The sequence below is a fragment of the Podarcis raffonei genome, chromosome 10 (assembly GCF_027172205.1).
Source record: "Podarcis raffonei isolate rPodRaf1 chromosome 10, rPodRaf1.pri, whole genome shotgun sequence".
Classification (NCBI taxonomy): domain Eukaryota; kingdom Metazoa; phylum Chordata; class Lepidosauria; order Squamata; family Lacertidae; genus Podarcis; species Podarcis raffonei.
This window is the reverse complement of record NC_070611.1, coordinates 29,069,023-29,141,111: the sequence shown is the minus strand read 5'-3', so window position 1 is coordinate 29,141,111 and position 72,089 is coordinate 29,069,023.

Genomic DNA, 72,089 nt, shown 5'->3' with positions numbered 1-72,089 from the left:
ACATCATGTGATACCTCTTCTGCCAAAGTTGGACAAAAGTTTTCTGCATTGCAGGACATTAAATTAGATGACCCTCGTGGTCCCTTACAACTCTATGATTATAAGATTAGCTTCGATGAATGAAGGCTTTATTCGTTTTTCTTAACTGGTTACATGGGGTGTGAGGTTTGATTAATGACTGCGAGATTGAATAATCTAATGATTCAACCATGATTCATTGCCATTTTATTTAGTTCATGTTCACACACCCCAACATCATTATTAGATTCCTGCAACATAAATAAATGTATGAGGTAGTCTCAGAAATATTAATATTATATAAGAACACTCAATACTGAAATCAATCCAAGAACAAAAAATATTTCTGTTAAGAGACTACAAGGTCAAGTGCCAAGTGTCACTTTAATTTCTCAAGGGCTGCTGAATCAGAATTACTTCTTAGTAATCCACATGTAGACTTTTCACACTTTAAAAAACCACCCTCTTTTATTATTTAGGGAATCAAAAATTAATTTAAGATACATTCATCAGATTAACTCTTCCTTCTAACTAGAACTGGTGTTCTCTCAAGCATAGATTTGCTGAGACTGAAGCTACAATCCTATACCCACTTAACTGAACTCAATGGGACAGACTTCTGAATAGACATAGGATCGCACTATTAGAGAACAGAATGCGCATTTGTATTGCATCCCCCACTGTGATGGGCAGGCAGAGTCATCTGCTAGGATTCTCTGCACATTCCTACTGAGAAACCTTGGGTCTGTCACTATCTCTTAGCCTAAGGTACCTCACAGGACTGTTGGGAAGAAAAGTGTGTGTGTGTGTGTCAGAGAGAGGGGGGGACGAGAACTAAGTAAACCCCCTGCCCCCAATTTCCTGGTACAGTGGGATAACAAGTTGCATGAAAAATGCCCTTTTTATTGCATAAAGGAGCTCTGAGATTGCAACTGTAACTGTCTGCCTTTAAAAAAAAAAACCTTTACAGTGGTACCTCTGGTTACAAACTTAATTCGTTCCAGAGGTCCGTTCTTAACCTGAAACTGTTCTTAACCTGAAGCACCACTTTAGCTAATGGGGCCTCCTGCTGCCGCTGTGCCACCACTGCATGATTTCTGTTCTCATCCTGAAGCAAAGTTCTTAACCTGAAGCACTATTTCTGGGTTAGCGGAGTCTGTAACCTGAAGCGTATGTAACCTGAAGCGTATGTAACCTAAGGTACCACTGTATTCAAAGATGTCTGCAGTATTTGTATTGTCAACATGCAGAGCTGGGAGCAAGCCCTGCTGTCGCACAGCCTCCCACATTCCTTGTGTCAGGAGTGAGCTATGTGCTTTGCCTAATTTCACGCGGGTGGCAAGGATGCAAAATAGGAGGGAAAGTGGAGGGAGGGAGAGAGAGAGAGAGAGAAATGACAAGAGAGATAAGAGGGGACCCATTCCGTTTTGCTGATGGTCCCTCCCACTTTTGGCTCCACCCATTTTCCCTAGCTCCAGTCCTGCCCCCATCTGGCATGCATCCCCTGACAATACCCCAAAGGAATGAGGCCCTCTACAGATAAAAGACCCCCACCCCTGTGCTATGCAAATCCTTTACTATGTGTCAGAGCTTCCATATGTAGATTCCTGCATTAGTAGCTCTTACTCTCAACAATCCATTAAATATAGGGAGAATGGAGTGGATCGTGGTTCTGCTTCATCTCCCTCCATATGTTGTGAGACTATAATTCACTACCATCCATTGGACCTATTGACTAATGGGAGATGTAGTCCAGCAATATCTGTGGGAGGGGGAGGCGTTTCTATGTTGGCTACGCCTCTCCCAAAAGATCGGTTCTATTCAGAACTCAAAACCTCTTAGCCATGGGTAGGCAAATTAAGGCCCAGGGGCCAGATCCGGCCCAATTGCCTTCTAAATCTGACCTGCGGATGGTCCAGGAATCAGCATGTTTTCACATGAGTAGAATGTCTGCTTTTATTTAAAATGCATCTCCGGGTTATTTCTGGGGCCTGCCTGGTGTTTTTACATGAATAGAATGTGCGCTTTTATTTAAAATGCATCTCTGAGTTATTTGTGGGGCATAGGAATTCGTTCATTCCCCCCCCCCCATAATAACCCGGCCCCCCACAAGGTCTGAAAGACAGTGGATCAGCTGAAAAAGGTTTGCTGACCCCTAATCTTAGCTATCTGAGCGGCTGTGAATGGAATGACACTTGGGGTGGGAATTTGGTCGACCAACAGTTGGAAGAAGATGGGGGTGGATGGGATTCAGGAGCTGCTTAGTTCTTCCTAACCACGTGCACCCAGACTTCAGCTGAACGTGAATTTGTTTCTGTTGCTCGTCCAACAAGCACTCTGTCCGTTGTTAACCCTGGGCGACTGTCAGCGAAACCCATGCTTAAAAGGTTTGAACATCTACCCTGATTTCTACACCTTCGCAGCACTGTTGGCACAGTACGGCTGTGACAAGTGGATTTACAATTGTTCTATTAGAAGATGGATTTGCAATTGCTCTATTAGAAGGTATCACCCAGCAGGCAATTCCCCACTTTTCACCAGCAATCTGAAACATCTCCAGTAAGTACCATTATTGTCCATCTTCTGTGCTTATTGGAAACATGGAAAATAGGCGAGGAAAACTTTTCACAGCACTCATTATCTTGTATCATTATTTCTTCTGCTGCCCCAGGCCTCTTAAATAAATGTTTGGTGCATAGGGCTATTTATTCTATTGTCAGTGATTAATGTGCCTGCTTGATTTAATTTGGTATGCATTTTGTAGTAGCCATTGTATGTCTTCAGACTTATTTAATAAGGACGGTCTCTCTTTTTTCCAAAATCTTAAGCATCTCTTTTCCTATCTAATTGAAAATGTTCATGCTTTTTGTTGAGTAAGTATTTTATGAATACAAGTCTATGTATAATCAACCGTTTGGTTGTCTGTTTCCATGCTTATATCATACTGTAGTGGCAGGGGGAGACATCAAAACATTAGGCTGCAAAGTCTGTTAGAAAGAAGATGAAAAATATGGGGAGCTCTTGATTCCCCCCCCCCTTTTCACTATTTCCTCACTGCTTTTTGCATGGATATAACAAATTAATATAAATCTTGGCATGTGAAACCCCTATCCAAAGAACAGTGAATACATTGGCAAAAGCAGAACACACAGAAGTAGTTCTTCACACAATGTGTAGTTGAACTGTGGAATTCACTTCCATGAGATGAATGATGACCACCAACTTAGATGGCTTGAAATGAGGATGAGACAAACTCATGGAGAATAAATGGCTACTAGCAATGATGGCTACATTCTACTTCCACTGCATACCCCTCAACTGTCCCAATAAAATTGGGACATCCCCCATTTTTGTGTGACAGCACAGAACTCATAAACACATACATGTCCCAGTTTTTTGCCTCAATGTGTTGGTGTCAGGCTTCAGGGAATCGTATCCTTCCCCGTGGCAGTAATTAAGCAGGTCAAATGAAAGGAGCATTCTTAGCAGATACTTTCTTTAATAATCACAGCAAGAAACAAAGGAATGCATATCTCTCTAAAAATGGTGCTGCTTCCAGTTAAGGTTCACTCCTTCCATCCCCATTGATCTACGTCACTCCTATGTTGGGTAATCTGAGCTTGTTGCCGCTGCACTTTCTGTTCTATCACTCTCAGAACCCGTCTAGTCCTAGGCGAAGGGGGCCCAAGAACACTGAATCTGCCAGCTGTCCCTCTCTTGGTGTTTCCTTTTCTAGCTGTTCCTCACCCAGTATTTCCCAGCTTTTCCCCTCTGGACTATGCCCCTCTGCAAACCACTGTTCTAAATCAATACTGTCCTCCTGCCCTTGGGAAGGTTCAGGAGAAGAGGATGTGTGTGGCTCCCACTATTCCTCCTCAGTCCAGCACCTGACATCTGGAGGGTATCCCAGATGCATCCCGCTCGCTGTCCTGGCTTCCTCTTTAGCCACAGGCAACCTCTTCCTGTCCGGGAGAGGTTGCGCGCGGCTAAGGCTCCCCCAAGAGCCGTGCTCCCTTTAAAGAAGGGTCGGAGAGTGTGTGCGGCTCTTTAAAGGGAGCGCTGACAGAGCCTCCCGCCTGCATTCACTCCATAAGACACACACACACATTTCCCCTTACTTTTTAGGAGGGGAAAAGTGTGTCTTATAGAGCAAAAATTCGGTACTTACGTAAAATATTAAAACTTGAGTACCAGTTTTAATTCTCGCCCACCTCTTGTAGCCACGTCCCCAGGATGTCGGAAAATCTTAGCACCAGATGATCATGTGAAGCTTCTCTTTCACTAGCCGCAAATGTAAGTGGGGACCAGGCTTCTGTCTCTTCCTGTCTGCTGTGGCTCCATGAAGTAAAAAGTCCTCATGGGGAAGGCAACAGACCTTATCCCAGTATGAGATGGCAACAGACTTTCTCCCAGCCCAGTGCTACTTTTCCATGCTGGAACTCACCATGAACACCTTCTTTGTTCTCATATAATGGCAATGGCGCCCACCTGAGAGAGGACAGAACTGAGTTCCAGTGAGTTCAAGCTGGGAAAAAGCCCCTTTATTGATCTGCAGGAGGTCTGATGGAATGAACCTCCTCGTTCTCCCAGTATAAATGGCTGCCAGGAAAACCTTGCACCAAGTTATTCTTTTTCTTGAATGTGGATGAGGACTGTTGGGAGAGTTTTGTATGCCAGACACTATGACCATCGAGACAGGCATGCTCACTATTTCCCATTAGCTTCCCATGGGGTGTTTTCTTCCTCGTATCATATCGAAATGCGAAGTTGAAATTAATGTGCATTAATGTTTTTTGAATAGAAAGACAGCAGGAGATCAGAAAATGTCATTTTTCATCTGGTACATAACGGAGCCACTTACAGCAATCATTCCATCATTTCATGCATTTTGTTCTTCTCTAGAGGACCTATTGCTTTCCTTTATTAAAAAAGGTCAAAGCATTTTTTTTAAAAAAATCCTTAGACAAAAATATGAAATAGCTACTATTGCTTAAGAGCCTGTGACTTTGACCACCAACATACATGCACAGGGAATGGCATAATGTTGTTGTCCACATTCTAATTAATAGCCTTCTTATTATCAGCGTTTTTTTGTAATTAGCACTTGTTAGTCACTTCATACAAAAATGAAATGTGTCAAGGCAACTTGGCAACAAAATAAAATATGAACAGAAAAGAAGCAAGCAAAAGTCCAAATTAAAATGTGGAGCTGGACTATAGCATGCAAGAACACTTTGAAACCATCACTTCTTTAACTCTTTCATGAAGATTTCACAAAATTTGCTGCTCAAGGGTTTGGTTCGGGAGAAAAAATATGTATCAAAAGAAGAAGTTATGGGTGTCAAGATCCAAGTTTGGGGCAAGTACTTTTTGGTAAGATAACTCCAGCAGAAAACTAAAGTCACACAATATGCAGCAAAGTAAAGCATGGAAATTTAGCTTGTTAGGCCTTTAAAATATGCCCTGTTGGACAGAGTGGGGTGGCTGCCTTATTCAGCATGAAAAGGCAAACAAGGTGTTTGTTATTCAGTTTATTATTGTTGCATTTTAACTGCCAGGGAAGCATGTTTGTGTGTTGCTGTTGTTTCTTGGAGCAGCCACAATAATTGGAACTGGGAACAATGCACCTTGACACATGGAGCAAGGTGTCATTTACTGCTCCACCTAAGGTGGCAAAATGTTCTGGGCTGATTCTGGCATCCACACTGCATTTCATTAGCTTTGTAAGTCAGGATGGCGGGTTAGGCCGCTGTACCGGGACACAGAAAACGGATGCAAATTATATACAACAGTCAATGCGGATATTGTTTTACAGATTGTTCTGTCTGCTTCTATTATCTACCTAGGCTACAGTTGTGTATATTCTTACCAGGGAAGAAGTTCCAATGAAATCAATGGAGCTGCCTTCTGAGTAGACATAGAATCACAGAACTGTAGAGTTGGAATGGACCACGAGGGTCATCCAGTCCAATCTCCTGCAATGCAGGAGTCTTTTGCCCAAGCTGGAGCTCAAACCCACAACCCTGAGATTAAGAGTCTCATGCTCTACTGACTGAGCTGTCCAGCAACTCAGTCTGGATAAAATACCAGTCCCATGTTCACAGTTGGGTGATATGTTTATAAGGGCCAAGCATAAAAGTTACAAAATGGCGGTAAGTTTTTCAGTTCCTCAGGAAAGATGTTACACAAAGCTGGAGGAGGGGGGAAATCAAAAGAGTACAAAAGTACACGACTATTAGAGCCATGATGGAAGCTTATACTAGACTTGGTTCCGAGACAGAGTACAGTCGTACCTTGGAAGTCGAATGGAATCTGTTCCGGAAGTCCGTTTGACTTCTGAAATGTTTGACTTCCAAAGCACGGCTTCTGATTGGCTGCAGGAAGCTCCTGCAGCCAATTGGAAGCCACATCAGATATTCGGCTTCCAAAAGAACGTTCGAAAACTGAACACTCACTTCTGGTTTTCGATTGTTCAGGAGCCAAAACATATGAGTTCCGGGGCATTCAAGAACCAAGGTACGACTGTATAGAATTGCACTGTTAGATATTGTACTATGTGTGAATTCTTTTTTTTACATTTTAATATTTTGACTTAGGCTGCAATCCTAGCCTTCCTTACCTGGGAGTAAGCACCCCCCCCCCGAGTTCTATAGGACTTATTTTCAAGTGGGCACAGTTAGTATTTTGCTGTTGGTCTCCTCTTTAAACCAAAACAAAAAAAGTCTTGCAATAATAGACTGGGGCCCATGTTGGATAGGTTATGTGAACAGGAAATATTTAAATACATTTAAGTTGGAATAAAATACAAGAAAATTCACTTAGGGAAACATCTTCATAAACACAAAGATTCAATGGCAAGGAAGATGCTTGAAAGATGCCAAAAGAGAATGGATATGGAACACCAGTTTGGCTCCCAAACAGCAGTGTATAATCAGAGAGATGGCTTAAACAGCTATTACATCAGAGAACAAAAAAAGGAGTCCATTGCTTTACAAGAACATCTGCTTGTAGCACACTGATGGAAAAACCACCTCTAACAAAAGGAAAACAGGTCCAAATGTTTCATCAGACCTTGACTTGAATCCAAAATTTCTGATGTTCCAACATGCCACAGTTACACCATGGAAGTGCCAACATTCTGTGAGAGAATCTGTTCTTGCAGTGGATGTAGGAAGTACTGAAAATCTGATGAGAAAATGCTTCTCCAGGTTTCTATTTGAGTTGATCAAATCCATCCTTTGGATCATTTCAATAAATGTTCATCTCTTGCATCTGGACTCCAAGAATGTATGTAAATGCAAGTGAGCCACTATGTGTGGGGTTTTTTTAATTACTATTCTTTTTTCTAGTGCTTTGTCTTCTATTTCTAGCATCATTTATTTATTTTTAGAAGGCAAACATAAGACACCTGCTGTCAGGTCATTTTATCATATAAAAGATCAGCAGCTTCCAAGGAGTTCACTAATGTACCAATACCAATAGACAAGCTGCTTGCAGTGGCTCAGCCAACCATGTTCTCTCTTGATCTTTGGTCTTGTCTGAGCTAGGTGAGCGGGATTGGGTGGCTGGGTGCAAATAATTGATAACATGGCTTTACATGAGGGAATAGTGCCTACTGTCCTTAAGGAGGTGGTGACATATCTGCTCCTGAAAAAATTCCTTCCTGGACCTGGAGTTTTAATGATACCTACAGTCCAGTCTAATTCCCCATCTTTTGGGCAGAGTGGTCCAAACACCAAAACCAATTTCACCAGCTACTGTCACTACCCCAAGTTTCTGAGGGACAGCAAGAGAACAACTGCAATGGCTTGGCCAGGACTAGGCAAGACTCTCAGGTAGCATCCTTTTAATTTACGATGGCCACCAGCTTAAGGCCTGGTCAGATGTCAAGCCATGGAGTGGGCTTCCTCCCTCAGTCCCCACCTTTCTGTGTTCAGGGAGTAAGGTCTCTGTGTTCTATCTGAATACAAGTAGAAGACTGTGTGATAGGGAACCCTGCTTCACCAGGTTCCCAATTCTGCATTCAAGTGAATGTGTGTACATAGCCCACTTCAGACAGTCCCTCTGCAGAAGGTCAGGAATGGAGAAGATGGACCCAGCATAGACAGGAGCATTGGGGTCAGACGTGTGGCCTGGTACCTTGAACATGGCCAAATATTTCCTGTTCAGGCATATCAGGACTAGACTGCTTTTAAAAGGGATGAAATAAATTCATGGAGGATAATACTACCAATGACTACTAGACATGATGGCTATACATGCCAGTCTAGGATTTCAGCTGTCAGGGATCAATAGTGGGAGAGGGCTATTGTCTTCATGTCTCCTTTGTGGAGGAAGGAACCATAGACATCAGGTTAGCAGCTGAAGGAAACGGGATGCTGAACAAAGCAATCAATATCCAATAGGGGTTTCTTATATTCTTATGGAATCCTGATGGTCACACATGTGCAGTGTGGCTGCAATTCCATGCTCCTGTGCAACTGAGATTCAGGATTTCAAATGGCAATGGAGACACAATAATGTGTCTCTCCCCCCATCTAACATCATAAAGCAGCACAACGCCCTTTCATTTGATGGGTCAAAATAAAAATAAAAATGAATGAATACCAGCTAAACCGGCTCTGCAAAAGATCTGGCGAAATGCCTTCTGGACTTCACTTCTTAGGCATATCCACCTATTTGCATAATTATTTCTTGTGTAAGTCACGGGAAGCATTTTATTTTTGTTTTAACTATTAAAAGAGTTTAAAACAACAGCCTGAAGCCGGCCTCTCGAGGGACCAGCACTTTTGTGTGCTTGTGCTTTAATTTTCTGTCTTTGCCTGAAGGATAATATACTCCAAACAAGCAGGAAAAGACATTCAGAAGACACAGAGGAGCAAATTGAAAAGAAGATTTTGCTCCCTGCCACCCACCAACTCATCCCAACAAAAACCTGTCCATCTGCACTGCAATATAGGTGAAATCATATTGTCAACCTTGCCTCCAGCCTTGTTCCACCTACCCTGCGTTATTGGTGACTGTGATAGTAGTTATGAATTGGGGCAGGGTGGTGGTGAAGAGAGACTGCCAGGAAATCACTGTAGATCCCATTTTAAATAAACTAATATATAAAGCCCAGAAGCCGGAAGAGAGAGAGAGAGAGAGAGAGAGAGAGAGAGAGAGAGAGAGAGAGAATCTTCTCATAACCTATTAGTCACGTGACCTTGGGGTTTGCTCTTCTGACAGGGTTTCCGTCTATTTATTTATTTTTATTTTACACAGTCGGCTTTCCAGGATTATTGTTGTTGGAGGAAGTGATTGCTTTTGACAAAGATTTTCTCCGGAAATGTTTAAGTAACTTACTTTGTGTTTGATAAAAGTGATGAGAAGATTTAGCCTGAAGACGAAGAAAATAACACGAGAGATATCCTTTACTTTGAACCAGTTCCACAGCCAGTGTCTGGGAGATTGGCTTCAACACAGAGTAAGATGCTTCAGAAATCTGGTTTCGATGAATCCACATGCAGATTGACCCGACTCTGCCTCTCCCCGGCTGATGTGCATGTCGGAACATAATTGTTCTCCCAATTTTGTGATATTAGCTAAGAAAAAAAGGCACCAGAATGATTGTATGCCCTCACACGCGTGTGGCAGGCTGAAGCCGCTGCCTCAGGCATCAGAATCCCATGGGTGCCCCACCTCTGCTGCTGCTGGGGTCGCACAGTGGCAACAGTTTCCCACGAGACCTTGCTGGAAGCCATGGAATCCCAGTAAGCGATGGGCACCTTTCTGATTCCCCTCAGGTGGCTAAACAGGATGGGCTGCTCCTGCCAAGAAGAAAATTCAATATCTAGCCTGAGTGGTTGGTTGATGGGGTCAGCCCAGGGGCTTGGGATACGGAATTGCCTAGGCAATTGCCACAAGATGCAGTTCAGTGGCTCACTAGACTGGCCAGCTGTGGGATATAATCCATTGGAGCAATCAAATACAACATTACTTGTTTCCCTAGAGAGGGCATAGGCAGGGGGATGTTACTCCAGTCAGTATAACTGACTGGTTCCACTGCTCTTGAGTGTCCTCCCCCTGCATGTGACCAGGGTGTGACCCTGACTGACTCCATAAAAGAGCCGAATCACGCAGTCATCTCTCTCGCTTGATGCCATGCTGCTCTCCAGCAGCCATTTTGTTCTCTTGATGCTGTTCTCTTAATGTATTTTGCTGTCTGCTGGCTCTCAGCCAGCAGCACATGGACTCAATCCCCATAAGGGATGAGCACGCACTATGTTCTGTAACTGCTAGCTACAGTCTGCCTTCAGGGATCAGACTGTGAACTGAATGTGAGCAAACTCTTGTTACTTTTAAGGAAAGACTCTTGTGTCTTTATTCTTTTAAGAGGGGTCAAAGGGGACACCAGGAATAATCTTAACTAAAGAGATTCAAACGGATCTGCAAACTAGCTTCCTGCTGTATTGAGGGGAATCTGTTCTGCTACACATGACTCACTAGCGTGAGTGAAGGAAGGATACTATTTAATCAATATATCCTCTCCTACCACTGTATCCTTAACATTCCCACACCAGCCACACAGAGGCAGCTGCTGATGCAGGATATAACTTGCCCAAGTGCTACCTCCAAGTGGAAAGTGTTGCACTTGGAGACACTCTGGTGGTAATAGACTCCTCCGTCGTTGAACCTGTGTGGACAAGCCCTGTCTGACAACAAACCTTGGAGAGATGGTAATGTGTATCTCTGCACAGCAGATACCAGGGGACCTTGCAATATCCAAACTTTCCATCCATGCATACAAAACCTGTAAGAATACTTTGCTAAGGTGACTACATACGTGTGTATGATGATTATCGGTCCAGCTTTTTGCTCACTGTCATCTTTCTAAAGTATGCAAAACTATTGAAGGCTTACCGGGTACATCTATGAATAAATCATCGGTGCTAAACTCTTTACATAAATCCCTCTTTTGAATTGTACTTTAGTTTGTCTTGAATAATTAATTACACTTTTTCCACCTACAGTTTCCCCCCTCAGTCTCTCTCTCTCTTTAGGTTCGTGTGGTTTATTTCTTCACAAAATGTTTGATACAAGGAAATGTTTTCATTGCTTTTTTAATTTAATTCCCCAAGGACTCAAATTGAATTCTTTGTAAGTCATTTCTTATGCTTATTCCATCACAGCCTGAAATAGTTTGCCTGGGCATGTTTTCTATCATTGTTGTTTATTTTGTTTCGTGGCTTAAAGTATTAGATCATAGACTGAACCAGCTTGAAAAGGACTGGGCTTAGAAGCAGCCGATGGTCCGTATCAGAATAGGCATAATATTTTCCCATAAACATGTGTGTGCTTTATAATCCATTTGAAAGGCATGAACCTGTTAAAATCTCATAATCCCCTTGAATAAATGAATGTCCTTAAGCACTGTAAATTATCTGTTTCTAGTATTTCTTAAAGCAACAAAACACAATTGTTAGTATTTGCAGATAACTACCTTCAGTCCACAGGATATTTAAATGTATGCACATTTCTAGCTCAATTCTCCTTTTCTACCCCAATTCGGATTTCAATGCATTGATTGTAATCAGAGTTACTCCCAGTTACAGATGGACAAAAGCATAAATTTTGGTTTTTTTCTGAGTGCCTCCATTTTCAGTTCACCACATTTGTGATTTTGTTTCTTTGTTTGTTAATTTCTTCCAATATGTATTGTTTCAAATGTAGTTCTGCCTAACAAACACATTATTTGCAAGCAATTTCCCCAAATGTAATTAATTTTTTGTATGTTATCTTCACCAATGCATGCATTTTTAAAGCACACTTTTTGTAAACCTTTATTTTAAATTGGACAACTCCTTCGCCAAATCTGGCGAAGGGCAGAATTTTGAAAGCTTGCTTTGTGCTTCATTTCAGGCTGTGCAGATCTGGTAGATTAGCATTAGAATGCAAAATATCTCCCTCATCTCTATTCCCAGGTAAGATTGTAGCCTGAGAAGTGGAATCTGATTCTCTGCCCCCAGACAAGGCAGAGATATCTGTTCATTATCCCATCCCAACAGCCCCTCGCTCCAGAGGATGACACACAAAGTGAGAGCAGCAGCCAAAACAGCAACCCCTTCCACATACTGCAGAGGAAAGCAAGACAACGCCACAAGCTTTGCAGGCCTACTGGCCCGTCAGATTTGAAAGAAAAGTCCTGTTCAACCATATTATGAAAAATCATCATTATTATATTCATTGCTTGATTGTTGCATTTATATCTCCTTCTCCAAGGAACTCAAAGTAGTGTACAAGGGTCTCTGTCTCCTCCTTTAGTCCCAATAACAAAACTGCAAGGTACTTTAGGTTGAAAGGTGGCAACTGGCCCAAGAGCATCAAGGTTGAATGGAGAGGTCAACTCTGGTCTCCCATTTCCTAGACCAACACAACAACACCATGGTGTACACGGCATACCACACATCACACACAACCACAGACCTGATTGTGTGGTCTGTCACAGACCTGAAGCTGACCCTCCAAGTGTCCCTATTTTCCAGGGACTGTCCCGGATTTACAGAAGACGTTCCAATTTCTGATTTGATCCTGGAATGTCCCACTTATCACTAGGACATTCCTATTTTCGTCAGAGAAATGTTGACGGTTATGGAGTTATGTGGCCCCTGAGCCAAGAAGATAAGGAACTCTGCAACCTTTAGAAAACATCTGAAGGCAGCCCTGTATAGAGAAGTTTAATGCTTTATTATGTTTTTCTACGTGTTTGAAGCCGCCCAGAGTAGCTGGGGCGACCCAATCAGATGCGCCAGCTCTAAGGAGTAAAATTATAATGATGGAATAGGACATCTCCATTTTCATCGGAGAAATGTTGGAGGGTATGCTGAAGGCAGATAGCAAAGCAGTTGTTGTGCTGAAAGAGCAACAGAGTCTCCAGTGACACAGCCTTGTGGTGTGCACCCACTGTTTTGCCCCTGCATCTCTGCACTTCATTTCTGATCTGGAAGCAGCATCCCAGCTGAAATAGCCTCAGGGAACACTGGAAGGGATTGGCTGTGGGAGGAGGGGTTCCTGGAGAGATGAAAGCAACAGTGAGAAGCAAGGCGTGTTCCCTGCTCCAAATTCTCACAGTCTGTTCCAAGGCTGTTTTTGGCTGCTTCACACATTCCTATGAGTCAGCTACTCACTTGAGCTCTTCAACGGGTGAGCTTGTCACTGCATCCGCCATGATCGGAAGGGTACGTTTGAGAAGTTGCGGAGGTTGCAGAGTGACCCTGGGTGAGCTCTGGGACACCCTGCCTCCTGTGTTGCATTGCCCATGTGATCAGATCTATTTCCTTTCACCATTTTTGCCCCATCTTTGCATATAAAATATTCCAGGTGATCTGAACCGGGAAAGGGGAAATCAGCCAAAAGCAGCTTTGAACTTGCCTTTGGTGAGAACCATTTCTTGCATTTATCAATTTACAGGAAAAGAGGAAGGAGGGAGGGCTTTGCATACATGTTTGTTCATGCACAAATGAAAAGCAGTGCATGTATGTAGATAGTGGTGGCTGGCAAATTGGTTCATCACTGGCATTTCTTACATTTCAAGAAGGCAGTGGTGGAGGTACAGCATTGTACAGCAACCAGGTTGGGCTTATTATGCACCAGAGATATACTGCTGTCTCCAAACAATGAGAGATGATGATAGGAATACCTTTCCCATCTCAGTTGCCATGCATTGACTAGTGAAGCACCTGACTGATTCCCTGGTGGCCCGCTGGAATGTGGAGTTAACCAGGGCTATTGACTGTTTGGCTCCGAAGCGCCCTCTCCGATTGCATGGAGCCCGGACAGCCCCGTGGTTTTCCACGGATCTGAGGGCAATGAAACAATCGTTGAGACGGCTAGAGCGCCGGTGGCGGATAACTCATTCCGAATCTGACCGGACACAGGTTAGAGCTCAACATCGAGCCTACCAAGTGGCGATAGCGACGGCGAAGAAGAATTTCTTCGCCGCCTCTATTGCATCTGCAGAAAACAGCAGCAGGAGACTTTTTCAGGTGGTTCACAATTTAGCGGAACCACCTGCAACATCGGGGCCCAGTACGGGCCACATGTTCTCCTGCAATGATTTTGCAAAGTTTTTTGCAGATAAAATCGCTCAGATTCGGGAAGAAGTAGACTCCACCGTGGGAGCAGGGCCGGGGCGGGAGAGTGCTAGAGTTCTGTCTAGTCAAGTTGAGTGGGATCAATTCCAATCTGTTACCTCCGAGGATGTGGACAGGCTGCTTGGACGAGTGAAACCAACCACCTGTCTCCTGGATCCTTGCCCATCCTGGCTTATAAAAGCTAGCCGGGAAGGACTGGGCGATGGGCTTCGTGGGGTGGTGAATGCTTCCCTCCGTGAGGGAGCCTTCCCAGACCCGCTGAAAGAGGCGGTTATTAAACCGCTTCTTAAAAAACCATCTTTAGATGCGGCCACAATGGCCAACTATCGCCCAGTCTCAAATCTTCCATTCTTGGGCAAGGTGATTGAGCGAGCGGTTGCCGAACAACTCCAGGCACGCCTGGAAGAAGCGGACCATTTGGATCCCTTCCAGTCGGGATTCAGGCCTCATCATGGGACTGAAACTGCCTTGGTCGCACTGGTTGATGATCTCCGGCGGGCTAGGGACAAAGGTGAGAGCTGTTTCCTAGTTCTGCTGGATCTCTCAGCGGCGTTTGATACCATCAACCATAACATCCTTCTGGACCGTCTTGAGGGGCTGGGAGCTGGGGGCACTGTCATACAGTGGTTCCGCTCCTTCCTCCTGGGCTGTGTTCAGAAAGTGGTGGTGGGGGATGAGTGTTCAGACCCCTGGGCTCTCACTTGTGGGGTGCCTCAGGGTTCTGTCCTCTCCCCCATGCTTTTCAACATTTACATGCAGCCGCTGGGAGAGATCATCAGGAGGTTTGGGCTGGGTGTTCATCAGTATGCGGATGATACCCAGCTCTACCTCTCTTTTAAATCAGAACCAGTGAGGGCGGTGAAGGTCCTGTGTGAGTGTCTGGAGGCGGTTGGAGGATGGATGGCGGCTAACAGATTGAGGTTGAATCCTGACAAGACAGAAGTACTGTTTTTGGGGGACAGGAGGCGGGCAGGTGTGGAGGATTCCCTGGTCCTGAATGGGGTAACTGTGCCCCTGAAGGACCAGGTGCGCAGCCTGGGAGTCATTTTGGACTCACAGCTGTCCATGGAGGCACAGGTCAAATCTGTGTCCAGGGCAGCTGTTTACCAGCTCCATCTGGTACGTAGGCTGAGACCCTATCTGCCTGCGGACTGTCTCGCCAGAGTGGTGCATGCTCTGGTTATCTCCCGCTTGGACTACTGCAATGCGCTCTACGTGGGGCTACCTTTGAAGGTGACTCGGAAACTACAACTAATCCAGAATGCAGCAGCTAGACTGGTGACTGGGGGCGGCCGCCGAGACCATATAACACCGGTCTTGAAAGACCTACATTGGCTCCCAGTACGTTTCCGAGCACAATTCAAAGTGTTGGTGCTGACCTTTAAAGCCCTAAACGGCCTCGGTCCAGTATACCTGAAGGAGCGTCTCCACCCCCATCATTCTGCCCGGACACTGAGGTCCAGTGCCGAGGGCCTTCTGGCGGTTCCCTCATTGCGAGAAGCAAAGCTACAGGGAACCAGGCAGAGGGCCTTCTCGGTAGTGGCGCCCGCCCTGTGGAACGCCCTTCCAGCAGATGTCAAAGAGATAAACAACTACCTGACATTCAGAAGACATCTTAAGGCAGCCCTGTTCAGGGAAGTTTTTAACGTGTGATATTTTACTGTCTTTTTGGTTTTTATGGAAGCCGCCCAGAGTGGCTGGGGAGGCCCAGCCAGATGGGCGGGGTATAAATAATAAATTATTATTATTATTATTATTACTGACTGGTCACAGGGGACAACTGAAAATATCAGACGATTATTGTTTCTCAGTTATGTGTGCGCATGTCCGCATATGCACACATGTGCATGACAAAGATCAAATGAGCTTGCACTATCTATTGTGAAAGGTAGTGCTTAACATTCCCATACCCTCCAACATTTTTCAGGTGAAAATACAGACGTCCCCTTCAACATTTCTTCGTTGAAAATAGGACATCCTATTCCACACCCTCTAACATTTCTCCTGGCAAATAGAAGGGGAAGAAATGGAGGCAGCGAGAGATTTTACTTTCTTGATCATTGCAGATGGTGACAGCAGTCACCAAATTAAAAGACGCCTGCTTCTTGGGAGAAAAGCAATGAGAAACCTAGACAGCATCTTAAAAAGCAGAGACATCACCTTGCCAACAAAGGTCCATATAGTTAAAGCTATGGTTTTCCCAGTAGTGAAGTATGGAAGTGAGAGCTGGACCATAAAGAAGGCTGATGGCCGAAGAATTGATGCTTTTGAATTATGGTGCTGAAGGAGCCTCTTGAGAGTCCCATGGACTGCAAGAAGAACAAACCTATCCATTCTTAAGGAAATCAGCCCTGAGTGCTCACTGGAAGGACAGATCCTGAAGCTGAGGCTCCAATACTTTGGCCACCTCATGAGAAGAGAAGACTCCCTGGAAAAGACCCTGATGCTGGGAAAGATTGCGGATACAAGGAGAAGGGGACGACAGAGGATGAGATGGTTCTCGAAGCTACTAACATGAGTTTGACCAAACTGCGGGAGGCAGTGGAAGACAGGAGGTGCCTGGCGTGCTCTGGTCCATGGGGTCACGAAGAGTCGGACACGACTAAACGACTAAACAACAACAACAAGGAAAAGCAGGACACCCTGGGATCAAAGCATAAACTGGGATGGCTTCTGTATATCCAGGACTGTCCCTGGAAAATAGGGACACTTGGAGACCCTGCAATCCCAATATGGATCCCAAGCAAAAAGAGGGGGGGTGTCCTTTCTCTGTACCAGACTACTGTTGAGCGCACTGGGTCCATCCAATGTACATTGGAATAAGATCGAAAACAAGCAGCCATTTGGCACAGAGACTTTAACAAACCATTTTTTACCTTCCATTGCAAAACCACATTGTGCAATGGTTTCCAGTGCTCAGACCCCGGAGAAAATGAAATTTATTTAAAGACATATTGAAAGGTGCAATAGTGAGTGCTATGGGTTCAAGTATCAAGTAAGGCCTTCTTTTGTCCCAGTTTCCTTTCAAAGTGTGATTATTCCTTCTCAATTATTCCCTGGACTTATATGCCAGACTCTTATTACATTAATAATGGTGGATTTTTTTTTGTCCTATTGCATCTACCAAAAAAATAAAAAATTAAGCACAATTGTTAATCAGCGTGTAACAATTTTTCAAGATTATTTTAAGTCATGTTTCCAACAGGGCAGACTTATGACAAAATAATGAATTACTTGATTCTTTTGTCATGCCAGGAGCACTGGAAATACCTCGTTGTATTGATTAACGGCTCAGCCTCTCTGTGTGCAAAGGAGATTGTTTGGATGTCTGGAATCCAGCCAGCAGCAGGGGTGGGGGTGGGGTGTTGAGATAAGCTAATGCATTTACTTTTCAAAATTAAGTCATGTATTGATTTGTAATTTTTACTGTATTTATTGCCACAGGTTGAATTTGAGGTTGCAGGCTGCCACGTTTTTCTTTCTCTGGGGAGAAAAAAACTTCCCAATATCCAAACTCTGGGAGGAGGCATGGACAGGGAGCAACCATTTATTTAACATTTTCTGGAATCTTATGGATACCACTGGGAATTATGAGTTTTCAGGGACCAGGCAACATGCAACCTGCCACTTCCAACTCTGGAAAAATGTTTCAAGCTATGGATCATGATACTTATTAATTTATTAGGTTTATATACTTCTTTTCCTCTGAGGAGTTCACGATGGCATACATGGCTATCTATAAGAGTTTATTGTTTCAGGGCCTGTGGATCTTTTAAAGGTCTGCAGCTGGAAACATAATAACGCAATATTGGAAAACAACTACTAACTTAACTCCAGAGGTATGGTGGGATAGAATATGGAACATCTAAAGCATAGGTAGGCAAACTAAGGCCCGGGGGCCGGATCTGGCCCAGTCGCCTTCTAAATCCAGCCTGCGGACAGTCCAGGAATCAGCGTGTTTCTACATGAGTAGAATGTGTGCTTTTATTTAAAATGCATCTCTGGGTTATTTGTGGGGCATAGGAATTCATTCATTCATTTATTTTTTTCAAAATATAGTCCTGCCCCCCACAAGGTCTGAGGGACAGGAGGGACAGTAGACTGGCCCCCTGCTGAAAAAGTTTGCTGACCCCTGATCTAAAGCATCTTACAGAGTGCTCAGGAACACAAAGACTATAGACCTTTTTTTGAAACTTTATGGTACATATATATTCATCACATTGGAAAGGGTGATGTCGCCAACGCCAGCAGTTACCCATGGCTTACTCCGGGAAAATCTACTAAGATGCTGAGTCGAAAACACTGAACTGATGTAGTCAGTTCTAAACTACTGGTATTTATCGGGCAAACCACCCTGTGATCCTCAATTGAAGGGCAGTATATATATATATGTGTGTGTGTGTGTGTGTGTGTATAATTATTATTATTATTATTATTATTATTATTATTATTATTATTATTATTTCAGACAATGTTTTAGTGCATCATCTACATTGCATGTGTATGGAATGTTCCTGGGATGGGGTATATGGGGATTGTTTGTTATATATATATTTATAAACTGAAAAATAATTGGAGGTTTTTAAGCAGAGGTTGGATGGCTATCAGTCAGGGATGCTTGAGTTGTGATTCTTGCATTTCAGGTGGTTGGACTAGATGACCCTTGCGGTCCCTTCCAAATCTACTGTTCTATAATTCTATGGAAGTTTAAAGAAATTTTAAAAATGGCATGCATGGCCTCTTCCCCTCCATGTTTCTTTCAGAACAACTTTGTGAGGTTGGCTAGACTGAGAGAATGACTGGCTTAGACTTACCAAATGAGCCTCATCGCTGAGTAGTAGTAGTAATATTTTTTTTATTATTATTATTATTATTATTATTATTATTATTATTATTATTATTACGCTGCCCATTGGGCTGGGTTTCCCCAGCCACTCTTGGAGGCTCCCAACAGAATATTAAAAACACAATAAAACATCAAACATTAAAAACTTCCCTAACCAGGGCTGCCTTCAGATGTCTTACAAAAGTCAGGTAGCTGTTTATTTCCTTGACATCTGATGGGAGGATGTTCCACAGGGCAGGTGCCACTGCCGAGAAGGCCCTCTGCCTGGTTCCCTGTAACCTCACTTCTCGCAGTGAAGGAAGCACCAGAAGGCCCTCAGCGCTGGAGCTCAGCGTCTGGGCCGAATGATGGGGGTGGAGATGCTCCTTCAGATACACTGGGCCAAGGTCATTTAGGGCTTTAAAAGTCAGCACCAACACTTTGAATTGTGCCCGGAAACGTACTGGGAGCCAATGTAGGTCTTCCAGGACCGGTGTTATATGGCCTCAGCAGCCACTACCAGTGGATGGAGATTTGAAACAGGGCCTCCCAGTCCTTGTCTGAAACTCGAAGCACTAACTACATTGACAAGAGCTGCCTCTGCAGTTGTACTGATCATGTACAACCTGTACTTTCTCATTAAAAGCCAAATGCCTCTGGAAAGAAAAGCAAATGATTCATTCTGGCTTCATTTTCCTGAATTGCATTCAAGCTCCCCATCCCAGTTTTTAGCATCATAATTACATTTTTATTTTTGGCTTCTGCAAAATGTCACTATTTCTATTTAGCCAATGGATCATGTCTATTGATCTGCTGGCTTCGCTATTATGCATTGCATTATCAGCTCTCCAAGGATGTCAACAGAATGGTCTCTCTCTTTGTTTTCTTCTTGCTTAAATGAGGGACAGCTGCTTTTCTGCTTTTTTTTCCTTCCTGCATTTGTGAAAGTGAGTAGATTTTCAGAGAATATAGTGGTTGACATAATCAGGTCCTCATCCAGTATTCTCGCAGAATCTAGACAAAGCAGTGTTATTCATGTTGCACTGTAGTAATGATTGAGACGTCAATCATATATATTACTGCTGTGACATTCATAAACTTCCAACTTTTATTTATTTTATTACATTTATAAGCCACCCATATAACTAATTCTTCAGTGCAAACCTATTATTATTAATAATAATAATAATAATAATAATAATAATAATAATAATAATATCTTTATTGTCATTGCCCCCTTCGGGGACAACAAAATTACTTGACTGCTCCATAAAAACACTAATTAAACAATACAGTATAGTACAGCAAGGAAGATTAGATGACTTTCAAAGTCCAGGCTTCCCATTCAGGGCCGAGATCGCTCTGGAGAAGAAGCTGTTCTTAAGATGGCTCGTTCTTGTCTTCATCGTCCTGTATCTCCGTCCCGACGGCAGGAGCTCGAAGAGACAGTGACCAGGATGCGATGGATCTTTTACTATGTCCAGTGCCTTCCTATGGCACCTTGTGGCATAAATCTGCTCTAAGGTGGAGAGTAGGCAGCCAAGAATGCTCTCTGCTGCCTTAACAACTCTGCACAACCCCATCCTGTCCGGAGTAGTACAGCTTCCGTACCACACACATAAGCCATAAGTGAGCACGCTCTCAATGGCACAGTGATAGAAGGCAAGCAGCAGTTTCTGCGGAAGATGGTTTTTCCTTAGAATTCTCAAAAAGTACAGTCTCTGCTGCGCCTTCTTCACAAGCCCCCTTGTGTTGACACTCCAGGACAGATCCTCTTGTAATTCAATGCCCAAAAATCTGAACGTTGTTACCCTCTCCACACAGACCCCATCAATCAAAAGTGGCTGGACATTGCTCTTCTGTCTCCTGAAGTCCACCACAAGCTCCTTGTCTTCCTTGTATTTATGAGCAAGTTGTTAGCTCTGCACTACTCTGTCAGCCGCTCCACCTCATCTCTATAATCCATTTCACCCTCCCTTTCAGGGATGAGCCCAATCACGGTTGTGTCATCTGCAAATTTGACAACCCTATTACTAGGGTGGGTAGCGACACAATCGTACGTGTAGAGAATATAAAGGAGCGGACTGAGTACGCATCCCTGTGGTGTTCCTGTGTTAGTCTTAAGCATATTAGAGGTATAAGGGCCCAACCGAACCCTCTGGGGGCGGTCTGACAAAAAGTCCAATATCCACCCACAAAGTGATAACGGAAGCCCCAGATCTTCCAGTTTAGACATCAGACGTTGTGGTAGAATGGTATTAAATGCCAAGCTGAAATCTAAAAAAAGCAGTCTGGCATAACCCCCCCGCTGCTCCAAATGTGCAAGGATGGCATGGAGGGCAATCGCCACAGCGTCCTCTGTCGATCTTTTCGTTTTATAAGCAAATTGGAATGTGTCCAGTCCCTCTGGTAGGCAGGCAATGACATAATTTCGTACCAGCTTTTCAAAGCACTTCATGATTATAGGTGTGAGTGCTACTGGACGAAAGTCATTCAGATCTTCTGGGTTAGATTTTTTTGCTATTGGAACGATAATAGAGGACTTTAGGCAGGATGGAACAATAGCCTGGGCTAGGGATCGATTTAAAATCCCAGTGAAAACTCCTGCTAGTTGATCTGCACAGTCTCTCAATACCCTTCCAGCTACCCCATCTGGCCCTGTGGCCTTCCTTGGGTTGATTCCCTTCAACACCTTCCTCATCTGTTCTTTTTCCACAGAGATTACTACATTCCTTTGTACTGATGATGGTAATGGTGGTGATGATGGCAAAGCCTTCACAGGGAGTGGTGGTGGTGGTGGTAAAGCCTCAGCAGGTGTTGCTACAGATGTTACTTCAAAACGGGCAAAAAAGGCATTCAAATCCTCTGCGAGGGATGCCCCTCCCTCGTCTGCCAGGGAATCCTTGGATTTATACCCTGTTAATTCTTGTACACCTTGCCACACCTGCCTGGTGTTGTTCCTTTGTAGATGATTCTCCAGCCGCTGTCTATACGCCTCCTTTGCTACACGGATACCTCTCTTTAGATCTGCTCTAGTTAAGCTGTACAGCGACTTATTTCCACTTCTGAAAGCGGTATTTCTTGCCTTTAGCAACCCCTGGACCTCCCTTGTCATCCAGGGCTTCCTGTTTGGGTAGATCTTTATCCGGCGCCTCTGTGTTACATTGTAAGTGCAGAACCTAATATAGTCCAACACTTGTTCAATATGAGTCTCTACATCCTGTTGGGCGAATACCTCCCAATCGGTGTCATGAAAACAGTCTTGTAGTTGTTGGGATGCTTCAGCTGGCCATATTGTAATATCCCTCTTTATAGCTGGAGTCCGTTTCCTCAATGGAATATATTCAGGAGTCAGGAGCAGGGACACATGATCAGATTGGCCTAGATGTGCCAATGGTTCGGCCTTATAGGCCTGTTTGACATTTGTATACAGCCTGTCCAGAGTCTTTTCTCCCCTGGTTGCACACTTTATGTGTTGATAGAATTTAGGTAGGACCACTTTCAAATCTGCCTGGTTGAAATCCCCGCATACAAGAAATGCAGCCTCGGGATACTTGCCTTGTTGCCTGCTAATGGCATCATGCAGAAGACCCATACAACACAGATGATAAAACAAAAGAATGACAACAATACAGTGGTACCTCGGGTTACATACGCTTCAGGTTACATACACTTCAGGTTACACACTCCACTAAGCCAGAAATAGTGCTTCAGGTTAAGAACTTTGCTTCAGGATAAGAACAGAAATCGGGCTCTGGAGGCACAGCGGCAGCAGGAGGCCCCATTAGCTAAAGTGGTGCTTCAGGTTAAGAACAGTTTCAGGTTAAGAACGGACCTCAGGAACGAATTAAGTACTTAACCCGAGGTATCACTGTAATAAGACCAGCTGTAAACAATACAAATCACTAGAAGAACAGCACAGATACAGGAGAATAAACCAGTTTTAAAACCAGCATAAAACCAGTGAAGAAAAATACAACAACAACAACAACAACAACAACAACAACAACAACAATAATAATAATAATACCCCACCCATCTAGCTGGGTTTCCCCAGCCACTCTGGGCAGTTCCCAACAGATTAAAAACAGAATAAAACATCAAACATTAAAAGCTTCCCTAAACAGGGCTGCTTTCAGATGTCTTCTAAAAGTCAGATTGTTGTTTATTTTCTTGACATCTGATGGGAGGGCATTCCACAGGGTGGGCGCCACCACCGAGAAGGCCCTCTACCTATAAGCCTACTATAATTTAGGCAGTCTAAATGGGACATTTTTGAAGAGACATTTATCATTCTAATTTATGGTAATTACTGACTTTTGGATATATTCATTTTACAAGAATATGCGGGTGTTATGCTATTTTTTTAAAAATCCAAACTGGAGCATTCTTCTTCTGCAGACTTGAAATGTAACTGTCAATCAGCTGGCTGGTGCTCATATTTCACCTTCAAAGGAGATCACTGGAACTGTCTATCTGTTGATTGGTGATTACGGCAAGCTGCTCTGAACTTTGGCATCACCTGATAGTGCTGGGATATCAGGTGGCCCCACCTCTCAAAGATGGCCCCTGGAAGTTGGCATAAATTAAGGAACTGACTGATCACACCCAGTTCCCCACCCCTGTCTCCACAAGTTGCCAGTCCTCAGACAGATCTGCTTCACAGAACTCTTTCAAGGATGGCGTGAGATAATGCTATGCATCTAATGGGAGATTGTTGAGGACGCAAGAGAGACATGTATGATAAAGACAAGACCTGCCCTGTCTGAGAGGAACAAACTCCATAAATGGAGTGATTCCGGGTTATGTATTCCTTGGCAAAACCTTCTTAGCAGTGAGGTTGAGGGAGAAGCCTATAAAATATATCTCATTTTAAATCTATAATTCCATCAGTTTTAAGCAACCAATGTGGTGAGTAATAATAACTGCAGAGAAGATAACTTTTTAAAAAATACTTTAAAAAAATCTACAGCAGATTGTAATATTTGTCTGTGAATTTTGCTGATCAAACTGAGTTCTGAAGTAATGTATCTAGAGCAGATAAAAAAAATTAAATCCCTGGCAGAAGGATGGATAAAACATTTTTATTGTCTGAAGTATACCTGTGAGTTAACTGTTGGTGAAGTGATAATAAAGGTTTTAATTATGTCCCATCTGTCAGGATTTCAATTAGTCACTGCTGAGTGTGGATCACTTTGACACTCATCATTTTACTCTGTATTCCCTAGCCAAGTAAAGAAGAGTGCTTTGTCACAATGGACTAAAAAGACACACACACACACACACACAACAAGGAAATGATGCCTATTATCTGACTGTGGCAGATGCCATTTTTGTGTTCTCTATTCCACTATGGGCCAAAACCAATGTGCGTATAGAATGTTCTTATAAAATTATGTACTCATTTATATTCTTAGGCTACACTCCTAAGCTCACTTAGTGGGAAATAAAGCCTCTCTGCACCCTACTTTTAAAGCATTATTAGACCACATTAAACAGCCATGGCTCCCCCCAAAGAATTCTGGGAACTGTAGTTTGCTTTGGATGTTGAAGGTTAGGAGAGCTCTATTCCCCCCCCCAATAACTACAATTCCCAGAGTTCCCTTGGAAGAGCAATTGATTGTCTGAAGAGTTAATTCCTTTGTAGAAGTCAAAATTGAGTTTCTTTCCCCCTAGCTGCCTGGGTTGAAATATTTGCTTCTGGAATTTGAAGATCTGTGGACTGTTCATGACCTTGAACTTGTTGAGCGGCTGGTCATCATTCTCTCTCAGGGCTAGCCCAAGACATTTTGCTCCCCGAGGCACAGGGACAAGAGGGTGCCCTCCATAACACATATATCAGCCAATTGGACTGGCACTGAATCCTACTTCAACACTAGTGATGAAGGGACAGCATCCTTTACCTCAATGGAGGGCAGCAGGAATGCTTAAGGCATGGGTAGGCAAACTAAGGCCCGGGGGCCGGATCCGGCCCAATCGCCTTCTAAATCCAGCCCGCGGACAGTCCAGGAATCAGCATGTTTTTACATGAGTACAATGTGTCCTTTTATTTAAAATGCATCTCTGGGTTATTTGTGGGGCATAGGAATTCATTCATTCCCTCTCAAAAAATATAGTCCAGTCCCCCACAAGGTCTGAGGGACAGTGGACCGGCCCCCTGCTGAAAAAGTTTGCTGACCCCTGACTTAAGGAGTTCAGGACAGGCCACACGGTACACACATCTCTTTCCTCCCATCAGAGAATGGCTGGTGGTTTTCAGGATGAGTGGCCAGGGGGCTGTCATCACTGTCCACAACATCTGCTGCCTGAGGCAGTTGCCTAACCCTGACTAATGGTAGGTCCGTGCTTGTTCCCCTTCTTCTCTGTATGATGGGTGGATGATTTAAACAAAGGGGGTTGGGTGCATAGAATGAAAGGGACCCATTTTGCACTTTCCCCTCTACGCTGAGTCTCTTTTCTCCTGTGTGAGGATCTTCTCATACGCAGCGGACCGGCTCAGGGATTTTTGTCGCTTTTGTAATATAAACTAATTCATGCATCGATTGAAGTGAAAATGCCAACGCAGCCTCGCGTTCACTCACAGGTTAATATAATTCAGCAGCAGCAAACCAGAGAGTGCTCTAACCTTATTTCCAGCAAACTGTCATTTTTAAAAAATGTTTTATTTGCCTTTGAACGTTCTGTGGGAAGGACACAAAGCAAAAAAGAAAAGGAATTGTTATAATCTTATTCAACGCCGCCAAGCACTCTTCAAGCAGACGTGAAGAGCCTCAGGTGACATGACTTAGGCCAATTGTTTCACTTATCAAAACCAGATAACATAAGCCTTAAACAAATCCAGCCGCATGGCTGTTTTTGACCTCTTATTGAGCTGTTGTCAGTTGTCATTTTGACTTACATCCTCGTATTAAGAAGGCTAATAATTATTGCTCTGTAGGTGTGTAGACTTATATTGTTAAGTGCTTCTCTTTCACATGCACTCCCCCTTTAGCAGTATATTAACTGGGCTGGACAGGACTTCTTCTTCTGCAAATGAAAATATGGCACATATAAAATAGCCTTCCCATGCTGGCTGAGGCCGATGGGAGTTATGGGTCAAAGCATCTAGAGAGCATCAGGTGCAGGAAGGCTGACCAAAAGAATCACAATGAGAGAGACAGAGATCCCTTATCAGGTGCTGAAATGGGTTGGGCCTCTGAATGCCTGGAAGAGTTATCTAGTAATTTACAACTGATAAACCACGGAACGAGACAACAGTGTGGGAGCCAGTGTGGTGTAGTGGTTAAGAGCGGTGGACTCATAATCTGGTGAACCAGGTTCGCTTCCCCGCTCCTCCACATGCAGCTGCTGGGTGACCTTGGGCTAGTCACACTTCTCTGAAGTCTCTCAGCCTCACTCACCTCAGGGAGTGTTTGTTGTGGGGGAGGAAGGGAAAGGCGATTGTTAGCTGCTTTGAGACTCCTTAGGGTAGTGATAAAGTGGGATATCAAATCCAAACTCCTTCTCCTTCTCTTCTTCTTCTTCTTCAACAGAATAACAAATCAAATATAATAAAAGCAATTCCATAGCACCTAACAAACGGAAGAAAAGAGGGAAGGCACCATTAAATTATCCACCAATTCCATAAAAATCCAACCGTAAAAATGGACTAGTCTTTATCCCACACCTCCTCTAAGGAAGTCACAAAACATGTCACATTGTCCTTTTTTCTAAAGGAGCATAATGAAAAGGCCAGATGCATCTCAGTGGGGAGGGAATTCCACAGACGTGGAGCCATCACCCAAAAGGCCCTTCCCTGAGCCCCTGCAATACATACTTTGACCTGAACAGGGACCACCAGGAAGATATCATTCACAGATCTCAGGGCATGGGCAGGTCTGCAAGGAGTTTAAATACAGTGGTACCTCGGTTTTCAAACACAATCCATTCTGGAAGACCGATCAAGTTCTGAAACGTTTAAAAACTGAAAACTCAGTAGCTGACAGCTAGGCCTCAAAATCTTGCACTCATCGGAAGCCGTGTGGCATGTTCGACTTCCGAGGCATGTTCAAAAACCGAAGCATTTACAGCGTTCGAAAACCGAAATGTTCGTCAACAGAGACATTTGAAAACCAAGGTACCACTGTAAATCTATCTGAGTTCAAAGAGCACAGCCAGGTAGTGTTTGCAACTGTAGCTGGCCCTGCATTTTGCTTGTAATTATAGTGTAACAGACTCCCAGGATTATATGGTTGTTTTTGCGGTCTGGAAAAATTATTGAAAATTCTTTCCATCCAATTCTTTGTTTACGCAGTGGAACATGTGACTCCAAAAGTTACACTTATGCTGGTAAATGACACCCAGTGAATAAGACTTCATTTTTATTTATTTTTTAATTTGGAAACAGCTGGTGCTTTTGCCAGATCTAGCAAAGAGTCGTTTAGCACATTGCTCTGAAATAAAACAAGTGAGCCACCAACTTTGTTAAATCAGTGTCCGGAGGACAAGCCTACATAGCAGGGGCTGCAGCTTTTATTCTTTGTGTTCATCAAGCAAAAGAAAACCTCAGCAGAACCCAGATGTCTGAGCTAGATCTTTGAAAGTGCTACAGTGCCACCTACTGCCAATTCCTTGAGAAGACTTGCTACTGAACGCAAAACCTGACATCTTTTCTTGGTTTAAATAAGAATTCTAAGTGTTTATACCACCACAAAAAGACATTGTTCCCCACATGGCGAGTCCTTTCGCAATTATATTCTGATGTTCCAGCAAATGCACTACATCTCTCATCATCCCTCACCATTGGCCATGGTGCCTGCAGCTGATGGGAGTTGGAGTCCAACAATATCTCAAGGGTCAAAGGTCCCTGAGCCCTGAAGTACAAGGTATAACTACTATCTAAAATAAATAAACCCAGTATTTCTGGACATCTCATTATTTGGGAATGAAGAGAAATGCTTAGCTTACACTGAAAGGGTTACACTGAAGGGTTTTTAACCTTGGTGCATCTCCTAGGCAAATGCAGACAAAGTGTCGAGTGTGCTCCACAAATGCCTGGTCTGCTTCCTCCTCTTCCTGAGTCCTAGTATGAGGAATGCTCCTTGAGGTGGATGAAGTCAAAGGCAAATTGGATATCAGGAACTGCCTAGTGGAGGATATTTTTCTGTTGAGGATAGAGACTGATCCCAGTCCCCATGGGGCCAAACACTCCTCTGGGAAGTGGGAATGACTGTGACTGTTTGGTTTTGCTAGCACTTGGAAAGGGATGTCAAAACATCATCTGAAATGCTTTCAGTTGGAGGCTTTAGCACTATAGTGCAAGGATCTGACTGTGTGGAGTCTTCAGGTCCTGATGCTGAATTCTGCTGCCACTGCTGTCCCACAAATGACTAGCACAGGACCTGAAGACTCCACACAGCCAGGTCCTTGCACTATAGTGCTAAAGCCTCCAACTAGAGAAGAATTGATGTTTTTGAATTATGGTGCTGGAGAAGATTCTTGAGAGTCCCATGGACTGCAAGAAGATCAAACCTATTCATTCTTAAGGAAATCAGCCCTGAGTGCTCACTGGAAGGACAGATCCTGAAGCTGAGGCTCCAATACTTTGGCCACCTCATGAGAAGAGAAGACTCCCTGGAAAAGACCCTGATGTTGGGAAAGATGGAGGGCACAAGGAGAAGGGGACGCCAGAGAACGAGATGGTTGGACAAGCTACCAGCATGAGTTTGACCAAACTGTGGGAGGCAGTGGGAGACAGGAGTGCCTGGTGTGGTCTGGTCCATGGGGTCACAAAGAGTAGGACACGACTAAATGACTAAACAACAACAACAGTGGCAACAGAGAAGTAGGGTGAGGTACAGTGTCATTTGCCCCTCAGATAGTTGGATGGAAAAGGAGGCAGGGCTTCCCCATTTTTAATGTTTGCATGGAAGAAGGAATCTCAGTAAGTCTGCTGAAATTCTGCACAACTATTACAGCACCTTGCCCTATGGTGCTGGAAGGGTGTCCCAAGGGCGAGAGGACAGAGCAGATCTTTCTCTCTGCCTGTGGAGAAGGAGGTCTGTGGACAGAGAAGAAGGCCTTCCCCCGCACGCTTCCCTATTATCAGCACAGAAAAATCCACCACTCTTGTTCTAATGGTGTTAATGACAAAAATGGGTTTTCCAGGTCAGATCAGTGAAGACTTTGGATCCATCATATCTGAAGTCCTCCTGCTTTCTTAACACAGGACATGGAGGCAGGGATTATGACAATCTTGGTGTTTATGTACTGATTTCCATTGGCATCAATGGAAGGGAAAATCATGGGGGGGTGGGTCCATAAAATAAGAAAAAGGGAAAATGCTTTCCCTTCCCCCCCCTTCTACCTTACCTTAGATTCATTCTCACCTACCCACAAATAATTGGTCTGCCTGTGTTACTTCCTTGTGACCATTATATTGTTTATACAGCCCAAACAAACTAGTGCAGAACTAAAATGGTCACCACCCCAAATTCACTAGGGGCATCTCATTAATTTTACTGGAGACATGAAACTTTCTAGATGTACCAGTTTGGGGTGGAATATAATCCCCTCTCATTGAATGCCCCTCAATGATTTTATATCATAATGTGGCATTATTCTAGGGCAGGCATAGGCAAACTCAGCCCCTCCAGCTGTTTTGGGACTACAACTCCCATCATCCCTAGCTAACAGGACCAGTGGTCAGGGATGATAGGAATTGTAGTCCCAAACATCTGGAGTTTGCCTGTGCCTGTTTTAGGGGCATTGCTGGAAGGAAAATGTGCCCAACCAAAACTTTTGGGAATTTTTTGTAAACTCCACCTCTCCCTACCCCTGCTTCCCCACTGCACACACAGAGACCAGTTTCATCTTCTGCTCCCTTGGTTTTAAGTCTGAAGTTTCTGGCTGTGAACTTTCATAATCACTAATTTTCACACACACACCATGTTTGATGAAATGCCCACATTCACAATGAACATTCTATGTGGGAAGTGATACATTTTGAATGCTGGGATTTTTTACTCAGCACCCAGTTCCTTTAGGCCAGTAGACATGTCAACTCTCATGTGCTGTTAAATATTAAACTACTACTGCAAAACACCGTCATATTTTATATACAGTATTAAAACTGTCTTCTGGGGATCCTGGGAAGTTACTGAAAACATGTGGTTACTTAAGGAGATCAATAATGGCAGACATTTAGAAAATAGCTGGAGAATACAGGGGTAGTCAATTAAAAATTCACAAAGGAGGATTTTTGGAACAAATTTCTTTCAGCTCCAAGGTTCTTCAGGAACGAAACTAACCTTGACTCTGCAGTCCTTAATTCAATTAGTCATGAAATATATCTGCAGTCAAAGAAACCTTTTAAGTCAGTGTCAACTGAAACGAAAGAAAATAGTTTTAAAACCAAACACAGATGGCACTACACACCCGTGAAGTGCCACGGGTTAAGCTCTTATTTAAGTCCTTTGTGTTGGAGATGATGTCAACAGTTGGGTCTGTATTTCTATCTTTGGTGGGAATGCAAACCAATACAATTATTTTGGAAAATGGTTTTTGGAGAGGCTTCTGTTACGAAACAGGTGATACAACCTGATCCAAGGCTTGCTTTATTAAATCTGCTTATAGATGTTCACACCGTGAATATACGCAGTGTAAGTAAGATGACATAAAATGATGACTGTAAAAGATTGTTTTATTTTTGTTTGTGAAAAATTTAATAAAAAGCAATTTTTTTAAAAAATCTGCTTATAGATGACCATAAGAATTTACTGCTTAAGGACCTAATAATAATCTTTATCATGTACTCAGCTAGAAACGTATTAATACAATGTTGGAAAACAGCTACTAACTTGACTCTAGAGGCATGTGGAATAGACTATGGAGCATTGCTCTTAAGGAGAAACTAATGAAGCATCTTAGGAGCAATAAAGAACGCAAAGACCAAAGACAATTTTGAAACTGCATCGTACATGTTTCAGTACACTGGAAGGAACAATGCTATCTCCTTTCCATCAACTACCCATGTCTCACTCTGGGACACTCTGTTAAGACGGAGAGTAGAAGACGTTTAATGGACATAATTAACTCTAAACCATTATGAAAACCTGCTTAATGTTTGACTGCCTACACATTTACACAGCAGATCCATGGAATATTGGGGGGGGGGGAGTGGGAGTAAATGGGGGTTGTTTGCTATAAGTTTTTTCAGAAACTGAACTATAAAATTGTAAAAATGTTGCAGCCTGATTGTAATAGAACATCCCATTCCGTAGCCACCGCAAACCACAATGGCATACGTTACTCTTCTAGAAGAGTGACGTAAGGAATTGACAATACAGTGGTACTTCAGGTTAAGAACTGAATTCGTTCCGGAGGTCAGTTCTTAATCTGAAACTGTTCTTAACCTGAAGCACCACTTTAGCTAATGAGGCCTCCCGCTGCTGCTGCGCCATCGCTGCACAATTTCTGTTCTCATCCTGAAGCAAAGTTCTTAACCCGAGGCACTATTTCTGGGTTAGCGGAGTCTGTAACCTGAAGCGTCTGTAACCCGAGGTACCGCTGTATCTTGTTAGCATAGAAATTCTAGCTACTGATGGAATTAAAGGGTGTATTATTCAGAGCGTGGTATTTCATCTGAGTCAATCAGCAACAATCCTGATGTTGGGAACTGATTCTCACCAATTTGTAGCTCGTTTCACTCTTGACTTGGCACTGCTAGAAAAAGTTTGTGCTACAGCAGCATGGAAATAGCCCTCATTGCAAAGGAAAGTCGCTAATCTTGCAGCAGCCCCATCAAATGCAGAAGTCCCTCTTCTCTCCACAATGAGATCAGATTGTATGGAAGGGATAGAGATTTCCAAATAATCTCCTTCTCAGCGCCTTGTCTATTTATGTGCTAAGCAGAATGCTCCTTCGTCCTCTCCGTATGATTTTCTTCCAATGTGTTTTGTCAAGGCATTTGAGGAGATTGAGTATTTTTTTCTACAGTGTTTCTAATCTTTTAAATCAAACCTAACAGTGGAGAGGGGAGCAGCAAGGGTCAAGGTTTTTGATATCGCTCGTGGTGGAAATATATCCTGCTTTTGGGTAAAACTCTGTGAAATCAGCTGTCAGAATTTCCCTTTCGCTCCAGCCGCTACATTGCAAGAGCGTGAACAGAGCTGGAGCGGCAGCTGATGGGTTTTTCTTCGATTCCAATGCACCTAATCATATTCACAATACTGTACTTTTTCATCACGGCAGGAGACGGCAGAATTTTGTGACAATCCTGGGAAATGCTTTCTGATAGCCCCGTCTATGAATTATGAATGTTTCACAAAGTACTGAAGTCGGGGGATGGGCTTGTTTCCCCCAACTGTTAGTTAGACAGTTAGATTCTTCAATCCTTCCAGATCTGAGGTGATTACCTTTAAAGTGCAAAACAGGCACCTCGAGGAATGCAGAGCTTGCTTTGGATTATCCTCTCCAAAGTTTATTTTTAATTCCATGTTTACCTTCAGGATTATTTTACGAGGCAGGGAGAATATTTCTCCTCCAAGCTGTTTTGCTAGTTGCTATCCAGCCTTGTGACATTGTGGAAAGGTAATTTCTTTGGCTGGGGCCAGTTTTTTTATCAGCTTTTTAATGTTTTATTTAAGGCTGTTTGTGACACAACTCTTAGTGGTTCCAGGTCCAAGCCAAGTGTGTATCACCTTCATTCCTCACAAATCCACGTATTCATTTTATAGCTGGTCCTGTCCCTGGTCACTGGATATGGGCATAGGCAGGAATTTAGAAGTGATAATCCCTCAAATATTTGAGAATTAACACCAGGAGCTGAGACTGAAGGACAGAGGCTGGAGAAGGTGGGTGCATCGCCCTCTCAGGATATGGCAGCCCCAGGTGAGGAAGTAGGACTCCCATCACTTCTCCTCTCTCCCAAAGAAGGGAGCACAGCAAAGGAGTCTGTATTTGTAATTAGCTAACCACTTAGGGATGCGGGTGGCGCTGTGGGTTAAACCACTGAGCCTCTTGGGCTTGCCGATCAGAAGTTCGGCGGTTCAAATCCCCGCAACAGGGTGAGCTCCCACTGCTCGGTCCCTGCTCCTGCCAACCTAGCAGTTTGAAAGCACGTCAAAGTGCAAGTAGATAAATAGGTACCGCTCTGGCGGGAAAGTAAATGGCATTTCTGTGCGCTGCTCTGGTTAGCCAGAAGTGGCTTAGTCATGCTGGCTACATGACCGGGAAGCTGTATGCCAGCTCCCTCGGCCAATAAAGCGAGATGAGCGCCCCAACCCCAGAGTCGGTCACGACTGGACCTAATGGTCAGGGGTTCCTTTACCTTTACCTTTAACCACTAAGGGTGGATGAACCAGGGTTAGAAAGGAAGAACACAGTGTGGTTGCCCAGGACCTTGTGGCACTCTTTTCCCTGGGAGCAAACACAACCTCCCTGATGCAGTGAACTTCCACATGATCGACGGTTACACAAGGCATGAGAACTTCATGGCTACGCTAGATCTGTTTCAATCAGGATTTAAGCCCAGTTTTGGCACAGAAACTGCTTTGGTCTCCCTGTATGATGACCTCTGTCAAGAGAGAGACAAGGGAAACCTGTCCCTGTTAATTCTCCTCGACCTCTTAGCGGCTTTTGATACCATTGGCATAGCTGCCAACTTTCCCTTTTTCTTGTGAGGAATCCTATTCGGAATAAGAGAATTTCCCTTAAAAAAAGGGAAATGTTGACAGCTATGACCATCGGCCATGGTATCCTTCTGGAGCGGCTGTCCGAACTAGGAGTGGGTGGCACCGCTTTGCAGTGGTTCCAGTCCTACTTGGATGGTCGTTCCTGGTGGATGTTGCCTGGAGAGTGCTTTTCAGCCCCATGGAGCCTTCAATGTGGGGTTCCGCAGGACTCAATCCTATCCCCTAGGCTGTTCAACATGAAACCATTGAGTGAGATTATCCAGAGGTTTGGAGTACATTGTCAGCAGTGTGCTGATGACACTCAGTTCTGTTTCTCCTTTACAGCTTCAGGTGAGGCAGTGGAAGTGCTGGGACCTGTGTCTTGCGTTGATAATGGACTGAGTGAGCCAGCAAACTGAAACTCAGTCCAAATAAGACTGAGACACTGTTATTGGGTGGTTACTGAGACTGGGTGGGTGGGCGGTCACCTGCTCTTGATGGGGTTACACTTCCTCTGAAGGAGCAGGTTTGCAGCTTGGGGGTACTCCTGGATACTTTGCTGTCACTTGAGTCTCAGATGGCCCAGCTATGCCCCTATCTGGGCAGGGATAGCCTAACCACTGTCATCTATGCTCTGGTAATGCATTACTGCAATGCGTTATAAACGTAGGGCTGCTTCTGAAGAAGGTTCGGAAACTTCAGAATTCAGCGGCCAGGTCGCTTACCAGAGCAAGACAATTTGAGTGTATTATACCAATCCTGGTCAGACTGCACTGGCTACCAATTAATTTCTGGACCCAGTTCAAAGTGCTGGTTTTGACCTATAAAGCCATAAACAGCTCAGGACCACAATACCTCAAGGACTGCCTCTTTCCATATGAACCTACCCAGACCCTAAGATCATATTCTGAGGCCCTCCATGAGAGGTCTGGAGAGTGGCAACAGGAAATGGGCCTTTTCGGTAGTGGCTCCCCATCTGTGGAATGCTTTCCCAAGGCCCCTTTAGGCGCCAGGCAAAAAACGTTTCTCTTAATCAAGCCTTTGGTTGACTGACACCCTATGCTGTTTTAAAGTGTGTGTGTGTGTGTGTGTGTGTGTGTGTGTGTGTGTGTTGGGGGGGGTTATTGGGTTGTTCTTGTTTTTATTTTGATTATATATTTTGTGATTTTATATTCAGATTTTATCCTGTGAACTGTCCTGAGACATGCGAGTATAAGGCAGTATACAAATTTAATTAATTAAAGAAGAAGAAGAAGAAGAAGAAGAAGAAGAAGAAGAAGAAGAAGGAGAAGAAGCTCACCCTGCCCTCTCTTTTAAAGCTGGGTGGGTGGGTGGGCACACCCATTGGGACAACTCTGCTGCTTCCATGGCATCTGGCCCCATGGCCTGGGTGGCAGCCAAGACACAGACCCAATGTGTAAACAAAACAGGTAGAGCCTCTAAGATATTGTGGTGCACCAGAATTACAGCTTTTCTGAAAGTGATTATAGACATGATATATCAGTGTTTTGCCTGCTCCATCATATTTTCAGTACCATGCTTCCAGTTTCATAGTCGTTATGCTTTTATTAACAACGTCATAAAAAGCAATGCTTATGATATATCCTATGGAATGGGAGGCATTTGCTAGCTAACTGTCTTTTTCAATTCATGATAACAGTGCTTTATCGCTCACTCTTGTTTTTTGGAATAAAAACAAATAATGCTAAATGCTAACACTAAAAGGGTTCTGTAAACAGTAGTTACATGCCAGCCTACCATTCCTGCACCTGGGCTAAAGAGATGAGATATTTCTATTGCTACACCTTTTGGTGCTGAGGAAAGTCCTCCCCATTCGCTCCTTCCCTGAGTTCCAATTCTCTGGGTGTATGAACCACTCCAGGCAAGCCCCTGAGGGGGTTCTTTTCCCCACCCAAAGCTTAGAGGGCAAATTTAGGAAAAGTCCCATTAACCGTACTGGTGCTTCCAGGTGCTCATCAACAAAGAAGTTTGTTGGGAGTAGAAGTGGGCTTATAGGCACTCACGGGCTTCACCCTTTTAATGGCTAGCCTGGTGACCTTGAACTTAATTGTGATTGGCTCCCAGAGTGTTCAGAAGACTCAGCTCAAGGGCTAGCCTACTTTTAGCCGGCTCATCATAGCTTGATCCCAACTCTGTTTTTCCAGATATTTATAGATTACGAGAGGCAAGCATCTTAGATCCAAGCAGACTGACCAACCCAAAATGTGCATGTAGCTATTTATAAATATCAGTGAAGATGCACCCTAGCAGGTCATGGTGAAACTGAAGGGGCAGGTTCTCATTATTATTAGAGTCTCATTTTTTCTATTCTAGCCCTACCATTATTACTTACCAAATCTCACTGTCTCTGACCTTCATATTAGTCCAAATTCCAGTCAGTTGCATTCAGGTTTTCCTGTGATTTTGCTGGCTTCTCTGGTGCCCATGTCTACTCCATATAAGGCAATCTCTGTTTACGGACCAGGCAATGTAGGTTTGTGCAGCCTGCATAATGTGTAACAACTAAGAACTTTGGTGCTCTATATTTTTGGACTTGTGCTTCAAAGCGTCAGAGCCATTCTACCAACTGTCTGACATTTTCTGTAAATAAATATTACATATTCATTCCTATTGGCATTTGTTTGCTCTTGCTAATTCCCCCAAGTAAGCAAGACAATATTGATATTTGTAAAGGAATCATGTCTATTGCAATAACCTCTGTAGTGCAGAACTGTCTGCGGTAAAGATCACCAAATGGATACTTTTATGAACCGGCATGTGTAATATGGGATTGGTTTGTGTAGGACTCCCATGTATCCTGCAGCCTGGCACTGGCAGAAAAATCTACTCAGAACTCTAAAATACACCCCACTCAGTCCCTCTCCCTGACAGCCCCGATGAGCCATTGGTTTGATCCAGCATTATCTTCTTAGGGTCTGAATATTTTTTTGCCCAAACACACACTTCTTCTCTTTACATGGTTCATTTTACATATCATAAATCCCTGCATATTTTACAAAAGCTATAGTACCATTCAGTATTTCATTACAGTGTTACCTCAGGTTAAGTACTTAATTCGTTCCGGAGGTCCGTTCTTAACCTGAAACTGTTCTTAACCTGAAGCACCACTTTAGCTAATGGGGCCTCCTGCTGCTGCTGTGCCGCCGGAGCCCGATTTCTGTTCTTAACCTGAAGCACTATTTCTGGGTTAGCGGAGTCTGTAACCTGAAGCGTATGTAACCTGAAGCGTATGTAACCCAAGGTACCACTGTATTGCATCCATCAAAACTTATTTACACTGTTGAATTTATCTTAATGCTGCCAGCGTTTTCAGCTGTACACAATTATTTCCCATATATTCAATAAACCTTTTCCAATCTTTTTTAAACATATGTTCTTGTTCTTCTCTTATTCTATATGTTAAGTTTTCAAGTTGTGCATATTCTGTCAGCTTGAGTTGCCATTCTTCTTTGGTTGCCATTCATTCTTTGGTTGGGACTTCACTCATTTTCCATTTTTGGGTAACAAAACACGAGCCGCAGTAGTGGCATACATAAATAACCTTTTTTGACACCTGGGAATTCCGGTCTGAATTATCCCCAACAGAAAGGACTCTGGTTCTTTGGGGAAAGTACTTTTAAACATTTTTTTCAATTCATTATGGATTATTTCCCAATACTCTTTTACCCTTTTACAAGTCTGCCACATATGAAAGAACGTTCCCTCCACCTCTTTGCATCTCCAGCACTTATCTGGTAGTTTGGAGAGGTTCTTCACAATCTAATTAATCTGAACGATTCGGTATCATCAGCAAACATAGCCACTTCATCCTTAACTCCAGATCATTTATGAATAAATTGAAAAGCACAGATCCCAGTAGTGATCCTTGAGGGACTCTCACTTCTACATCATTTGGAGAATTGTCCATTTAGTCCCGCTCTCTACTTCCTGCTATTTAACCCATTCCGGGTCCATAAAAGAGCCTGCTAGATCAAGCCAATGGCCCATCTCACCCAGAATCTTGTTCTCACAGTGTCCATTCAGATGCCTGTGAGAAACCCTCAAGCAGGCCCTGAAGCTTCCATCCCTCTCCCTTCCTGTTGTTTCCAGGAACTGGTATTCAGAAGCATTTTTGCCTCCACCTGAGGAAGCAGAGCAGAGCCATCATGGCCAGTAGCCATTGATAGCCTTCTGCAGCTGGGATAGCTCAGTTGACAGACCATGAGACTCTTAATCTCAAGGACATGTGTTCAAGTCCCACATTGGGCAAAAGATCCCTGTATTACAGGCGGTTGTGCTAGATTACCCTCGAGGTCTCTTCCAGTCTACAATTCTATGATTCTCCACAAATTTGTGCAACACTTTTTTAAAGCCATCCAAGTTGCCTTGCCCAAGTGAGAGATGCGAAAATTTTGGTTCAACCACTTTTAGCAGCTCTGTCTTTCATCCATTTATCTCCAATCTATCTGTTGGGATACGTCATTTGATTAAATGAATTCTGCAAATGATGCTCTATTGTTTAATCACATTCACGCTGCCCGGTGGGAATGAGCCTTAGATGGCCTGATTTCTAATGCATTTGTACACCAGTGAACATAGCTTGAAGAGCAAGAAGTCCTGCTGGTGGCAGTGCATTTAGGGCACTCATTCATAAGGAATCTCGCCGCTGTGCTCCTGCAGGACAGGAGGCGTTGCTATGCCCCAAACCCAATCTTCATGCTGTTGAATTTATGCACTTCCTGCTGCTACTCAAAGATGCTTGTCTGAATGTGCACACAGGGGAGAGCACTCTCAGCAGAAAAGGCTCCTCTTCCATCTGAGTCGAAAGCTCTGGCTGGTATTTCATTCCCTGTTCAGTAGTAATTTGCTGCCCATATTTGCTTTATCTCAGGGAGGAGGAGGAGAGTGAAATTCAGCAGGAAAGATTGCAGAGCTAATTTTTACTTCTGGAAGACAATGAGAAACATGTTACAAACCAAGTGGAGGGACGGAGGACTGGGGGCGGGAAGAGAGAGAGAGACAGCAAAAATAAAACCCAAAGCTTTGCTAAGATAAATGCAACATCCCTTTCACCCTCAGGAAATGAAATTATTCTGACAGGGTCGGACGATTCTGCTTGGCAAACCATCTTAAATTAATTACCATCTTGACATTTTAAAGGAAGGTTTCAGATTGTAAATTTAACCCAGACAAAGCATTCTTTTTAATCTTGTCTGTATGCAAACTACTTGCCACTGCAGTCTCTGAATTATTTATCAGAGGAACGACCCCAAAGGGTGAAAAGAAAAATCGGGAGTATTTGATCTAAGATTCTCCTGCCTGATCTGATGTAGTTCTCAGCCTCAGATCTGTACCTGTTGCAATGGCTTAATTTTTTTTTACCTTCTGATGTTCTAGTGCTTTAACTCACACAATTCATTTCAAAAGCCCACTCTCATTGGTGTTGGGGTTTTTTTTGTCATCGTTTAGCATGCATTAATGCAGATTCCTGAAACAGATGCAGCCAAATATACCAAAAGGGTTTTGTTTTGGGTTTTTTCCCCATTTTTGACCTGCACTATAGCTTTGTGTGAAAAAATAAATCCAAAATCTGTGCATTTTCTTTTCTTGTTTGTTTACCCATGTGAAAACAAAAGCTGTGGAGGATGGATCAAAGGAAATCATAAATTATCACATCCAGCTAGCAGACCGATGGCAATTATTTTTAGCATGTTCTATAACCTCTTAAGTCCAGATGGTTCATAATTAGGAATCACTGGGAGGGGGGCAGGATCTGTGTTCAAATTCCTCAGGGTTCATAGATCCTCTCATTTTGAGTATTAGAGCTTCTACAACAGTATGATATCTTCCAGAACGCTGCCCTTTAAAACTTAAAAATGAATCCCTGATCCCACATTGTACTATTCTTGCTGTTATACTTGCAAGCAAACATACAGAATGTCCAATCACTTTTTGGCAAATCTTATACGGTGGGCAAGGAGAGGAAATGGATCCCATTTAGTATAAACTCCTACGCTGTCAAATGTATATCTTCAGTCCTTTTCTGGCACTCAAACCAAATGCATGAAGAAATAATGGCGCCTTGTTCACCTCCTTTTGGTAACTCCTACAGTCAAGCTGGTCTCAAACGCATTGCTCTGCTTTCCTTCAGACCATATCAGCAAGGCCGAGAGGGGAACATGTTGCTGGGGCAGCCCAGGACCTCCATACACATGAGAACACGAGAACGGACCTTCTCTGCAGTGGTTCCCTGTCTGTGGAATGCTCTCCCCAAGGAAGTTCGCCTGGCACCTTCATTATATATACCTTTAGGCGCCAAGCAAAAACGTTCCTTTTTAACCAGGCCTTTGGTTGACCTGATTGACATCCTATACCCTTTTAAAATGCTGCTCTTTTGTGGGGAGTGGGTATTATTGGGTTATTGTTCTTATTTTGATTTTATATACTGTGATCTTTTCTGTGAACCGCCCTGAGACCTCCGGGTATAGGGCAGTATATAAATTCAAAATAATAATAATAATAATAATAATAATAATAATAATAATAATACACACTGCCCAGGCATGGACCCCAAGAAGGTTAATTTAGTGTTGCTAACACAGTGGTTTGACTTCATCCCCAGAGACGAATCCCATTGTCTCTTGGGACAGACGGATGAATCTGTCCATTTCGGTTTCTCTGAGCTCCTTATTTTTCCAATGTTAAGTTCAGTTAGTGACATTTCTACATCGTTTTACAAATGTTTTGTTAAAAAAAAAAAGTCCTCTCTCACACACAAAAAACATCACCCAGGCTATTCGGTAAAGGGTGGACCAATTGAAAGATTCATATGTCTCAAAGGAGAGGGACAACAGCTCCCATCTCTGGGACTCTGGTTAAAGCTGAACAAAGAAAAAAGAAAGCAAGATATCTTTTTTTTTTTACACACACACACACACAAGAGAGAGAGAGAGAGAGAGAGAGAGAGAGAGAGAGAGAGAGAGAAATACCCAAACTCTGCTTCACAGCACATGTCACTTTTTTTTTGTTATTATGGGGTGTCCCCCCCCCCTATAGTATTTTACCTGTTTTTCTGGTGATTAGTCTTCCAACATCTGTGTTGACTTAGGAACCTGTAGCTAAAGTAATTAGTAGCAGGTGGCTAAGAAACAGCAAGCAATTTATCTGCCTTTTAGGTATGTTCCCATTAACCAGTTTTTACTCCTTTTCCATTTGACTTTAAATTACAAATAATTTGTGTCTGCTATGTTATTTACACCTACATAAGTGCTGTGGGTTAAACCACAGAGCCTAGGACTTGCCAATCAGAAGGTCAGTGGTTCGAATCCCCGCGACGGGGTGAGCTCCCATTGCTCGGTCCCTGCTCCTGCCAACCTAGCAGTTCGAAAGCACGTCAAAGTGCAAGTAGATAAATAGGTACCGCTCCGGCGGGAAAGTAAATGGCGTTTCCGTGCGCTGCTCTGGTTTCGCCAGAAGTGGCTTAGTCATGCTAGCCACATGACCCGGGAAAACTGTCTGTGGACAAACGTTGGCTCCCTCAGCCAGTAAAGCGAGATGAGCGCCACAACCCCAGAGTTGTTTGCAACTGGGCTTGACTGTCAGGGGTCCTTTACCTTTACCTTTAAGCCAGGCCCAGGAGACTCAATGGACAGAAGAAGCATTCTACGTGGATGAAGAGCGGAGAAACACCATTGCTATGCTGATTGAACAGCCAACATATCTAATATACACTCAGTCCAGGAGGAGAAGGGAAAATAGACTCCTTGGAAGCAGGGCAAAAATGGCACCTACAACTGGAAATCTCCACCAAGCCAATCAGGGCCCAGGCCTGCAATTACATTGCCATGCCTCCCACCAGATAGAGCCAATGAACTCATGATGAAGAAATGTCCCCAGCACACGAAGTATGGATATAAATGCAATAAATAAATATATTTTAAAAAATAGTGATTTTATTTTACCGCAAAACTTTCGTCAACGGAGACATTCGAAAACCGAGATTTCGCTGTATTTTGGTTTCTTGCATTGTTTTCACTCTTCATTTCTTCTACTCTCTGATGAAAGTCAGTGGAAGGAGCCAGGGCTTGGCCCTACCAAGTGAAATGTCAAGAAATTATTTTAAAATATCAAAACCACACTGTTTCCTGTGGGGATTGCTTCCTATGGTGTTGCATGAAAGCATTTGATACGGGCTGCATGCACAGCATTCATTTAAAGCACAGAACTCCCAAAGAATCACGAGAACTGTAGTTTGTTATGGGTGCTGAGAATTAGAGTTCTGTGATGGGGGGAAAATACAGTTCCCAGGATTCTTTTGACGAAGTCATACGCTTCAAATGTCTGGCATGTACACAGCCACAGATACACAAATGTAGTTAAAGAGCATGATAAAATCATGATAAAATCAGGAAATGTTGTTGTTTAGTCATTTAGTCGTGTCCAACTCTTCGTGACCCCATGGACCAGAACACACCAGGCACTCCTGTCTTCCACTGCCTCCTGCAGCTTGGTCAAACTCATGCTGGTAGCTTCGAGAACACTGTCCAACCATTTCGTCCTCTGCTGTCCCCTTCTCCTTGTGCCCTCCATCTTTCCCAACATCACGGTCTTTTCCAGGGAGTCTTCTCTTCTCATGAGGTGGCCAAAGTATTGGAGTCTCAGCTTCACGATCTGTCCTTCCAGTGAGCACTCAGGGCTGATTTCCTTAAGAATGGATAGGTTTGATCTTCTTGCAGTCCATGGAACTCTCAAGAGTCTCCTCCAGCACCATCATTCAAAGGCATCAATTCTTCAGTGATCAGCCTTCTTTATTGTCCAGCTCTCACTTCCATACATCACTACTGGGAAAACCATAGCTTTAACTATACGGACCTTTGTTGGCAAGGTGATGTCTCTGCTTTTTAATCAGAAAAGACTTACACCTTTAATCAGGAAATACTTACAACTTTAAAACTACACATATTTCAGTGTGCAACAAAATATGTTGAGATATTTTGGAGGTTTATAGAAAGATTTATAAAAACCCACTGAAATCAAGTGCCTTTATTTGCAGTCGGAACATGAGAAGTTCACACAGTTGATTTGTATTATGCTGATAAAGGAGGGAAAACAAAAGCAGGAGAAGGATACAGAGCTAGGGATAAATTAATAATTTTGAGCAGTTCTAAATATGTTATAAATGCTTCCGCAGCAAACAAACAAAAGCAAGTTGAAAATATCGAGCGACTGTGATGTGATTTCTCATATTTTCAGATGAATTATTAAAGCAGGGTTTTCTTCAAAAAGCTGCAACAGAAATAGGCTCTTCAGATGCAGGGCAAGAAATGGTTGTTCAGATCCCAATCATTTGTGGTAATACACACATTGCTAACATACTTTGTTCATATGGGTGGGGAAAGAAATGGGATGATTACAGAAAAGAGCAAAATAATATCTACATAATTAAAAAAAAATCCTAAGAAATAGGACTTGAATCACATGAACCATTACAGACACACAATTAGCTTCTTAACTAAGGGTGGAAGATAGATTTATTTGAGGACACAGTCCAAATTCACTCAAAGGCCCAAATGATGTAACCTTTCCTTATACAGGAGTTGTGCCAACACCTTGATCATTTGTGTTGTCCTCGTCTGAGTTTTCTTGGCTCTACCATATCCTTCAGGAGGTGGAGTGTCTGTGGCCTCTAAATGTGGTGTCTCACTGTTGTCTTATACAGTGGTACCTCGGGTTACAGACACCTCAGGTTACATACGCTTCAAGTTACAGACTCCGCTAACCTAGAAATAGTACCTCGGGTTAAGAACTTTGCTTCAGGATAAGAACAGAAATCGCGCTGCGGCAGCGGTACGGCGGCGGAGGGAGGCCCCTTTAGCTAAAGTGGTACCTCAGGTTAAGAACAGTTTCAGGTTAAGAACGGACCACCAGAACGAATTAAGTTCTTAACCCGAGGTACCACTGTATAAAGTTAAAAACAGAAAGGACCCCTGGACGGTTAAGTCCAATCAAAGGTGACTATGGGGTTGTGGCACTCAATTCGCTTTCAGGCCGAGGGAGCCGGCATTTGTCCAAAGACAGCTTTCCAGGTCATGTGGCCAGTATGACTAAACTGCTTCTGGTGCAACAGAACACCGTGATGGAAAGAAGAGCGCACGGAAACATAGTTTACCTTCCTGCCGCAGCGGTACCTATTTATCTACTTGCACTGTGTGCTTTCGAACTGCTAGGTTGGCAGAAGCAGGGACAGAGCAATGGGAGCTCACCCCATCGTGGGGATTTGAACCACAGACCTTCTGATTGGCAAACCCAAGAGGCTCAGTGGTTTAGACCACAGCGCCACCCATATCTTATATAACAGCATGATGATATTGACAGTTTTATTTTCTTTTTTTATATATATTTATTGAAATTTTCAAAAATAAAGAAAAAACAAAAAAACAATTAAAAACACATAAAATTTACATTTCTTACTATCAATAACCAATTTCCTTGACTTCCCCACACCTCCCCTTCTTGTATTCCAGTTCCAATTTTTAGCTCAGCAAGTTCTTGTCCCCAAACTTAACCTTATTTTCTTTAATTCATTTTAATTAACCAATTTTAACTTATAAACCTCAATCTTTATACATCAGTACTTATTCTTAAAAATCTTTTTCTAAGGTCGACCCCAATTCCCTTCCACGAATTCCCCATTTTTATGTTAGTAGCAAAACAAAATTAAATGAAACAGAATATAATTGTACACCCTTTGGATTCCCAAAGCCCCACCCCCCCTTTCCTGGTTTCGAACCCCAACAAAAGTCCATCAGTCCATCTGCTGTCAGCCTGGCGACCTCACGTCCGAGGCTCTTAATCCTCTCTCAATTCCTCTCTGCCGGTTTTTTTGATAGTCCTTTATATTAAACACCAAATCTCGAAGAAGCTCTGTCCCAATAAGGTCCATGTTTCTTCCAGCCAGGCCTCCATATTTAAAAGTGGAGCCAAAATCTTGTTTCTTGCTTCTCTTAAGTCCAAATGTCCCAAAAGCTCCAGTTTCCACTTTAGCCAGGTTTGTATTCCATAGGTCTTCAGATCTCCACATAAGGAGATCTCTCCATTCTCCATTCTTCAATTCAAACCAGATTTTCATCATCCTGATCTTATTTTCCTTTGTATCCATCTTAACCGGCCTCTGGCTCTCCTCAATCATCTGTGGCATTATAGCTCCTCCTTCCTTTTCCTTCAAATCATCATGTTTCTCTTTCATCACATTCTCAAATTTCTCAGATTTCTTTTCTTGTTCAGCTGCAGAAATTTTTGGTTCAACTACAAAACTTTTTTGAGCTGCAAAGACTTGAGTCAAGTCCCTCCCAGGCTCAGTAACTTTATTTACTGTTCCATTCAATATTGTAACATTTGTAGCCAAAACATCGCTCTGTTCCTGCAACTTTCCCAAGAGAAAAAAAGTCCTCCAGTTCAGCCAGTGTTTTTCCACTTACAGCCATTTTTGTAATGTCCTGAACCCCCTCTAGAGGGATTCTGGTTTCTTAGTATCTTCCAGTTCCAACCCAAAAGTCAAGTTAGCTTTTTCTTCTTTATTTTTAACAATTTGTTACCAAATTGTAACAAATATAACCAGCAAAGACAACAGGAACAAAGTTCTCCTTTTTCCCCAACTTTGACAGCTAGTTTGACAGCTGTCAAAGTCTTCTATATCTCTTCCGCAGGCTCTCTCACCGATCGCTCCCGGGTCTGGGGGGAGGGGTGACAATTCCGCTCTCAATATTAGCTCTTATCCTCCAGCACAATCACGTATATTGCCAAAACGTGGAATTAATTGCTTTTATCCACAAAAGAGAAAAGTGTTCTCTCAACCTTAGTTATAAAATCCTTGCTTTAAGATGTTTACAAGGCGGGTAGGCGGACTTCCTCTTTGCACCTTACCCGGTCATACCTAATTCCCCCCCCCAAAAAAAATTTTCTCTTTTTAAGTCCAATTTCCGTATTACTCACGGGTTGTTACTTTTAGTCCAAATGTTCAGAGAAAGAAGTCAGCGCTCTCCGTCCATGGCATGCGGCTTCACTCAGTAGGGGAAGCAGTCGACTCACAGCACCGCACCGCTCTCCGTCCCCCGTTCCGGAGCCTTTAAAAAGGCTCCTTCGCGGGTCGGGGGGCGCAAATGGTGCCCGCCGAGTCACCAGGTCCACAGGCTTCAGCGCCTGTGGTTTCTGAGGGTCCCCGTGTCGCCGCCGCGGCAGGACCCGACCCCTACTAAGCCGATTCCCTCCGGAGCTCGGAGGGAATCCGCCATTAGGCGATGGCGCTAACCCGGAAGTCTGATATTGACAGTTTTATTTTCAGTCCCTTTCCTGATGAACATCGTCATCAAGTTATTGACTCCCTGAGACCCCCAGGTCTCATTCCTGGCCGGTCACCACAGCCATTATTTAAAATATATAAAACTGGGATTTTTCACCACAATGTGCTTCACTTTGCACTTGCTTACGTTGGATTACATTGGCCACTTTACTGTGCATTATGACTCTTGATATATGTAATAACTTTTTATAGTTCATAGCAAAAGAAAGGCAGGATGGGGACACCAGCTATATTCCATAAGCCTCATGCAGAACTCAATTCTACCCTCGTGAGCTTAAACCAGGCTTCTTTTAGATATCTTTTAGTATCAGGATATATATAAAAGTTCATGTCCTTGTGTGCTTGAATTAAGGAAGCTATCCTTATTTCAATTTCACAAATTCCTCATAAGATCACATTGTGAAATGAATGGATCCAAAATTGGGGGTACAAATATATAGCTTATGAGGTACATTTATTTAACTTAAAAAAAGAATATTTCCTTTAACTTTAAAAAAATAGAATATTCCCTTTAAAATACATTGTACAACACACATATTGAATTTGTGTTTTACCTATATCAAGATTTATTTTAAGAGAGGTACAGAAAATATTGACTTCAGCTTGTCAGTGGTCAATGCTTGTTCTTAATGTCCACAAATCTCATCACCGGCTGTTATTTTAATCAATGGTTGCTTAATATTCTTTCTGGTAGTGGCAATTTATATCCTAGAATCATGGATTTCTTAGCTACTGCAAGGCAATCATTTTTTGTTTGCTGTTACATTTTCTGATACATGTGTTCCCTTATGTGATTTGTAATTACCAGTTTCTAAGTCAATCACTAGGCTGGTACCACATGACTCAGATATCATTGGCTGTTTTCTCTAGTGCACATACAGAATATAAAGAAGAAGATGGTTAAATCATGTTCCTTCTTGAGGAGCTCGGAGTGAGCAAATCACAAATGAAGACAATTTAAACTTGCTATTCTCACAACAATGCAAATATATCACTCTGTGTGCCACACTATGTGTCCCATAAACAAGAGTGGTTTAATAATGAACTTTTTAAACCAAGCCATCATTGGAGATGGAAAACAAATGAAAGACAAAACAACCAGCTACATACATATGTGGATGGACAGAATAGATAGATAGAATCCTCAGGGCTTTAAAAATATTTCCCATGTATTAATTGTAGCATCATTCCAAAACAGGTAAAATTCAGGTTTTCAATTTCTTTAAAATGTACAGTTCATAATTAAATGAATCTGGTCCCAAAATTGGCATACCTTTTTCAATTATTACCAACTGGCATACCCCAAGATAAATTTATTAAGTAGGAGATGGGGGCACAGTGGCATCTAGAGGAAGCAATCACATATACTGTATTACTGGTATCTTGTGGCCTATCAGATCAGGGCGTTACTGACATTAATAAATGCTAATAAAACCAAATCATGATTCAGTATGGAGGGGGTGGGCATATGGCAGAACGAGACATAAGACTGGGTTGCCATATCTCAAAAAGTGAAAATCCAGACAAAAAATCGTTCTGGAGCTTTTTTCGGCCCAAGTTGTTGAGCAAAATCTCAAAAAGAAGTTGTTTTTGAGGTATTTTTTAAAGGAAATTCACCCAAATCTACACTTATGAGATGGGTTCCCTTGCATCTGGATTTTCCCAGACATTTCATGCCTGGACACTGTTTGGCAACCTTACATAAGGACCCCACCCTTTACAGGAAAGAAAAATATCCAGGTGTGTGAAAATCACCCATTGCTGCCAATGGCTGATAAATGCCACCTATTCGTATTATCGCAACCACTCTAGCATGGTGGTTGGTGCCTACCCAGTTCACAGTGGACGGACTGGAAGTGTTATGTTTTCAGACAACAACAACAAAAATAATCACAAATCAGGTTTGGAGAAAAATGCAACGAGTTGGCAACAATGGTATCATTAGTGGCTTTCGAGCAGAAACTAGATGACCACTTATCCATGATGCTGCAGTCAGGGACTTCCTGCATCAGCAGAGGGTTGGACTAAATGAATGGTTGATACAAAACAATCACTGTCCCACAGTGAAACTACATGGTACAATCTCCAATTTCACTAATTTTATAGCACTTAGCATGAATTAAGAACAAACAGAAAGAACAGGAAATGAAGTAAGAAGGGAATACAATGTAGGAATAAAGACACTAAGACTGAAACTTGGAAAACACTTTTCGGGGAGAACGTCCCATTGAGGGACTTACTTCTGAGTTGTCATTGGCAGGACTGTATTGAAAGTCAAAACAGCTACGTTACATGCCTTTTGTGACATAAATAATAATAATAATAATAAAATGTCCAGTAGTACCTTAGAGACCAACTGAGTTTGTTCTGATATGAGCTTTCGTGTGCATGCACACATCTTCTACTACTGGACAATTTTATTATTATTATTTATTTTGACTGCGTCAGACCAACACGGCTACCTATCTGAATGCCTTTTGTGGATTTCTGCTGTTTGAGAAAAGTTCAGGGGGATGTGTAAATTTATAACTCATTGGGAAAATCCACCTAGGTTCACACTCTGTTCTATTAATTTGATTCCAGATTCAATTTTAAAGCCTGGCTTGGCCCTCTCTTCTACCTTAGATTGCTCCTGTACTTCTAATACACTTTACCAAATGAGATGGTTCTTGGTTGAATTGGATCCCTGTGAGCTATTCAGAATAAATAATTGGATAAAGGAATATTGAGTGTCTTTGCAAATCTACCCAATTTTAAAACCTCTTACCCTGGACAGTTAAGTAGACTTAATATACCAAACATTTAATGATTTTCAGAGGGTTAAAGAAAGAAAGAAAAAAGACAGCATTTACACCAATATTCTGTGTAATGAAATTAGATCTTTTGTTAACTGTCAGAAATATTTCTCATTGGTTGAGGTTATAAATATCCTGCACTAATGTGTTTTTTAAGTGACTTTGTAATTGAGTTAATATGACTAAGATCTAAACTGAATGCAGATGGTATGGTGCTATCTAATAATAAAAAAATGATCCACTGTATCCTCAGCTGGTCATTCTGACACCCCCTGTAAAACTCCACATATTTTACTGCAGAGCAGCAATAGAAGATAGAGCTGGCAGACTGGACATCTTATTCCTTTATTTATTTGCTCTCTAGTGAATACAATGCACATCAATGTCAGGAGCAACACAGAGGAAAGAAAAGGGTATTCTCCCCTACGTCACTGAGATCTTCAGCCACGTCGATTTTCCGATGACCAGCAATGCTCCTAATTATTAGCCTTCGAAAATCATGTCCCCGTTTTTAAAGGGGCATTCTCAGCAGCCCATACATAGCTGTTGAAAATTATCTCAGCCACATTTGAGTGAATATAAATTTTAACTTGGCAGCCAGCGAACAAAGGGCAAAGACAAAGGCAGCGCCTGAACATTTTGTGTGCCTTTTCAAACACGTCTTTCATGTGGCAAGAAACCAAAGGGGCTAGCGTTTAGAAGGAGCTGATCTCTAGCCTCACAAAACTGGGTGGTAATCCTTCCTTTGTTTGGCGAAAATGAATTACACTCTTGGACTCTTGAAGAGAAAGAAAGCAAAGCAGGCGATGCTCGTGGAATAGCGCAAATGTTCAGCCTCCCTTTCAAAGCACCACTTAGGCTTACTGTGACTGCTCACGCCACTGAGACTTGCCCCCCAAATGCTGAGGCACAAATTCAAGATGGGGAAATAATGTTCTTCGTCCCAGGTCACAAGCACAGCAACCATATGATTATGTTTCTCAAGACCTTCCTTCCAGGACACAGTGCCTTAGTGGGTCACGGCTATTTCTATGGGTCAAGTGGCAATTTTTAAAGGCCTGTTTCCATGGTGACAAGTTTGACGGCTCTACCTGGAACAAAGGTTACGGCTGTGTTATGCGTATACTTGCTATCACAATTCTGTGATTCTGCAGGCACTTCGAGAATGGCTGCTGTTGCCATATTCTTCCAGAAAACCATGCTAGATGATGATTATTTTTTGGACACACAGGCAGGAATGCAGTTCTTTGGCACTGAGGAAGCATTCCTTGCAGCCCAGAACTCAAAGAAAGCTGTTTATTACCAGCATGTGTGTTAAGCTTAATGTGTGTGCCATATTGTAGAATACATGCAGGACTTATTTAAAATGACTGAGCAGTCAGGGTAGTATTCAATTCTAGTCCTACTCAGAGTAGACCTATTGAAATTAACGGGCATCACTAACTTGGTGATGAAAAGAGTATCTAAGCTCTTGTAGCAATGATCCAACTCAGTACACTCTGAAGTAAGATCCCACAGGCATCTGGTTGACCAATGTGGGACCAGGATACTAAATGGCCCATTGGTCTGATTCAGGAGGGTTTTCTTATTGGTGCTCCAAGGATTTTCTGAGAGTTCAGAGTGGTTGAGAAACATAGAGTAAATATAACACACAAGCCCAAAACGTCCTTGTGCACCTTGTTCTGTGATACTTTGGATCCTGGCTGACATCTTAGGTTGGTGTAAAAGGTAAAGGTAAAGGGCCCCTGACAGTTAAGTCCAGTCACAAACGACTCTGGGTTTGCGACTCTCATCTCGCTTTACTGGCCAAGGGAGCCAGCGTTTGTCTGCAGACAGTTTTTCCATGTCATGTGGCCAGCATGACTAAGCCGCTTCTGGTGAAACCAGAGCAGAGCACGGAAACGCCGTTTACCTTCCCACCGGAGTGGTACCTATTTATCTACTTGCACTTTGACGTGCTTTTGAACTGCTAGGTTGGCAGGAGCAGGGACCGAGCAACGGGAGCTCACCCTGTCATGGGGATTCAAACCGCCAATCTTCTGATCGGCAAGCCCTAGGCTCAGTGGTTTAGACCACAGTTGTTATCAATTAGCACAGGGTTCAAATATGCTTTGCAAATTGTTTGGGGGCATTTCCCCCAGTCCTGAAAAATCTCTCTCTGTCTCTCAGATCAGAACATCAAATGCATTAAGGCATGCTCTAATAAACTCAAATGTCAATTTCTCTTTCTTTTACAAGAAAGCTTTAAAAATAGATATTTATTAAAGTTTGATGTTACAAATTCAAAAACAAGAATGAAAGAAAACCAAAAGGCATTTTGTTCCAGAAGAATGCAGTCCCACAGAACGTTCATTTTTACTGAATCTGGGCAAAACTGAAGAGGATATTGCATGAATCCTCTGCTGTATGATATTTTTCTCAATAGCTCAGTGGGTTCTTACAAAAGGGAAAGAAAAATGGCCCCAAATACCTTGTAAAATCAATAATCAGTTGGCATGGTATATATGTCTTCTCAGAAGTAAGTCCCAGTTCATGGGAGCACACTCTAGAGATAAGTAAGTATATGCTTGTAGCTTATAACACTTGCTGTGTAAATAGTAAAAAAGAAAGAAAGAAACCTCCATAAATTCAATCACCAGAAAATTAACACCAAACGCCCTTCTGAACAGAAAATGTTTTCAGAAATACTGAAAACAGCTAGGTGGGTTTCACAAGTTAGCTGGAAGTTCCACAAAGGTGACTCTGAGAAGGCTAGTTCCACTAGCCTGTTATCAGACGTCCGCTGTCAAGGGCACCTTAAGTTATTACAGAAAAAGGAACTATATTAAAATCATATTATACCACATATATTGATAGTGTCGGGCAATGGATACAAAAATCCATAAAATAACTCGAGCAGCATCCTGTGGGATTGAAAAGCCCTTTTTTTTGTGGTGCACCAACTGGATACAACTTTAATCACGTTCCCATGGCTACGGACGTGCTATGTTTGATAATAAACCTGAGGAATTTGGAGAATAATAGGAAGGAGGAGAATACCGCTGTACCTGTAGAGAAAGGGAAATTCTTCAATTTGCATATTTAGTTGGTTCACTACTGCTGCTGTTAGGATATTTTCTTGCCTTCAGTTTTTCTCCAATGTTCTCCCCCTGCTCAGTGTCTAATGCAGCCCTCTTGAGATGTGTTCTCCACCTATCCTGGCTGCTTTTTCTTTGGCCATGCTAGAATGCAAATCCATCTAAGTGTTTTTCTGTTAATAACCAAAACAGTCCATCTGCAGAGTATGGATCTATAGGAGAAAAAGCTCTGTCTTTCTTCCTTTGCCGCTGGATGTATTTGGTAGAGGTTAGGGATGCGAAGATACAGACTGAACTAGAAGCATGTGTTCAAAGGGCCTGGTCCCCTCCACTGAAGTGAATAAAAATGTGATTTGAGGCAAGAAAGCTTTGATTGTATCAGGCTTCCCAAAACATAAGGTCAGGGTGGCAAGACTGGGGTATGTAAGTAGAGCATGTTATGTACTGAAGTTCTTACCCTGGGCCAGCAGGGAGATGCTGTAGATAGTTTTCACTCAGGTCCACATATGCAAATAAGGAATTGAAAGTGACGTTCAGTGATTGGATAGTTGCAGAAAGTTGTTACTGTTGCGTTGTAGTCTATATAGGCAGGCTGGCTGAACCCTTCAGTTCTGTTCTGTTCTGGCCTGTGAATAAACAAGAGCTGTTGAAGAATCGCTTTGTCGTCTGATATGTTCACCCACAACTTAACAGAGCAAGAGAACTGTCAGTACACAAACTGGTTTAAGAACATAAGAAAAGCCCAAGTAGATCAGGCCACAGACCCATCTAGTCTGGCTTCCTCTTCTCGCAGCAGCCTCAAATTCCTGTTTCTTGACAGGAACAGCAATCAATTCCTCAAGGAAACATGGTGGCTGTGGAAGATGCACCATTTTGCTTACACAAAGTCCCAGGTTCACTCCTTGCATCTCCAGTTAAAGGTAACAGGTAGCAGCTTGCTTGGCTGTTTTTGATGTTATTATTTTATTTGGTTTGTATCCTGTTATTAGCTGCTGCTGGTTTCTTTTTGGAGGGAAGAGCAGAGTACAAATTGTTGCTGTTGATGAGGGCGACTTGTCCCTGAGATTCTGAAGAACTACTGATAGACAATAGTAGAACAGATGGACAAATTGTGTAAGTGAGCTCAATGTGTTCAAGTTACTAGTTTTGACCAACCACCCAGCAGTTTCTTCAAGCTTCCATTTATGTGTATAGTCAATGAGGCCAATTTAGTCCCAACTGTGCTTCAATCACCAGGGCAGAATGTTGTTTCACATTATACCTGAAGGAGCGTCTCCACCCGCATCGTTCTGCCCAGACGCTGAGGTCCAGCGCCGAGGGCCTTCTGACGATTCCCTCATTGCGAGAAGCAAAGCTACAGGGAACCAGGCAGAGGGCCTTCTCGGTAGCGGCGCCAGCCCTGTAGAACGCCCTCCCATCAGATGTCAAAGGGATAAACAACTACCTGACATTAAGAAGACATCTTAAGGCAGCCCTGTTGAGGGAAGTTTTTAATGTGTGACATTTTAGTGTATTTTTGTTCTCTGTGGAAGCCGCCCAGAGTGGCTGGGGAAACCCAGCCAGATGGGTGGGGTACAAATAATAAATTATTATTATAGATAGAAAGAAAGGAAGGAAGATTTAAATTCAAAAAAAGGACTAAACATGGGATATAATTCCATTTTTCTCAATTTCCAGAATGAACTAGCTACTGTTGAAAGGTGTAGAAAGACACGCGCACACACAATCCCATTTTCCCTGTACTCTGATTTGCAAGAATATATTTGACGTTTGCAGGAATGTATTAGATAGTAAGTCTAGTGTGGCTTTTAAATATCCAGCTCATGACAGAATAGAGTGAGATTCAAAAGTCATTGAGTTTGTGCTTTGGCTGAGCTTGCAGCAAAGCTTCATAGGTTTTATAGCACAACATTTGAATAATATCAGAAAGGGAAAAAATGGAATTTCTCACAATGGGAAATTATATCAAATACCGACTTGTTGTTGCATAGCAGTGTGTGTGTGTGTGTGTGTTGTCTCATTGTTGCATAGCTCTCTCTCTCTCTGTGTGTGTACAGTTACCCAATTGGGGGTAACTAACGATATCTGACAATCCTTGACATTTTTGTTGGATGCTGAACACATTTTTAGAAAAAGAAAACTGGGATAGATTTTGAATTCTTGTCCCTGAAACTCTACATGATTTTGTTCCTGTCATGCTTGAACTTAATTTATACACTCCAAAGAAGTGGGGTGGCTAGAGGATTAAACACTGAGGACTGACTACATGTAGTGTAGCCTTGAATAAGAAAAAGGATCACGTATAGATTTGCTCATCTAACCCCTATTAATGGCATTCATGGCACATCAAGAAAGCATACTTTGAATTTATAATTTTCAATAATGAAAAGAGGTGATTGACATTTTAAAGATCACATTGAAAGTCTATTGTTCTGTCACCTCTGCTGAGAATACAAGTTATAAGGGAACGAGAGATTAGAAAATAAAGTTACATTACTGGGTGCTCGGCTGTATTCAAATACTCAAGGATGCCATTGTTTTATACCACGATTAGACAGGTACAATGCATAGCAATAGGCATTTAAATATTAAATTGCAGGTTAAAAAATACCACAGTGTTAAACTAGTAGATACCAGTTTTTAAATCTTAACGTTACAATGTCAAAAGTTAAAAGCATGTAATTTACACATTATTAAAATTCAAGGTCAGCATCTCCAAGCACAAGGGTGTAATGGGAAATGTAAAGCTTTTGCCCAGTGAGTTCCCCGGCAATTATAAAGGGACGTAATTGACAATAAATTGTTTTGGTATTTACAGTGCCTGTACAGTGTAAGAAGCATGTAGTGCAGCAGAAAAGCTAATAAAGGTCAAAAGATTAGAGTGGAGCTTGGATTTAGGGCAGCGCATGAGAAAAATCACGATCAGGCCTGGAGACCGCGAGCATGTTAGTGAATGATCAATGGGGTGACACAGTAAGTAACCTCTAACAAGCAAGGAGGGCTTTAGATGAATAACAAACAAGGAGGAAAGTATTAGATAGGAGCAGAACATGCAGCATACATAGGCTGCTTTGCCTTAAGAGTGTGGCCCAAAGCCCATGGAAATAAATGAACTATGCAGGTGGCGCTGTGGGTTAAACCACAGAGCCTAGGACTTGCTGATCAGAAGGTTGGCGGTGCGAATCCCTGCGATGGGCTGAGCTCCCATTGTTCGGTCCCTGCTCCTGCCAACCTAGCAGTTCAAAAGCACGTCAAAGTGCAAGTAGATAAATAGGTACCGCTCTGGCGGGAAGGTAAATGGCGTTTCCGTGCGCTGCTCTGGTTTCGCCAGAAGTGGCTTAGTCATGCTGGCCACATGACCCGGAAGCTGTATGCCTGCTCCCTTGGCCAATAAAGCGAGATGAGCACCACAACCCCAGAGTCGGTCACGACTAGACCTAATGGTCAGGGGTCCCTTTACCTTTTTAAGGCAACTGCAAGGATGTATGTGAATTATAGGTGGAGCAAGAAAGTGGCTGGCAGTGCAGGAGACCAGCAGCAGCAGTGGAAGTGACTCAGGGAGGTGCTCCTAAACTGTAATTGAGAGATACTGAACCAGTGTAAATTCCCTGCCCTATGCATTCGAAACCTCATTCATTAACATAATGGATAGCTTGCTGTTTGGACAATTGAGATAGGTGCTAACCACAGGATCTGGTTTGGACTCTGATTTGGTGGTTTCGAAAATACGTTGCCGGTGGTGTCAGGTGTGCTTCACATCACCCCAGTGGTGTTGCATCCTTCACATGCATGCGCGTGAGCTGCGGGGGGGTGTGGACACCAGTGGCGGGGCATGAAGGATGAATAAACTCCACAGCACTAGAGCAGAACATGGGGGCTTGTGGGGCCGCGTCGTGCCACTTGCCTGCCCACCTGCACATGACCAGCCGACATGGCCCTTGGCAGGCGCATCCCCCCAACACTGGCTGAGCGGCCATTTAGCGAGGCAGCTGGGGGTGCAGCGACAAGACTCAGCCAGGCTCCAGGGCCCAGAGGCCCCCGGTGCCTGGTTCATGCACACTCAAAATCATGAGCCCAGGGCTACGGCCCCCTGCCCCCCCATACTATACCTCTGCTTCAACCATTTCCATACGAAACAAGTGCCTCTTGATCTGATGTCTAAACATGACTAACTTAGGGACAACTGTATCTTCGTGGGGGGTGGGACTTCTTATCTGGGGTGCCACAGCAGAAAAAATCTCCAATCTCATACCCTCCCACATCACCCCACTGATCAAAATTGGGACGCTCGGTTTTTGATCCCAGGCTCTCTTGGGAGCCAAGGGATTCATGCCTGAGCGCCTGACCCAAAAAAAATATGGGACATTCCAGGATCCAATCAGAAGCTGGGATGGCTTCTGTAATTCCAGGATGTTCCGCTTAAATTGGGACAGTTGAGGTATATGCAATCTGCACAGCCACACTGTGCACTATAGTGGAAGATGGAACCGAGATCAGTGCCTCTCTCGCACATCTTAAGATATGAGTCAGTAGGTAGCAGGGGAGGCAATCTTTTAAGTGCTGGGGTCTCAAATAATACAGGGCTTTCTAGACCGAATCCAGAACCGTAGGTATGCAGGAAACTGCTTTATATTGAGTCAACCATTGGTTCAGCTAGCTCATTATTGTCCACATAGACCAGGCATGGCCAAACTTGGCCCTCCAGATGTTTTGGGACAATTGCCAACATCCCTAACTAACAGGACCAGTGGTCAGGGAGGGATGATGGGAATTGTAGTCCCAAAACATCTGGAGGGCCAAGTTTGGCCATGTCTGACATAGACACATAGCAGTTCTCCAGGATTCTTTGCCAGCCCTAGCTGGATTATGAGGAATCTGGATTTCCTGCATACATAACAGATGCTCTGTTGCAGAGCTACAGCCCATCCCAGTAGAGAACCAGTGAAGTTATTTAAGAATAGGTGTCACGTGATCCAACTTGTTGAGACATCGACCTTGGAATCACTAGATTTCAACTTCCTCAGTATTGTCTATGAAGTACAAAAGCATGAACAGAACAAGCTAAAAACACTGCAGTCTAACATTCCTGGGTGGATAAAAAGGTTTTAACCTGGCTCCAGAAAACACACAGTGTCTGCACCAAGCATACCTCAGAAATGCCTCAGGGTGCATTTCTGTCTGTGTTTTATTGACTTTTGGTCGTGTGTAGGTTTTTATCTGTTGGGGGAGGGTCTGAGCATCACCAGCTCTTCTTCTGTGAAATGGGTCTTTTGTGGTGCTCACAACCAATTCTTAGCTTTCCAGATGTGCCACTGAGCCAAAATTGTTGGGGACCTTTAACATTAGAGCAACCTCAGAAACCTAATTCTACACCTCAATATCTGAAGTGAGGCCTTGGCCAAATTGACCGAGAGACTAAGAGATAAAGACAATAGAGACAAAAAAAGAATGGGAACCATTTATGATATATTTACAGAAATGTTGCAAAGAAATGAACTCACTAGCAGGATTTGACTAAACCCTTACAATTACAAAACAGAAAAGAGAAAGGACTCAATTTAACCCCCCTCCCCTTTTATGAAGATTACCCACTCTGAGACCCCACAGCTAATTCTCCCCTAGCCTCCTCACTGGCTCAAGTTATATCAATTCAGCCAGCTAGCCCTGGGGATTATCTAATGGTTATTTCCCCTAAATTGATTTCTGAATTTTAAATTTTATTGGTATTCATGTTTTTATACTGTATTTTATGCTGCTTTTACAATTACATGTTTTAAATTTGTTGTTAGGTGCCCTGAGCCCGGTTTTTGAACCGGGAAGGGTGGGGTATAAATAAAAAATTATAATTATTATTGTTTATTAATTTAGAGAATACAGTATTAAGGTATAATGAAAAAGCAGGGAAACCATTATACAACAAACCAGAAGAGGAAGTTGAGGGAAGTCATGGGGGGGGTGATTGGGTCTGTGCGTATATTGGAGATGATATGATTGTGATGAAGATAAAAATATAAAAATCAATAAAAAATATTTTTGAAAAAATATCTGAAGTGAGGAAAGAGCTGTCTGAAGCCCCATTTTCAAATACGCAGGAAGGTGGTGGAGTTAATGCAGAATACGGGTTTTCAGTATTCATTTAAGTGGCATCCTCGTGCACTTATGAAAAATGAACAACTAAGAGGAGAGCTTTAATACACCCCAGTCCCCTGTACATGCTGTAATACATGCTAAATACTCGGGAGAGTATAAGTCCGGTTGCTTAATACTGCTGGAGCCAAGTTACATAAAAAATGTGTACAGTCCGTCTAAAGCAGAGACAGTTTTCAAATTAAAACAAAACAGAGAAATCAAGGAAAGGATAATGCATAAGCTGGTCGTGCCCGGAGGCTTCCTTTGCACTGATGCCAACAAGTCACGCATGTTCTGCGCACATATTTGCTCTGATACTCGGTGAAAAATGAAGGTAGCTTAGGAAGGCTAATCTCGGGGAGGGAAGCTCCTTTGCAAAGCCATTCCTACAGCAATATACTCTCATTCCATAGATCGCACTGCGAAGCGGGTGGTAAACCCTTGGCACGCGTACAATTATCCAGAAGCCAAGAAAGACTCCCTTTAAGCTTCTTCTCCTGGAAAAACTGAATGGCAGCACATCACAAAACCGGGAGAAGCAGCCTACAGCTAAAGCTAATGCCTTTCAAGAAACGATTCCTGGGGCTGAATTCAAAGCATGGGTGCAATCCGGAGATAGTCCCATGGAAATCAGTGACACTGTAGTCAGGGACCTGGCAAAGGAGGAATGGTGGAGACTGCCTGTTATGTATTGAAGTTCTAACCCTGGCCACCAGGGGGTATTGTGTATACAGTGGTACCTCAGGTTACATACGCTTCAGGTTACATACGCTTCAGGTTACAGACTCCGCTAACCCAGAAATAGTGTTTCAGGCTAAGAACTTTGCTTCAGGATGAGAACAGATATCATGTGGTGGTGGCAGCAGCAGGAGGCCCCATTAGCTAAAGTGGTGCTTCAGGTTAAGAACAGTTTCAGGTTAAGAACTGACCTCCAGAACGAATTAAGTTCTTAACCTGAGGTACCACTGTACTGTCAATTCCTTACGTCACTCTTCTAGAAGAGTACCGTATGCACAGCAGCAGCAGAAGGCCCCATTAGCTAAAGTGGTGCTTCAGGTTAAGAACAGTTTCAGGTTAAGAACGGACCTCCGGAACGAATTAAGTACTTAACCTGAGGTACCACTGTCTAGTTTTCACTCAGGTCCACGTAAGTTAATTTAGGCGGGAAACCCTGGGCTGTTGTCGTTACAATGTTGACAGCCGGCTGCCTATAATTGAGTTGTTTGCTGTTCAGTTCAGTTCGAGCTTACTTATAAAGAACTACTTGGAGAAATCTCTGTGTCGTCTGCTATGTCCACCCACTACTTAATACTGCCTCCACAGCTTGACCCTTCCAGAGGAGAAGAAGACAGTTCAGGATTACAACAGGGGTTTGAGGGAGATCACAGCTCAGAGGAAGATGAGGGGGAAATAATGGGAGAGGAGGAAGAAGAAGCGCCAGAGGGGTGACAGCTGACGGACACAGTGTCTTGGGAAAGCATTCCAGACCTCTCCTCTCCCAGAATCCAGTGGGCATTGAAAGTAGGAGAGCAGAGAGCCCAGAGGCAAAGGCACTTCTCAGCACCCGTAGTGATGAAGAATGAAGAGGAGAGAGGGTGGAGATTCACTCAGGGCAACGTCACTGCTCAAAGAGGCTGCATTTCCAAGCCTCTCTCTGTGAATATTGAATATAAAGCAGTTGGTAAGAACTTCTCCTTGTCTTATCCATTCCTGGCAACCTGCCGTGAGGGCTGGATCCTCTGCCGCCTGACAACTTGTGCAGTTATTGCAGTCCTGTTTGTTTCCATGGAACTTGACACCCAATCCTGACCGGAGTGGCTCAGGCATTAGCCCAACTGCTGTTAATGGCACTTTCCAAGAAGGAAAACTTATTGCGCTCTCCCGTAGATAGAATTGAAACTTGAGCCGTGATTTCATTTTGCTGGATCATTTGCTTTCAAAATGGGCCATTTGTTTAGCACTTTAAAATGCAGACTTTTTGCTGTGATCTCAGTGACTACGCAGCATCCCTATAGAAGTGTGCCCAGAGAGGGAAATGAGTGTGTTGCCACAGGATAGCTCAGTTGGTAGAGCAGAAGAGTCTTAATCTCAGGGTCGTGGGTTTGAGCACCATGTTGGGCAAAAAAGATTCCTTCATTGCAGGGGGTTGGGCTAGATGACTCTTGTGGTCCCTTCCAACTCTACAATTCTATGATTCTGTGACCCAATGCCTGCCATTAGCATCATAAAGACTTTCTGGAAGGTAGAACAGAAGTTCATCAACTAAACTCCCTGAACAGAAATGTAGCCTGTGGAGGGTTTTTGTGGGGGTTTTTTTTTAATTATTCTCCATCAATTAATGAGAAAAAAACCATATTAAATTCAGTAAATTAACAGGGTTTGTGTTGTACTTACCTTATTGTTAAGGTGGATGAGGAGTGTTCATGAGTGTCCTTTCATTCTATAAATCATCTCTCCAGTAGCTGGTACCCTGTAGTCCCGGTTAAGTATAATTAATTGTACAGTCTTACCTCAGAAGTCGAATGGAATCTGTTCCAGAAGTCCATTCGACTTCCAAAACGTTCAGAAACCAAAGTGCAGCTACTGATTGGCTGCAGGAAGTTCCTGCGGCCAATCAGAAGCCACAGAAGCCCCATCAGACGTTTGGCTTCCAAAAATAGTTCACAAACCAGAACACTCACTTCCGGGTTTGCGGCGTTCGGGAGCCAAAACGTTCGAGAACTAAGCTGTTTGAAAACCAAGGTACGATTGTACATTGAAGAAGAAGAAGAGTTTGGATTTGATATCCCTTCCGGAGTCTCAAAGCGGCTAACATTCTGCTTTCCCTTCCTCCCCCACAACAAACACTCTGTGAGGTGAGTGGGGCTGAGAGACTTCAAAGAAGTGTGACTGGCCCAAGGTCACCCAGCAGCTGCATGTGGAGGAGCGGAGATGCGAACCCGGTTCCCCAGATTATGAATCTGCCGCTCTTAACCACTACACCACACTGGCTCTCTAGCCAGTGTTTGAATGTGTGTTGCTGAGAACATTGGGGAAATTCCATTGAGCTAAACTAAATTCCCAGTGGGGAACTCCTTAGTTCAGCCAATCCCGACCATGACTTTACCTGATTGTCACCTAAAGTTAGATGTAGCAGCAGATGTGGGCAGATGGTTTGCTCTCTACCAAATGGGAGCGAAGGACCCATCTGAGCTTTACTGACTTACCTTTCTCTACATGTCTGAGGAGAAGGGATAGGCACTCTTTTCTTTTCTTTTTAATAGGAGCTTCTTGCTTGTTCCAGAATTGTGTGGCCTTGATATGGTACGCCCACTTTACCAACTCTTGGAGAGAGAAACTGGAAGAGACAACCCTTGCCACAAAGAATTTCCAGCCCACTTTTAATCTATAATTGGTCAAACATCAGCTGTGACATCCACAAACGCTGACTTGCTTTTAATAAGTATAAAATAATCCATTCCGATCGTTCTGCCAGGTTCTCTTCTCTTCATCCCAGAGGTGACCTTTTGTACTGGTTATTTACATACTCTCTGCATCTCTTTGTTCAAAGCTTTTCCTGTTCTTTTCCTTCCCTGCGAACAGCTTTGCAAGCAAAAGCTGCATTTCGCATAAAGGTTTGCTGCAGTGGAATAACTGGGGGGTGTTCGTATTCGCCATGTTTTGAAATGGGACTCATTGTTGCCCAGGGCCAGCCCAAAATATTTGCTGCTTCAAGCAAGGGACAAAATTGCACCTCCCATTCAATAGAATAATTGGAAGTTGCCTCCTGCTGAGTAAGACCATCTAGCTTCATACACTCATGGTTTTAAACATTAAGGAAGGGTTAAGGAATGGTTTCCCCTTCATGGATCACTGCCTTGCCGTGGCGAAGGGGCTTGAAGAACTCAGAGAAGCTATGAACTACGCCGAGCAGGGCACACAAGATGAACAGGTCATAGTGGAGAGTTTTGACCAAACGTGATCCACCTGGAGGAGGAACCGGCAAGCCACTCCAGTATCCTTGCCAAGAAAACTCCATGGACAAAGACAACAGGCATATAAAAGTTATGACGCTGGAAGATGAGCCCCTCAGGTCGGAAGGCGTCCAACATGCTACTGGGGAAGAGCGGAGGGCAAGTACAAGTAGATCCAGAGCTGATGAAGCGGCTGGGCCAAAGCCGAAAGGACGCTCAGTTGCGGATATGCCTGGAAGCGAAAGGAAAGTCCAATGCTGTAAAGAAAAATATTGCATAGGAACCTGGAATGTAAGAACCATGAACCTAGGTAAGTTGGAGGTGGTCAAAAATGAGATGGCAAGAATAAATATTGACATCCTGGGCATCAGTGAACTAAAATGGACGGGAATGGGCGAATTCAGTTCGGATGACCATCACATCTACTACTGTGGGCAAGAAACCCGTAAAAGAAATGGAGTGGCCCTCATAGTCAACAAAAGAGTGGCGAAAGCTGTACTGGGATGCAATCTCAAAAATGATAGAATGATCTCGATACGAATCCAAGGCAGACCTTTTAACATCACAGTAATCCAAGTTTATGCACCAACTACTGGTGCTGAAGAAACTGAAATTGACCAATTCTATGAAGACTTACAACACCTTATAGAAGTGACACCAAAGAAGGATGTTCTTCTCATTATAGGGGATTGGAATGCTAAAGTAGGGAGGCAAGAGATAAAAGGAACAACTGGCAAGTTGGCCTTGGAGATCAAAACGAAGCAGGGCAAAGGCTAATAGAGTTCTGTCAAGAGAACAAGCTAGTCATCACAAACACGCTTTTCCAACAACACAAGAGACGACTCTACACATGGACATCACCAGATGGGCAGCATCGAAATCAGATTGATTATATTCTCTGCAGCCAAAGATGGAGAAGCTCTATACAGTCAGCAAAAACAAGACCTGGAGCTGACTGTGGCTCAGATCATCAGCTTCTTATAGCAAAATTCAAGCTTAAACTGAAGAAAGTAGGAAAAACCACTGGGCCGCTAAGATACAATCTAAGTCAAATCCCTTATGAATACACAGTGGAAGTGACGAACAGGTTTAAGGATTTAGATTTGGTGGACAGAGTGCCTGAAGAACTATGGATGGAGGCTCGTAACATCGTACAGGAGGCAGCAACGAAAACCATCCCAATGAAAAGGAAATGCAAGAAAGCAAAGTGGCTGTCCAACGAGGCCTTACAAATAGCGGAGGAGAGAAGGCAAGCAAAATGCGAGGGAGATAGTGAAAGATACAGGAAATTGAATGCAGATTTCCAAAGAATAGCAAGGAGAGACAAGAAGGCCTTCTTAAATGAGCAATGCAAACAAATAGAGGAAAACAACAGAATGGGAAGAACCAGAGATCTGTTCAAGAAAATTGGAGATATGAAAGGAACATTTCGTACAAAGATTACCATAATAAAGGACAAAAGTGGTAATGACCTAACAGAAGCAGAAGACATCAAGAAGAGGTGGCAAGAATACACAGAGGAATTATACCAGAAAGATATGGATGTCTCGTACACCCCAGGTAGTGTGGTTGCTGACCTTGAGCCAGACATCCTGGAAAGTGAAGTCAAATGGGCCTTAGAAAGCATTGCAAATAACAAGGCCAGTGGAAGTGATGGTATTCCAGCTGAACTATTTAAAATTTTAAAAGATGATGCTGTTAAGGTGCTACACTCAATATGCCAGCAAATTTGGAAAACTCAGCAGTGGCCAGAAGATTGGAGAAGATCAGTCTACATCCCAATCCCAAAGAAGGGCAGTGCCAAAGAATGTTCCAGCTACCGCACAATTGCACTCATTTCACACGCTAGCAAGGTTATGCTTAAAATTCTACAAGGAAGGCTCAAACAGTATGTGGATCGAGAACTCCCAGAAGTGCAAGCTGGATTTAGAAGAGGCAGAGGAACCAGAGACCAAATTGCAAACATGCGCTGGATTATGGAGAAAGCTAGAGAGTTCCAGAAAGACATCTACTTCTGCTTCATTGACTATGCAAAAGCCTTTGACTGTGTCGACCACAGCAAACTATGGCAAGTTCTTAAAGAAATGGGAGTGCCTGATCACCTCATCTGTCTCCTGAGAAATCTCTATGTGGGACAAGAAGCTACAGTTAGAACTGGATATGGAACAACTGATTGGTTCAAAATTGGGAAAGGAGTACGACAAGGCTGTATTTTATCTCCCTGCTTATTTAATTTATATGCAGAATACATCATGCGAAAGGCTGGGCTGGATGAATCCCAAGCTGGAATTAAGATTGCCGGAAGAAATATCAACAACCTCAGATATGCAGATGACACAACCTTGATGGCAGAAAGTGAGGAGGAATTAAAGAACCTTTTAATGAGGGTGAAAGAGGAGAGCGCAAAATATGGTCTGAGGCTCAACATCAAAAAAACGAAGCTCATGGCCACTGGTCCCATCACCTCCTGGCAAATAGAAGGGGAAGAAATGGAGGCAGTGAGAGATTTTACTTTCTTGGGCTCCATGATCACTGCAGATGGTGACAGCAGCCACGAAATTAAAAGACGCCTGCTTCTTGGGAGAAGGGCAATGACAGGCCTAGACAGCATCTTGAGAAGTAGAGACGTCACCTTGCCAACAAAGGTCCGTATAGTTAAAGCCATGGTTTTCCCAGTAGTGATGTATGGAAGTGAGAGCTGGACCATAAAGAAGGCTGATCGCCGAAGAATTGATGCTTTTGAATTATGGTGCTGGAGAAGACTCTTGAGAGTCCCATGGACTGCAAGAAGATCAAATGCATCCATTCTTAAGGAAATCAGCCCTGAGTGCTCACTGGAAGGACAGATCGTGAAGCTGAGGCTCCAGTACTTTGGCCACCTCATGAGAAGAGAAGACTCCCTGGAGAAGACACTGATGCTGGGAAAGATGGAGGGCACAAGGAGAAGGGGGCGACAGAGGACGAGATGGTTGGATAGTGTTTTCAAGGTTACCAGCATGAGTTTGACCAAACTGCGGGAGGCAGTGGAGGGCAGAGGTGCCTGGCGTGCTCTGGTCCATGGGGTCACGAAGAGTCGGACACGACTAAACGACTAAACAACAACAACAACAAAAAGGAATGGTTTTGATAACAAAGATGGACACATGATATCCTACTTTGCACAATTACCTTGCCTTTTTTGTCGCTTACTTTTTAATTGTTTTATGCTGCTATATTGGTGAAACACTGCTCATATGTCCCTATGTAGCCTTTGAGGTTGTTGGTTTTTTCCACTGCATTCAAACTCTGGCCGCCCTCCAATGGTATTTGAGGGGCAGATAGCAAAGGACACAGAAGGAGGGAGGGAGGAAGAATTAAAATATGACACCAGGCGGCAGAGCAGAGCAACCAGCGACCAGCAGCAGAGAAAGAAACAGTGTTTGGGGAAATGGTGTGGCTGGGCATTACTTGCTTTTGATGAAAAAACCAAGGTAAAAAGCATTTTAATTAACAAGTATGCCCTGTGACATTTTAGAATGACATATCTAATATTGTTCTAATAGGGGGGAATAATGTTAAACAGATCAGTATGGATCCAGCCACAGGGACGCGGGTGGCGCTGTGGTCTGAACCACTGAGCCTCTTGGACTTGCCAATCAGAAGGTCGGCGGTTCGAATCCCCACGACGGGGTGAGCTCCTGTTGCTCTATCCCAGCTCCTGTCCACTTAGCAGTTTGAAAGCACACCAGTGCAAGTAGATAAATAGGTACCACTGCGGTGGGAAGGTAAACAGCGTTTCCAAGTGCTCTGGCTTCTGTCACAGTGTTCTGTTGCGCCAGAAGCAGTTTAGTCATGCTGGCCACATGACCCAGAAAGCTGTCTGCGGACAAACATTGGCTCCCTCAGCCTGAAAGCAAGATGAGTGCCGCAACCCCATAGTTGCCTTTGACAGGACTTAACCATCTAGGGGTCCTTTACTTTTTTTTATTTTTAACCAGGATATCAAAGAGAGGGCATTGCCAGATTCACCTGGAGATGGTAGGTGTTGGATCTGGGACATTCTGCTCTTCCACTGATCTACAGCCTTTCCTGATCCAACTGTACTGATAGTTTATGGGGACAGAACATGAAAAGAGCACAATTTTTTTCATATTTTGGAACATATGGTACCATTAAGAGCGGCTTTCATGTTTTTCCTCGTGCTTCCTTCTCTTTCCAATTAGACGTTAGCCACAAAAGATAGTTGAAATATGACATCAGTATGTGCCGAGTAGATCACCCTGACAATTGTGCATTGCGTACGTCTATATTACCCCCAAGTCCTGCAGGATGGGAGCCATAAAAGTCCAAAATCGTCAGATTCTTTCTCATCTTAGTAAACAAAAAATCATGACTGTACTCTTGGGATGTGGAACACTGTGAAATCCAGATTGCTGATACACTTGTGTTCACATATTTAGACAAATCCTTTCCATCTGTTCAATATAAAAGTATTTGATAACATAGGGAAGGTAGGCTGGGTAAGTAAATAAAACCAAACCATTCAGGTATTGTTTCATTGGTGTCTCAAAATATATGATGTATGTAACGTATCTTATTAGGCCAACTTGTTTATGGAAAAAGCTAAAGAAGAAGAAATCTTCATGTTGATATAATTGCTTCCTAGCTGGGGGAAAAAGGAGGGAGTGAGGAAAACACACACACACAGAGAGAGAGAGAGAGAGGGAGAGAGGGAGAGAGGGAGAGATTTCCAAGCTGAGTCCAAACATCACCGGTAACTGTCTATCCTGGTATTGAACACCTTCAGCTTATAGATGCAGACTTCCTTTAGATAAATTCAATGATATTTGGAATGAGTTTACACAGAATATATTAGGTTATTGATAATTGTATGTGTATTAGGCTAAGAAGAATATACTCATGTGTATATCAATGTACACAGGGACGCGGGTGGTGCTGTGGGTTAAACCACAGAGCCTAGGACTTGCCGATCAGAAGGTTGGCGGTTCGAATCCCCACGATGGGGTAAGCTCCCGTTGCTTGGTCCCTGCTCCTGCCAACCTAGCAGTTCGAAAGCACGTCAAAGTGCAAGTAGATAAATGGGTACCGCTCTGGTGGGAAGGTAAGCGGTGTTTCTGTGCGCTGCTCTGGTTCGCCAGAAGCAGCTTAGTCATGCTGGCCACATGACCCAGAAGCTGTACGCCGGCTCCCTTGGCCAATAAAGCGAGATGAGCGCCGCAACCCCAGAGTCGGTCACGACTGGACCTAATGGTCAGGGGTCCCTTTACCTTTACCTTTATATCAATGTACAGTACGGTAATGTAACTGAGTATTTATTTTCATTTTTTGTCATTCTCACTCACTTAAAAAAATGAAATAGACAATCATCACTACCAACATAAAGGGGATGGATTTAGCTAGTTGTGTGTTGATAAGTATAAAAAGTATTAAAAGAAATTGATAATAAAATCCTAACAATTTACATTTTAACACCACTTTGCTTTTGATTGTTATAAACTAAGAATGTGCATGGTGAGATCACTGCAGTTTTGCTCTAAGAAAATATTATTGTGTACTAGATTACTAAATTAATAGGTTTTTTTGCATTAGAAAGAATAACGAAAAAATGGAACATTTGGCTGCACTATTAAAAAGGTGAAGTGCAACAGTGACCCCTAGTGGTATGATCTGGTTTTTTTCCTGAGCAACCTGATCTCTGCTTCAGACTCCTGTTAAAGCCCACGTGTAGATTAGTCAACCATTCTTCCATCGTCAATAAATCCTAGGTGCTTAGTTATGAAATACAATATTAAGAAAACATGCATATGTTTACCAGAGGGCATGATGTTGCCAATGATTAATAAGGTTGGTCTTTTCTTCTAGGATTCTCCCTGCCTAGGAGATTAGAATTGTCAATTGATACTTATGGAAAGTCACGCTAATGATATAGGCACAATAAATATATACAAATTGGAAGTCACATTTAGGATATACGTCAAAGCGTCACATACTCAGTGGCTTCACATTCCATGAATGGAAATATTCTGCCGGTATACTAGGACTCTGTGTTTAGTTGAGCTGGGATTTTGTCCAGAGAAGCTTGAGGCATCTCTGATTCACCTCAGATATACCTGGAGCAATCTGGAGCTATCAAAAGACTGTGAGGAAGTGAATGCTAAACATGCCATCAGAAGGTGAGAATTGCTGGACATGAGTTGCTTTGTGTTGCTCTGGACAAGATCAAACGACTGACAAATTTAATAAATAAGTAAATATAAGGATAAGACAGAGCAGGGTGAGAGTCTCACTTGCATCATCTCCTTCAACCTCTGCCCTGTTGCTGCCTAACAACATGTTTAATCAAGGTTCAAACTCTAATTAGACAGGCAGGCTGTTGGCAAGGAGGCAGGACGGGGGGAGAAGGAAATGATGGAGGTGCAGTGGTGGACCTACATTTTGGGGGCCCTGAACCGTTATAGGGGCCCTTTCGCAACCAGCAGTGAGGTCTGGGTAGCCATTGTTATCTTCTTCAATGGGGTTGTCCCATGACAGATCAGCGCACCTTTACAACATTTGTGCTCCTGACTCTCAAACTCCGGGATTGTTGAAATATTTATACAGTGGTACCTCGGGTTAAGAACTTAATTCGTTCCGGAGGTCCGTTCTTAACCTGAAGCACCACTTTAGCTAATGGGGCCTCCCACTGCTGCTGCACCGCCGGAGCACAATTTCTGTTCTCATCCTGAAACAAAGTTCTTGACCTGAGGTACTATTTCTGGGTTAGCGGAGTCTGTAACCTGAAGCATATGTAACCTGAAGTGTATGTAACCTGAGGTACCACTGTACAACAACAAAAAATAATAATCCATTTGACTCAGTTCAGTGTGACTCAGATTGGGTCTACGAGACCCAAAATGTTTAAGCAATCCTCTGGGATTAGGGGCCTTGAATCTTAAGTTTCTTAAAGCTTCAGTCAGTACATGGTGGGGGCCCGTCTTATTCATGTCAAACACAAAGGGCAGATCCTCACCATACAGTTGGATCACGTCCAACACTTATTGAAAGCACACGTCTTCCCCCAAAGAATTCTGGGAGCTGTAGCTTCTACCTCACAGAGCTACAATCCCAAGCATCCTTAAGAAACTACAGCTCCCAGGATTCTTTGGGGGGGTGAGTCATATCAGGGCCAGATTTAGGTTTGATGAGACCCTAGGCTACTGAAGGTAATGGGGCCCTTTATAGGTCCAGCTGTCCTTTGTCAACAATAAATTGTCGCTTTTGTGTGTGTTGAATGTATGCTATATCAGGGGTTGGCAACCTTTTTCAGCAGGGGGCTGGTCCACTGTCCCTCAGACCTTGTGGGGGACTGGACTATATTTTTTTGGGGGAAATGAACAAATTCCTATGCCCCACAGATAACCCAGAGATGCATTTTAAATAAAAGCACACATTCTACTCATGTAAAAACACGCTGATTCCCAGACCGTCCGTGAGCCAGATTTAGAAGGCGATTGGGCTGGATCTGGCCCCCAGGCCTTAGTTTGCCTACCCATGTGCTATAGGGTAATTTATGGATCTACACAACACAAAACACTGTTGCTGTATGTAGCTTTATTTTATTTGTTTTTTATCTTATATTTTGGAAATGTGCATTGGGGCCCCCAAGAGAGTGGGGCCCTAAGCTATACCTTGTTTAGCTTATATACGTAAAACTGGCACTGAGTCATGTGCTTTCAATATGTGTTGCTTATGCTTTAAATATATCTGCTGAAAGGTGGCGGGGGGCGTGGATGGCATGTGCAATCCCACTCCCTTCCTCAACTCATGAAGTGTTCACAGTCTGGGAAGCTTCACAACTCAGGTTGAGGACTCACAATCAGAGTGTTTCACACATACGTCGGAGTCGCTGGATCATAAGAACATGCAGGGAAATGAAGGAGATCACAAGTGATAAATCTTGCATAGCAGTGGCTGCAGTGCTGCAGCAGTCTGGACCAATTTGTGAGAGATCTGTTTTACTTATTTATGGAATTTGCTTGTGTTTCTTCTTCTGTGGGACCACCATGGTTGCAAAGGAAAAACTGTTTTTGAGCTTTGCTCTGACCCACCTTACTTTCAGCACTGTATTGTAAGAGCACTTGTTCAAAACACAGCCTTCACATCTGCTTCCAGTTGCTTCCAAGCCCGTAACAAAAGTTGAAACTTTCACAGGAAAGTTACTCTATTTGGAAATACCGAGAAGGCTTTTAAATGAAGCTTGTTTGCTTCTGACACTATAGTATCTTCAAAAGTTTAATTTTCAAACGTGTTAACAGTTGGGTTCTGTTTTCTAATATCACCACCTTTATTACTTTTATTGTAATGAACTTCATTCTTCAGTAGATATAGGAACAAATTCCATTTACTTTTCCCATAAACCAACGGTCAGCTACAATTTACAACAGGAGTCCTAATGCTTAAAGGAAGTTTGAGTAAAGCTGCTGGTTGTATATTTCATGTCAGCTAATGAATCATTTGCTGAAACCTAATTTGTAAATCTAATATTTGCCATTGAATTATTGTGTATTTAATTTTAGTTATGAGAGAAACAAAAGCCTCATAAAAATGTAAGGAACTGTATCAGACTGCCCTTTCTATGTAAATAAGATCTACTGGTTACACGAACGATAAATATTTACATTAAAAGACCCATGGGTGGAGAATTGGCTCAGGGTTTTCAAGACCAGCTCCAATGATATTAATCGTTGGGATAGCCCTGGAAAATCAATACAGGAGCATTTCCCATCGCAATGTTTTATTTCACATTATTTCAGCTGGAATAGCCACCACCTGACTCTGTCACAATGGTGTCCATATGGTACCATGGACCGCCTATGCGGTACTCTTGATTCCAATCATGTTGAGTGTTTGTTCCTCAAGCAAATAGGACAGTTTAAAGTGATCCCTCCAGTGATTATCACAGGGTTATTTAAAATGATGAATGTCTACGCTCTTAAATTATTGGTTGATCTCCTTCAGGAACAGTATTAATCCATCATAAAGCGAGACTAAGTTTTCAATCGCCAGCTTGAATTTTCTTTAGGTGGAATCTAAAGCAATGCACGCTGTCTCCTCATTTTTCTGGATTCAGCCTGCCCAAGGCATGCCAGTCACGTGTTGTGCCAGCTTCCAGTTGCCTTAGGAGATGGAATTATATCCTCAATATGGGAGTGAGGAGCCTGAGCTCAAGGAACCAAATGTAGTCCTCTAGCCAGCGGTGGAATTTGAGCTTTCAAATTTCAGCAACGCCTTGTGTGACCCCAAAATTTGGCACCCCCCACCTCTCACCTTTCATTTGATATCATTGTTGTGGCACCCCTATGGTGCTCTCTCAACTCAGGGTCCAGTGCGTGTTAAATATAAGAAGTTTAATTGACACAGAAATGAAAAATGAAGGTTTAAAATGGAAATGGATAAATGTGTACAGTGGTACCTCGGTTTATGAACTGTTCTTAAACCGAAACTGTTCTTAAACAGAGGCGTGCTTTTCCTAATAAGGCCTTCCACCGCTGGTGCCCTTCCACTGTTCGGTTTCTGTTCTTAGACCGAGGTAAAGTTCACAAACTGGGACACTATTTCCGGTTTTGCGGAGTTCGTAAACCGAATTGTTCTTAAAACTGACTGTTCTTCAACTAAGGTACCACTGTATTGCTAAAGCTCCTAAATGGGTTAACAATTACCTGTTGATTGTTTTTTTCTACTCTGTGCTGAGAGTGAACCTTGGATCATGTGGTGAAGGCATTGAGTTGCAAATTCACCATCTTGAAAGGGCGGTTCATGTTAGTCTTCCTCTGAACGCCACAGGGAACAGAAGCTCTAAGGGAAAACAGCTCCACGGAAATGGATGCTGTTAAAGAGAGGGAGAGACCTTTGCTTATAGGTCTGTTTGAATTATTTCATATTTTTAAGATGCTGAACCTGTGCTGGACCGCACAAGACATTATATGGTTATTTTGGGTGTATCTTTGAGGCTTATGTTTTGTTTGGAAGAGTAAAAGTTTGAATAATATTTTTATGGGCCTGGACAATGATTTCTTCCAAAAGGAGTCAGTTTTTACACCGTCAGTCACTTCAAAGTGTGCAATACTAATATTTGCAACAGTGCAAGCGAACCAATCACACTCCCCTAAACC